Source organism: Coregonus lavaretus (assembly GCF_964263955.1).
Source record: "Coregonus lavaretus genome assembly, chromosome: 13".
NCBI lineage: Eukaryota > Metazoa > Chordata > Actinopteri > Salmoniformes > Salmonidae > Coregonus > Coregonus lavaretus.
In genome coordinates, this window is record NC_140000.1 from 26,095,099 (window position 1) to 26,167,187 (window position 72,089).

The 72,089-nt window shown below is 43.8% G+C and overlaps 3 protein-coding genes across 4 annotated transcripts; 1 reads left to right on the forward strand and 2 right to left on the reverse strand.

Moving 5' to 3' along the window:
• Positions 1–3,084: 3,084 nt before the first annotated feature.
• LOC311139441 (DNA repair protein XRCC1-like) lies at positions 3,085–32,727 on the reverse strand. The gene is made up of 17 exons (XM_084174318.1): positions 32,278–32,727; positions 31,815–31,907; positions 29,262–29,369; positions 28,735–28,893; positions 24,339–24,416; positions 22,252–22,375; positions 21,946–22,052; positions 21,001–21,169; positions 20,572–20,824; positions 19,885–20,001; positions 12,066–12,150; positions 11,805–11,913; positions 6,766–6,805; positions 6,044–6,180; positions 5,670–5,760; positions 5,330–5,405; positions 3,085–4,177 (listed from the first exon to the last, which is right to left on the reverse strand). The coding sequence occupies exons 1-17, from the start codon at positions 32,326–32,328 to the stop codon at positions 4,070–4,072; spliced, it is 1,905 nt and encodes a 634-aa protein (XP_084030444.1). The 5' UTR covers positions 32,329–32,727; the 3' UTR covers positions 3,085–4,069.
• Positions 32,728–33,433: 706 nt separating this feature from the next.
• LOC311140001 (myelin-associated glycoprotein-like) lies at positions 33,434–39,227 on the reverse strand. The gene is made up of 8 exons (XM_084174977.1): positions 39,151–39,227; positions 37,873–38,271; positions 36,728–37,039; positions 36,237–36,500; positions 35,609–35,881; positions 35,009–35,108; positions 34,551–34,716; positions 33,434–34,395 (listed from the first exon to the last, which is right to left on the reverse strand). The coding sequence occupies exons 1-8, from the start codon at positions 39,176–39,178 to the stop codon at positions 34,192–34,194; spliced, it is 1,746 nt and encodes a 581-aa protein (XP_084031103.1). The 5' UTR covers positions 39,179–39,227; the 3' UTR covers positions 33,434–34,191.
• Positions 39,228–41,922: 2,695 nt separating this feature from the next.
• On the forward strand, positions 41,923–48,145 carry LOC311139608 (NLR family CARD domain-containing protein 3-like). 2 transcript variants are annotated; one of them, XM_084174519.1, is made up of 9 exons: positions 41,923–41,954; positions 42,902–43,160; positions 43,292–43,391; positions 44,437–44,511; positions 44,682–44,732; positions 44,937–46,758; positions 46,902–46,988; positions 47,083–47,250; positions 47,535–48,145. In XM_084174519.1, exons 2-9 carry the CDS (start codon positions 42,930–42,932, stop codon positions 47,869–47,871), a joined length of 2,871 nt encoding a protein of 956 aa, XP_084030645.1. In that variant the 5' UTR covers positions 41,923–41,954; positions 42,902–42,929; the 3' UTR covers positions 47,872–48,145. The 2 variants fall into 2 exon arrangements, with proteins under 2 accessions (XP_084030645.1, XP_084030644.1); XM_084174518.1 differs by lacking the exon at positions 41,923–41,954 and adding an exon at positions 41,979–42,063.
• Positions 48,146–72,089: the final 23,944 nt, after the last annotated feature.

A 72,089-nucleotide genomic window follows, 5' to 3' on the forward strand; every position in this document is an offset into this window, starting at 1 on the left:
ATGAGCAGAAGCAATAGAGGAGATCAGAGAGAAATGAGACGGGGAAGACAATTCGAAGGGAAAATGTATACGCTTCATCAAAGCATAAACGGGTAATCCTCCTAAAATCAGCAGGATTCCGCAAAAAATGTTTATTTAGGAAATCTGTTCCCACAAATAAAAATATAGACATACAGTATGTGATCGTGTCTCAATGGAATCAAGGTATGAAATTATTACTTTATTTAAAATACAGTGAGGGAAAAAAGTATTTGATCCCCTGCTGATTTTGTACGTTTGGCCCACTGACAAAGACATGATCAGTCTATAATTTCAATGGTAGGTTTATTTGAACAGTGAGAGACAGAATAACAATAAAAAAATCCAGAAAAACGCATGTCAAAAATGTTATAAATTGATTTGCATTTTAATGAGGGAAATAAGTATTTGACCCCTCTGCAAAACATGACTTAGTACTTGGTGGCAAAACCCTTGTTGGCAATCACAGAGGTCAGACGTTTCTTGTAGTTGGCCACCAGGTTTGCACACATCTCAGGAGGGATTTTGTTCCACTCCTCTTTGCAGATCTTCTCCAAGTCATTATGGTTTCGAGGCTGACGTTTGGCAACTTCAACCTTCAGCTCCCTCCACAGATTTTCTATGGGATTAAGGTCTGGAGACTGGCTAGGCCACTCCAGGACCTTAATGTGCTTCTTCTTGAGCCACTCCTTTGTTGCCTTGGCCGTGTGTTTGGGTCATTGTCATGCTGGAATACCCATCCACGACCCATTTTCAATGCCCTGGCTGAGGGAAGGAGGTTCTCACCCAAGACTTGACGGTACATGGCCCCGTCCATCGTCCCTTTGATGCGGTGAAGTTGTCCTGTCCCCTTAGCAGAACCCCCCCCCCCCCAAAGCATAATGTTTCCACCTCCATGTTTGACGGTGGGGATGGTGTTCTTGGGGTCATAGGCAGCATTCCTCCTCCTCCAAACACAGCGAGTTGAGTTGATGCCAAAGAGCTCGATTTTGGTCTCATCTGACCACAACACTTTCACCCAGTTCTCCTCTGAATCATTCAGATGTTCATTGGCAAACTTCAGACGGGCATGTATATGTGCTTTCTTGAGCAGGGGGACCTTGCGGGCGCTGCAGGATTTCAGTCCTTTACGGCGTAGTGTGTTACCAATTGTTTTCTTGGTGACTATGGTCCCAGCTGCCTTGAGATCATTGACAAGATCCTCCCGTGTAGTTCTGGGCAAATCATTGCAACTCCACGAGGTGAGATCTTGCATGGAGCCCCAGGCCGAGGGAGATTGACAGTTCTTTTGTGTTTCTTCCATATGCGAATAACCGCACCAACTGTTGTCACCTTCTCACCAAGCTTCTTGGCGATGGTCTTGTAGCCCATTACAGCCTTGTGTAGGTCTACAATCTTGTCCCTGACATCCTTGGAGAGCTCTTTGGTCTTGGCCATGGTGGGAGTTTGGAATCTGATTGATTGATTGCTTCTGTGGACAGGTGTCTTTTATACAGGTAACAAACTAAGATTAGGAGCACTCCCTTTAAGAGTGTGCTTCTAATCTCAGCTCGTTACCTGTATAAAAGACACCTGGGAGCCAGAAATCTTTCTGATTGAGAGGGGGTCAAATACTTATTTCCCTCATTAAAATGCAAATCAATTTATAACATTTTTGACATGCGTTTTTCTGGATATTGTTGTTGTTATTCTGTCTCTCACTGTTCAAATAAACCTACCATTAAAATTATAGACTGATCATGTCTTTGTCAGTGGGCAAACGTACAAAATCAGCAGGGGATCAAATACTTTTTTCCCCTCACTGCATATATTTTTGGGCTTACTTTGTCAATTTGCAGTGTACAAATTATTATAATTATGTTGCGGCCCCAGACCATCAGCTCTGACAAAAATCGGTCCGCGGCTGAATCTAGTTGCCTACCGCTGCCTTAGAAGTTAAGATGATAAAACAGCACACTATCTGGAAAGGTTATTAAACCATCTCCATTGAAGCAGACCATTAAGCCTCTCTGTGTCTATCATGTTTCTCTGCTACTTGAACTTTGAACAAATCAAAACCCCTTCATCCAATTACAGTACCTCAGTAAATGACTCATTCAAAATGATCATGACTGCTGGTATGTTCCATGCACAAAGCCCTCACCAATGTCCCTCACTGGGAGCATAATATGATCTACACAGAATGGCTGAGTCCCAATTCTTTACCCTTCTTCCAAAGTGTGCACTCACATACTTTCTCGCATGGATTTTACAATGGTGTAAACTCCTTCCAGCCAATGTTTACACCAATCCTATGCTTTAAAATCCGTGACAGGGAGTGTGCAAGTGCACACTTCAGGAAAAGGGTGGAGAATAGGAACATAGTCCATGAGAGAGCAAGTTTACAGACTGTGAATAAGGTGCCCTGGGTAGTCCAGGCAATGGTATAGCCTACACATTGACAACTGGAGTAAGTAGAGCTTGATAAAAAGATAGTGTGAGAACTTTAATACACAACTCACTAACAGGAATACTTGACTAAGGTATGGTGCACATAAAGTACATCAGAATGTAGCTATGAATGTCAATATTGGACTAAGAAATTACCTATCAGAAATAGCATATCAGACTAAATAAAAACAGTATAGTGAACACAATGATGTGAAATGGGCCTTACTTTGCACAATGCCAAACTACCGGTCTCTCTATTTCAAGGACATGTAAAATATGTCAAAGGAATATGAGACCATACAATGAATAAAAGCATTTGAAACATCTATGAATCAATCTGGGGCTCCAAATGGAATGAAGTATTTAAACTTCATTTCTCTCCTCTCCTCTCCTCTCTCGCTCTTCTTCCATTACTCTAATCCCCTTGACTGGAGAGCAGCGGACCCAGACACTCAGGGGAGGAAAACATGGGGAGAACTGATTAAAGGAAGAGAGGGGAGGGTGGCAGAGATGATAGAGAATGGAGGGATGGAAAAAGCGAAGGGTTACAGATATTATGAATAGAGGAAAGGAGGATGGTGTCCAATCAAATTAGCTTAAATCTGTCTAGTTCATCAATAAAAACACAGTGTGCAATTAATTTAAAATCCATTATTTTAATTAATCAAATATTTTTTTGTTGTTGGGAAGAATCTGAAAGCAAAGCTAAGATACTGTAATAAACATCTCAAATCTAGACGTGAAAAATAAGGATGCTGAACACGCATCATATAGTTCCAAAAATAGCCAAGCAAAAACAGGACTTATTGGATCCTCACACAATAGTCTGTGTACATTTCAAACAGCATACAACATGAATAAAACAAAAGTACACGTAATTCTACAGCATAACATGCTACAAATTACACTACAATCCCATGTATTTGGTCAAAGTGGACTTGTTGAAAAATAAGAGTTAGATGAGGAATACCAACCAATCCTTGAAGTCCATTTCGTATTTCTACCTAGCAACAAGGACAAAGGGCTTATTTTCTATTCATATGTTGTTGCCCTTGGCCTTGAGTGTCAGTGACCTTAAATAACTAACAAACACCTTTACATCTGTCAACGGCACCCTATTCCCTATGTAGTGCACTACCTTTGACCAGGGCCCATGGGGCACTTTATAGGGAATAGGGTGCCATTCCGGCTACACGTAGGTCTCTTTATGTTGCTCCTAACACTAATACACTCCCCTCTATCAAAGCCAGTGGCTTTTCAGGACATGAGTGATAACTGGAGTTTCCACATAGACCCTGAGGTAGTGGAGGTGAGCAATATGACAGATAGTGTGAAGTGAGTTTTAAAAAGCCCTGAAAGAGAGACAGATAGGCAAGTTATTTTTGTGCACCGGTAATGATAAGTCTATCTCTGGTAGGTTAACCATTTCATCCAGCTCTCTGGATGGCCTCAGGTAAGGTTAAGGCATTTGTCGCAAAATGTCATGGGCTTGGTTTCATTTACTTAGGGATCTGAAAAGAGCTAGTGTCTATGGCGTCAACGTACACCTCTCCTACCCTTTGGACAGGTACAATACCGTTGTGTGTGTGTGTGTGTGTGTGCACGTTGGCAAATGCAAGTCTCAAGGGACAACAGTGTAGGGCTGATATGGCAGCATCTTCTGCCGATCGTTGATGGCAAAAATCCATGTGGGTTTGACAAAGCTTAAATTACCATTCTCCATCAGCGCCTGTGGCAGAGAGGGAGAGAGAAAGAGAGAGAGTGTGAGAGGGAGAGAGAATGAGAGAGAGTGTGAGAGAGAATGAGAGAGAGTGTGAGAGAGAATGAGAGAGAGTGTGAGAGAGAGCAAATGAGAGAGAGTGAGAGGGAGAGCAAATGAGAGAGAGTGTGAGAGGGAGAGCGAATGAGAGAGAGTGTGAGAGGGAGAGCGAATGAGAGAGAGTGTGAGAGGGAGAGCAAATGAGAGAGAGTGTGAGAGGGAGAGCGAATGAGAGAGAGTGTGAGAGGGAGAGCGAATGAGAGAGAGTGTGAGAGAGAGGAAATTATGTCAGGAGGTGGGAATCGGTTTAATAATAAAGGGGTACAGAGACTGAACCCTTTGAGCGCATGAGGGTTTGCCAGCCAATATTTAAAATGGTACAAGAAATAGGTCAACAACATATATATTTCAATAGCTCGTGACTTGGCAGAAGCACTTTCCATTGCAAATGAGCTGGTGTGGAATACAGATGTCCCTGTAACAGACCTACATCAAAAGGCAACTAACCACGCACGTCCAATATCAGATCAAACATCAGTGATGCACAAAAAAGGCCCTGAGATAGGTAAACAGCTCATCAAAAGACTTTCCTAAAACAATCCATGTCCTAGAATCCGTTCTTTTTGGGATATTGTATGCATGAAAAATGTATGCACTCACTAACTGTAAGTCGCTCTGGATAAGAGCGTCTGCTAAATGACTAAAATGTAATATTTAAAATGAAAAATAAAAATATTTATCCAGGAAAAATGTACTACTTATTTCACTTACATGTGGTAGCTAGAGTGGCAATGTTATTTAATTCGAAGCCTTTCAATGGGAAAATGTCATTATGCATTTCTCTGTCTCTTTTTGTGAGCAGACTATGAATGGAGCACTTTACATAGATGACTAGCAGCAGACTTCATTCTACCTCCCTGGAGTCATTACCTTGTTGTCTTTACAAAGAGATGAGAGACCTTTATAAGTGTGTGTGTGTGTGTGTGTGTGTTACACAATCATGTTTGTGCTGTGTGTGAGCTTGCCTGCTTGTGTATCACACTCTCATATTTGTGTGTGTGGGTGTGTGTGTGTTTAACATCAAGAGGTCTTTCGAGGAAACAAAAGGGAGGTCACACTCACGTCTTCAAAGGAGTCGTGCCATCCTTCGCTAGTGACGACAAACTGGACCTTCTCACTCATGTAGTCCTCCACCGCCCTGAAGAGAGAGAGAGAGAGAGGAACAAAGAAAGAGGGAGAGAGATATGGGAGGGGAAGAGAAGGGGAGAGAAAGAGTGAAAGAGAGAAAGCTACCCGTCTTGTCTTTGAGATCCAAACACTGTTTTATAAAGGTACGACGACACACAAGCCCTCATCTGCTGATCACATGTATTAACTCAAAAAGTACTAGTAAAGTACTACTGTAATAGGAAAAATCTGCCCTACTCTCATTCTGTAGTCAGTCTCTCTTTCGTCTCCTTACCCATTGAAGGCCATGATGTACCGCAGGAGTAGGCGTCTGTCATTGTTGGGGAACTTGCCGTAGAGGAAGAATCGCTTTCCAGTTAGGAAATCTAAAGGGTAGTAAAAAAATGATAGATCAGCATGAGAAAAAGACTCCCTGCATAGCATTACAGTAATCATTGTTCATCACTGATGGGAAAAAGAGAGGAAATTGTGTGCAATTTGACAACTTAACGTTTGTGAGCGTCGTGAAAAACCAGTGTGGATGACAGAAAAGTACTTTAGTCATTTAGAATAACATGAACAATGAGCAAGAACAAACAAACTGACAGACACAGCTAGCCAGCACAGACTATACAGACTGTAGAGAGAGGCAGACAAGGTCAGACAGACCTGGTAGCTCAGGGATGGGCTTGTCCTCCTCGGCCTCAGCATCTGTGTTCTCGTCCGTCGATCCCCCGAAAGGGTCCTCCTCCTTCACTTCCCTTCTCTCCTTCTCTCCTTTCTTCTGCCGACTCGCGCTCTCCACCCTGCCGACGAGAGAGAGAAAAGTTGTTTATGAAAGGAGGGTTATGAAACTATTGTCTGATGCTCTGCTGGTGTCCTTGAATGAAGAGACACCACACCTGTTCATTCTGTTGTGATGCCGCACAACAAATACAACTGACAGAACCAGACATTTCTGCCCACATACAAAACAATCTTCAGATTACTGAAAGAGCTTGAGGGAAATGTTTGACGCAAGACCATTTCAGTATGGTGGAGTTTTAGACTTGTATAGATGCTCTACAACAAAAATCCTTTCCACCAACAAGCTCAGCTAATGAATCAAAATGAGAACAATCTCTCTTCAACCTACCCACGCCCGCCTTAAACAGAGGGGTAAATTATACATATGTGTAATTATAACCATGATGAGCAACAAGAGGATCAACTCCTATGGTCACTAGGCAACTCCTATCGTCATTGGGCAACTCCGAAAGCACAGAGATCTGAGACCACACTAGGGCAGAGGCACTGTCAACCCAGAGGCCCTGTAGTAGGACATGGCTTCAACCCCCGCTACAGTCAAATATGAATAATATCCATTCATGTTCATTGATGTTGTTAGTTACCTTTTCAGCTCATCCTCTGTGTCCATGCCAGACTCATCTTCTGTGGGAGATAGGAGCGGAGAAGAATAACACATTATTACACCAGAAGAACATAACCTTCATCAGAAGCATACCATCTTATTAACCTACATCAGGTCATAACTTAGTCTATACTATGCTGTAGAAACTTAAGTGCTTCACCCATTCCTCTCTAAGCTTTGCTCTTCCAAAATAAATAGGCCATGTACTTAGGCCCTTGTTAAAGGCTAGGTTTCCTTAAAATTGTTAATATGTATGTTCTAACCAGTGCAGATGAAGACAAGGAAAATAAGCTACTTCTAGACTATTGAGATGCACCCAGTCGCGATTCATTCTTCTTCCCCCTTTCCTGTTTTTTGGTATGTGATGCGTTAGTAAAGACGTGCAAGTCTCACTAATGCGCCCGGACCACTTACTCCTGGCCTCGCATTACCATCGAAATTAGAATCATGCACAAGTCTCTCGGCAGCGATTGCTCTACGCAAGTGTTTCTTTCCGTCCTTTCACTCCCCTTGTCCTCTCAACATGCATCCCTCTCTTCCTGTCCTTTTAATGGCGGCGTTGTCAATCCGTCCATCCCACCACGCAATTCAATAAAGCAGTCTTTTCCCAACTTCTCTCCTCCTTCCTTCGCTCCCTCTGTCCATTTCACCCTCTTTCATTTCCATCCTCTTCAGTCTTAGTGGTGTTAGTCCCGCTCTCTTCCTCGGCTAGCTACTTGAGCAAATGTATTAAGCCCATCGAGCGATTTAATTCACTACATGGTCGTAGAAAAACATTTTATGGCAATAATGTAAATGGAAATAATGGCTCTGGCAGGAAAAGATGACGAAACAAGTCTCTGGAAAGGAGTATGGCCAGAGAGTATGTTCCTTTCTCCTCCCTTTCCAACACTGTGTCAGGGTCCTTTCATTCTGACACGTGTGATTCAGCTGCTATCAAAAGTATGTAGTTGTCTGTTGCGAGCTGAAAACACCATTAGCTCACGAGAAAACTGGCAGCAATGATTTATGCAGATTTATAAATAAGTGGTGAGAATAATGTCCGCTACGCAAATGAGTATCTGTTCTGTTGTTCGTATAAAAAGGAGTGCTGCACTGAATATCTGAAGTGATCCTGACTGTTTTGACTACAGCCTCAATGTTTTGGATGATAAACATGTCACCCTCTGAATCCTCTATCCCCCCCCCATCAGTCAAAAGAACACTCTCTTAGCTCATCTCTCCAGTTCCTCTATCCCCTGTCCACTTACATTTACATTTGAGTCATTTAGCAGACGCTCTTATCCAGAGTGACTTAGAGTAATGAGTGCATACATTTTCATACTTCACCTCCTTCCCAATCTGTTCATCCCTCCTCTCACCTCTGTCTCAGGTGTAGCAGGACTATCTCTTAATCAAGTAAGACATCTTGAGACTACTCTGCTAGCGCCTCTAACTGCACTACAGACATATCGCCCTAGCTAGCAGTTGCTCCTCAACGCTAGGCCTATCTCCTGTGGCAGTACGTTTATTTACTATTATTTACCTTTATTTCAACAGGGAAGTCGTAGGGAGTGACCTCCAATTAAAGGCTGTCAACAACATTTGAATGAAAGAACAATCAAACAAATGAATGAACTAATTAATGAAATAATATTTGAATGTCCCATATGTTGCCAAGCAGATTTCCCTATGGGATATTAAAGTATTCATTCATTCATGCATGAATTAATTCATACATTCAACCCCAGGAAAAACCAAGAGACAGTGGTTGGGGGTGATGCGTTGAAATACATTTTGATCAGTGATTCTATCGGTCTGTCTGAACCTAGGCAGTGTGTATGTTAGAGCTGGGCGATATGGACAAAAATCCATAGTGTGATAAATTGACCCATTTTTGACCCATTAGGATTTTCCCAGCGCCAAGTAAGACAACTGAGATGGTAGCATATGATTTTAAAAAATAAGCTATTTCATCCAACATATCCAGGAAATGCATGATAGATATTTTGATGTGCAACCTATCAAAATAGGATCCAGAATTATGAGATTTATTTTAGGCTCTTCAGAGAATTTGACGACATCTTTGTGCATATTAGCCTATAGGCTATATTATTCACCACATGAGAAAGTGGGAACTCAACACTTATCTAGATTGCTAACTCTAAATATGATATTGTTGCTAGATAGTCATGTAGGCAAATTTATTAATTAGGTTAATGTCCTCGAAAAACTTTTCAGGCCTAGGTCCAGGCTACATGATGTAGGCCTATTCACTGCAAATGGCGCGCTCGCTCTGCAGGCGCATCAAAACCATACTAACTACAGCCTACTCCGGCTGTAAAGTGGTGCCATGAATTCAATATTAAGAGGTGAGGAATACATTATATACTCACAGAAAGCTGTGAGTCTCCTCTAACGACACTGAACAAAAATATAAACGCAACATGTAAGGTGTTGGTCCAATCTTTCATGAGCTAAAAAATACACTGCTCAAAAAAATAAAGGGAACACTTAAACAACACAATGTAACTCCAAGTCAATCACACTTCTGTGAAATCAAACTGTCCACTTAGGAAGCAACACTGATTGACAATACATTTCACATGCTGTTGTGCAAATGGAATAGACAGCAGGTGGAAATTATAGGCAATTAGCAAGACACCCCCATTAAAGAAGTGGTTCTGCAGGTGGTGACCACAGACCACTTCTCAGTTCCTATGCTTCCTGGCTGATGTTTTGGTCACTTTTGAATGCTGGCGGTGGTTTCACTCTAGTGGTAGCATGAGACGGAGTCTACAACCCACACAAGTGGCTCAGGTAGTGCAGCTCATCCAGGATGGCACATCAATGCGAGCTGTGGCAAGAAGGTTTGCTGTGTCTGTCAGCGTAGTGTCCAGAGCATGGAGGCGCTACCAGGAGACAGGCCAGTACATCAGGAGACGTGGAGGAGGCAGTAGGAGGGCAACAACCCAGCAGCAGGACTGCTACCTCCGCCTTTGTGCAAGGAGGAGCAGGAGGAGCACTGCCAGAGCCCTGCAAAATGACCTCCAGCAGGCCACAAATGTGCATGTGTCTGCTCAAACGGTCAGAAACAGACTCCATGAGGGTGGTATGAGGGCCCGACGTCCACAGGTGGGGGTTGTGCTTACAGCCCAACACCGTGCAGGACGTTTGGCATTTGCCAGAGAACACCAAGATTGGCAAATTCGCCACTGGCGCCCTGTGCTCTTCACAGATGAAAGCAGGTTCACACTGAGCACATGTGACAGACGTGACAGAGTCTGGAGACGCCGTGGAGAACGTTCTGCTGCCTGCAACATCCTCCAGCATGACCGGTTTGGCGGTGGGTCAGACATGGTGTGGGGTGGCATTTCTTTGGGGGGCCGCACAGCCCTCCATGTGCTCGCCAGAGGTAGCCTGACTGCCATTAGGTACCGAGATGAGATCCTCAGACCCCTTGTGAGACCATATGCTGGTGCGGTTGGCCCTGGGTTCCTCCTAATGCAAGACAATGCTAGACCTCATGTGGCTGGAGTGTGTCAGCAGTTCCTGCAAGAGGAAGGCATTGATGCTATGGACTGGCCCGCCCGTTCTCCAGACCTGAATCCAATTGAGCACATTTGGGACATCATGTCTCGCTCCATCCACCACAGACTTTCCAGGAGTTGGCGGATGCTTTAGTCCAGGTCTGGGAGGAGATCCCTCAGGAGACCATCCGCCACCTCATCAGGAGCATGCCCAAGCGTTGTAGGGAGGTCATACAGGCACGTGGAGGCCACACACACTACTGAGCCTCATTTTGACTTGTTTTAAGGACATTACATCAAAGTTGGATCAGCCTGTAGTGTGGTTTTCCACTTTAATTTTGAGGGTGACTCCAAATCCAGACCTCCATGGGTTGATAAATTTGATTTCCATTGATCATTTTTGTGTGATTTTGTTGTCAGCACATTCAACTATGTAAAGAAAAAAGTATTTAATAAGATTATTTCATTCATTCAGATCTAGGATGTGTTGTTTAAGTGTTCCCTTTATTTTTTTGAGCAGTGTATATATATATCCATACACACAAAAAGCGTATTTCTCTCAAATTTTGTGCACAAAGTAGTTTACATCCCTGTTAGTGATTATTCCTCCTTTGCCAAGATTTTCCATCCACCTGACAGGTGTGGCATATCAAGAAGCCGATTAAACAGCATGATCATTACACAGGTGCACCTTGTGCTGGGGACAATAAAAGGCCACTCTAAAATGTGCAGTTTTGTCACACAACACAATGCCACAGATGTCTCAAGTTTTGAGGGAGTTGTCCACCAGAGCTGTTGCCAGATAATTTAATGTTCCTTTCTCATGTCGTTTTAGAGAATTTGGCAGTACGTCCAACCGGCATCACAACCACAGACCACGTGTATGGCGTTGTGTGGGCTAGTGGTTTGCTGATGTCAAAGTTGTGAACAGACTGCCCCATGGTGGCAGTGGAGTTATGGTATGGGCAGGCATAAGCTACGGACAATGAGCACAATTCAATTTTATCGATGGCAGTTTGAATGCTAAAAAATACTGTGACAAGATCCTTTGGCCCATTTTTTATTAGGTATCTGTGACCAACAGATGCATTTCTGTATTCCCAGTCATGTGAAATCCATAGATTAGGGCCTAATTTATTTATTTCAATTGATTGAGCTCCTCACATGAACTGTGTAACTCAGTAAAATCAATGAAATTGTTGCATGTTGTGTTTATATTTCTGTTCAGTATAGAACTGTAGTTGCTTTGAAAACTACATTTTTCCCGCATTAGCATTTTTAGCAACGGTCATATGCTTGTGCTTCTCCGTGCGCACAGCGGGGAGTGAGAGACAGCAGTCGACAGTGAAACATGGACAGGCAGATACTTTTATAACAGGAATCAACATAATGCATAGGCTATTACCGTTCCCCAAATAATAGTTTTAGAACAATCTACAGGAACGTTGTGTAGCAAAATCTATTTGCGGTTTATCGTCCCAGCTCTAGTGGAAGCGTGTATAATGCAAACCTGGTTCATCTGCGTCTGTGGAGCCACCATACAGATCATCCTCCTCTTCCTTGATGGGGGCCTTTCTGGGAGTGGGTTGCCGTTCTTCTTCCCTACTCTTTTGTGGAGTCTGCCAACGAGGGAGAGGGCAGTACGGGGGAGGGAATAGAACAAATACAATCATGTAAATCAGAATAATTATTTGAAACAGATGAATTTTTTTCTTAGGCAATAATGTCATGTCCTACTGCTAGGTCATGGAACGGTTTAAGAGGACCTCACCCTCCTCTCTTTTTCCTCCTCCCTCTCCTCATCCTCCTCTTCGTCGCTCCCCTCCGAGCTGGACTCCGCTCCGTCCATCAGGTACCTGGCAGAAAGAGAGGGACGCGGCAAAGAAGAGTGGGGGGAAAAGATGCAAAAACATAAGTGGTGAAAACATCTGAATGGGTGAACAAGAAGATTCCCACTAGATGGGCAGCAAAGGGATGATCACACTGGCTGGAATTCTGCGCAAAGGTTAAAATGTTGGAAGAACACAACATCTGAAGGGTGCAAAAAAGTACTTAATGTTCCAGACGGAATAATAAAGGCTAGCCAGACACAGAACAGTAACAGACTGCACACACAGAACAGTAACAGACTGCACACACAGAACAGTCACACACACACACACACACACACACACACAACCAGAATGCAGCACCATGGACAGCACAGTCAATGCATACACATACTTCCCTCTTTCCTTTAAGTGGATTTGTTTGACACTGAGGTGGTTCTGTCCCCTACAATTATGTATTTGCAGTATGTAAATTTGACTGGGTGATCTGGACAAAAAGAAATGAACTGATGCAATACCGACAAATAGATCGATAAGTTTATAACATTAATGTGCACCACATTTTGTTTTATTACCCTTTAAACCACTACTACTAGTTTGATTGTTGTAGCCATCACTTGTCCCATTAACAATCACCCATATTAACACAATTATTTCATTTCAAACTTCACATTTCTCTGGTATAGGCTAGTTATCGTAATGAACAATATCAGCAAAATGCCTGCGATAAGTGATCGCTATGGTCGGTGTCGATCATTTTCGGTTTATCGTCCCAGCTCTAATGGAAATATATATTTTATACACTTCTGTAAATAGAATTGTACATGTTGTTTTGTAAATGTTAAAGTTCTACTACATAAACAGGGTGGAAACAAACATTTATGCACTACCTTGAATTTGATGGGCTGTGTTCCGTGAGGAATTCAAAGGCGGTCTAACTAAGTAAGTACAGTGTGGAAAACAAGTATTTAGTCAGCCACCAATTGTGCAAGTTCTCCCACTTAAAAAGATGAGAGAGGCCTGTAATTTTCATCATAGGTACACGTCAACTATGACAGACAAAATGAGGAAAAAAAATCCAGAAAATCACATTGTAGGATTTTTTATGAATTTATTTTTAAATTATGGTGGAAAATAAGTATTTGGTCAATAACAAAAGTTTCTCAATACTTTGTTATATACCCTTTGTTGGCAATGACACAGGTCAAACGTTTTCTGTAAGTCTTCACAAGGTTTTCACACACTGTTGCTGGTATTTTGGCCCATTCCTCCATGCAGATCTCCTATAGAGCAGTGATGTTTTGGGGCTGTCGCTGGGCAACACGGACTTTCAACTCCCTCCAAAGATTTTCTATGGGGTTGAGATCTGGAGACTGGCTAGGCCACTCCAGGACCTTGAAATGCTTCTTACGAAGCCACTCCTTCGTTGCCCGGGCGTTGTGTTTGGGATCATTGTCATGCTGAAAGACCCAGCCACGTTTCATCTTCAATGCCCTTGCTGATGGAAGGAGGTTTTCACTCAAAATCTCACGATACATGGCCCCATTCATTCTTTCCTTTACACGGATCAGTCGTCCTGGTCCCTTTGCAGAAAAACAGCCCCAAAGCATGATGTTTCCACCCCCATGCTTCACAGTAGGTATGGTGTTCTTTGGATGCAACTCAGCATTCTTTGTCCTCCAAACATGACGAGTTGAGTTTTTACCAAAAAGTTATATTTTGGTTTCATCTGACCATATGACATTCTCCCAATCCTCTTCTGGATCATCCAAATGCACTTCAGACGGGCCTGGACATGTACTGGCTTAAGCAGGGGGACACGTCTTGCACTGCAGGATTTGAGTCCCTGGCGGCGTAGTGTGTTACTGATGGTAGGCTTTGTTACTTTGGTCCCAGCTCTCTGCAGGTCATTCACTAGGTCCCCCCTTGTGGTTCTGGGATTTTTGCTCACCGTTCTTGTGATCATTTTGACCCCACGGGGTGAGATCTTGCGTGGAGCCCCAGATCGAGGGAGATTATCAGTGGTCTTGTATGTCTTCCATTTCCTAATAATTGCTCCCACAGTTGATTTCTTCAAACCAAGCTGCTTACCTATTGCAGATTCAGTCTTCCCAGCCTGGTGCAGGTCTACAATTTTGTTTCTGGTGTCCTTTGACAGCTCTTTGGTCTTGGCCATAGTGGAGTTTGGAGTGTGACTGTTTGAGGTTGTGGACAGGTGTATTTTATACTGATAACAAGTTCAAACAGGTGCCATTAATACAGGTAACGAGTGGAGGACAGAGGAGCCTCTTAAAGAAGAAGTTACAGGTCTGTGAGAGCCAGAAATCTTGCTTGTTTGTAGGTGACCAAATACTTATTTTCCACCATAATTTGCAAATAAATTCATTAAAAATCCTACGATGTGATTTTCTGGATTTTTTTTCCTCAATTTGTCTGTCATAGTTGACGTGTACCTATGATGAAAATTACAGGCATCTCTCATCTTTTTAAGTGGGAGAACTTGCACAATTGGTGGCTGACTAAATACTTTTTTCCCCCACTGTAGGTTTTGCGACACCTATCAAAGGGGTGCCAGTGTGTCACTGCCCTCCGAGCCACCCCACAAAGAAGGACTGAGAGGGTTCCATGACGGGCGAGGGTGGCAGTGCCCTTAAGGGAAAGTCCTTAACCTGGTCCGCTCAGGCAGGACTAAACCGCTAATGTGTACTATGAAAAATTTAAGTGGCTTAAATCTCATTAGATTAGGCCGCCTGTGAAGCGAATACATGACAGAATAAAACAATAAGTCTGGATGAGGGGAGCGAGGGGCGGCGGTGGAACAGCATGTGGCTGTGGCACCCAGATGAGATGGAGCCTTGACAGCGGCGGTGCTAACCCTCACACACGCACCACTTACCTTTTCCACACACACCCTCCAGCCCCTCAAGTTACCAAGACAACCGCTAAGATGAAATACGGCTATCAAGGGTCATACCTACTCATAATGTTACTGCTCTATTCTGTGATTCGATTCCTCATATCCTACAGCACTGTTTAGATTGGAAAATGAAAAAGTAGAGGGTTTCCTAATGTAGCGTAGTGGGTGCGCACACACACACACACACACTTAAATTACAGAGACGGGGTCTCAATCCTCTTATGACACTTCACTTCATATGCAGTATGGCGAATTACCTAAATAAATATCTTGAATTGAGTTAAGTAATGGAATCCGCAAAGCTTTACCAGAGGGTAGGCCCTAAAGGAAAACGTATCCTTCCTCTATGGAGAGCAGTGCGCAAGAGTGATTTGTTTCCCTGTGCACTTAGAGATCCCCGGAAGGCTAAGTATTTCATCTGAATTGTGTGGGGAAATAATATTAGTCTCGACTTCAAGGCCAAAAAAGAATGAAAGCAGATAAAAATGTACTGTATGATCATGAGCCCTATTAAAATGTTAATGTGCCTTTTAGATTAATTACTTCTACAATAAATCAGGTTGATCAATATGTCTGATTGTTGATTCAGATAATTTACGAGCCGAGGGCAGACTAAATGTAAAATAATAAAAGTAGCAAATATATAGTGGATCATCCCCACACTGGACTAACATTGTGATGTTGAATAGCTAGCCACTGTAATCACTAGGCTATACTGTATTCAAATTCACCTTTATCGCTGACATAACCATGACGACAGCACTGTGACTTGTTCATGGTCAATACGATTATAATTGCTCCAATCATTTGCAATTATGCACAATCTGAGGGGAGGAATAAAGTCGTATTGTATCAGTTAAATTTGTCCTCTCATAAGAAAATTCCAATTATGAAAAGGTCAAGGGCTTTGCTGGAGAAAAATGGTTGTGTGAACAACACTCGTCATCACGAGAAGATAATGGTAAAAAAAAAAAAATTATGTGCAATTTGGGGTCTGTGATTGCTAAAAGGGAATCTAAAACATTTCCTCGAGGCACTTCAGATGTTACCGACGGACGGACCCTTCAATAATCTACACTAATGCAAAGTTTGCTTACTCATTTATTCCCCATTCATTCCATTGTGTTGCCGGTTTATCTTGATGCCACTTGAGGGAAGTGTGCTAGCGTGTGCCCCTCCCCTCCTCTTCTCTGCCCCTCCTTTCATTTTGAAGTGTTCTTGTAAGGACAAAAGGCCCAAAACATTTAGATGCATAGCAGTGTTCTTCTGGTTTGAGTTGGGCTGTGTGTTTGTGTACGAACGTGTGACGACTGTGTCTCTGTGTTTATGTGTGCCTGTCTCTACGTCTCTGTACGAGCACGTGTGTGAGTGTGTAGGTGTGCGTGCGTGATTGTGTGTGTATCAGCAGTAGTCTTCTTCAAAGGAAGTGGACCCTTCAATTACCCATAGCAGATGCAGCTTTTAAATAAGGAATAAATCATTAGAGCTCCGCACTCGAAACAAGAGCTGCACAATAGAGACGGGCTGGCTTGGATGGATGCATGAGGAACGAGGTATGAGAGAGGGAGGATAGACAAATGGAAGGAGAGGGGGATTCTCTATACAAAAAGGAGAGTGGTTGAGGGAGATGGAAAGCATTCTACAGCAGAGGGGGTCAGTAAACACAGTCAAATGATGGTGGTAGTGTGTGTGTGTGTGCATCCCAATGTAGAATTATGATGCTAACGCAGAGAAAACTATACACAATTAGCGTGTTAATAGCTCAACAGTGTTAATTTGAATTATTTCCAAACACCCTCTTACAATACTACTTGATCACTTCGCACACCACTTTCAAATTAGATGAGTGGATATTCCTTTGTTTCTGAGGGCCAATTACAGAGATATGATGTCAATACTGTAAGAGTAAAGAAAGTGAGCATAGCCCCTTTTATTCTCTGTACCCAACGCACTAGAAGACCAGTTCTTAAAGCCTTTAGCCGTATCCTTATTCTACTCCTCCTCTGGTGATGTTGAGGTTAACCCAGGCCCTGTAGCCCCCAGTATCACTCCTACTCCCCAGGCGCTATCATTTGTTGACTTCTGTAACCATAAAAGCCTTGGTTTCCTGCATGTTAACATCAGAAGCCTCCTCCCTAAGTTTGAGTTATTCACTGCGTTAGCACACTACGCCAACCCTACTGTTCTAGCAGTGTCTGAATCCTGGCTTAGGAAGGCCACCAAAAACTCTGAAATGTCCATCCCCAACTACAACATTTTCAGTCTAGATAGAACTGCCAAAGGGGGCGGAGTTGCAATCTACTGTAGAGATAGCCTGCAGAGCTCTATCATACTATCCAGGTCTGTGCCCAAACAGTTTGAGCTTCTACTTCTAAAAATCCACCTTTCCAGAAATAAGTCTCTCACTGTTACAGCTTGCTACAGACCCCCCTCAGCCCCCAGCTGTGTCCTGGACACCATATGTGAATTGATTGCCCCCCATCTATCCTCATGAGATCGTACTGCTTGGTGACCTAAACTGGGATATGCTTAACACCCCGGCCGTTCTACAATCTAAACTAGATGCCCTCAAGCTCACACAAATGATCAAGGAACATACCAGGTACAACCGTAAATCCGTAAACATGGGTACCCTCATAGATATCATCCTGACTAATTTACCCTCTAAATACACCTCCGCTGTCTTCAACCAGGATCTCAGTGATCACTGCCTCATTGCCTGCGTCCGTAATGGGTCGGCGGTCAAACGACCACCCCTCATCACTGTCAAATGCTCCCTAAAACACTTCAGCGAGCAGGCCTTTCTAATTGACCTGGCCCGGGTATCCTGGATGGATATTGACCTCATTCCGTCAGTAGAGGATGCCTGGTTGTTCTTTAAAAGTGCTTTCCTCTCCATCTTAAATAAGCATGTACATTTCAAAAAATTCAGAACTAAGAAAAGACATAGCCCCTGGTTCACCCCAGACTTGACTGCCCTTGACCAGCACAAAAACATCCTGTGGTGTACTGTATTAGCATCAAACAGCCCCCGCGATATGCAACTTTTCAGGGAAGTCAGGAACAAATATACACAATCAGTTAGGAAAGCAAAGGCTAGCTTTTTCAAACAGAAATGTGCATCCTGTAGCACTAACTCCGAAAAGTCATTTACACAACATGCCTACCACTTTGAAGATGCAAAATATTGTTTTATTGTGAAACAAACAAGAAATAAGACAAAAAAACAGAAAACTTGAGCATGCATAACGATTTTTGCCCATTCTTCAAGGCAAAACTGTTCCAGCTCCTTCAAGTTGGATGGGTTCCGCTGGTGTACTGCAATCTTTAAGTCATACCACAGATTCTCAATTGGATTGAGGTCTGGGCTTTGACTAGGCCATTCCAAGACATTTAAATGTTTCCCCTTAAACCACTTGAGTGTTGCTTTAGCAGTATGCTTAGGGTCATTGTCCTGTTGGAAGGTGAACCTCCGTCCCAGTCTCAAATCTCTGGAAGACTGAAACAGGTATCCCTCAAGAATTTCCCTGTATTTAGCGCCATCCATCATTCCTTAAATTCTGACCAGTTTCCCAGTCCCTGCCAATGAAAAACATCCCCACAGCATAATGCTGCCCCCACCATGCTTCACTGTGGGGATGGTGTTGGGATGTGGGGATGGTGCAGTGGTCTAAGGCACTGCATTGCAGTGCTAGCTATGCCACTAGAGATCCTGGTTCGAATCCAGGCTCTGTCGTAGCCGGCCGCGACCGGGAGACCCATGGGGCGGCGCGCAATTGGCCCAGCGTCGTCCAGGGTAGGGGAGGGAATGGCCGGCAGGGATGTAGCTCAGTTGATAGAGCATGGCGTTTGCAACGCCAGGGTTGTGGGTTCGATTCCCACAGGGGATATGAATTCTTTTAAATGTATGCACTAACTGTAAGTCGCTCTGGATAAGCTCCCAAGTGGGTCGGCCTATGCCCTCCCAGGCACACCCATGGCTGCACCCCTGCCCAGTCGTGAAATCCTAATGACTTTATCTCAATTGACTGATTTCTTTATATGAACTGGAACTCAGTAAAATCTTTGAAATTGTTGCATGTTGCATTTATATTTTTGTTCAGTATAAGTATTTGAAAATACACTTTTATGTGTATTTGAGTAGTTTGAAATACACAGCCCAAAACAACTACTTTAAATATAAGTAGTTGTAAATGCATGTCAATACTTTCCAAATGTATTTACAAATACATTCCAATATTCAACTTGTATTTTCAAATAATGTTTGACTAAATACTTCGTTCGAAATGTATTTGAAATGAGGTCTTATTGAAATACAAATAGTATTTGAACCCAGGTCTGGTAACTACCCGTGGAAGCAGTGAACACCTTATGTGAGATACATTTTCACCTTGAAGAGAGGTGTGGTAAGAAACCCTCAAATAACCTTTTCTTATTATCTGAGGCCTTGCTTTGACTAACTCGAGATCCAGCGATGTATTCTTCAATACATTGTTTCAGCTTGTTATGACAAGAATCATTGGTAGAAGTTAGAGACTGAATACATCACAGCAGGCTTCAACTATTCAAGGTAAAACTATTCAGTGAGCTGCATAGATACAGGTAAAGCCTTGGCAATAGGTGCTTATAAACACCATTAACTGCCAACTTCACTTAATTTGCTGAATTCAAAGACGGTTATAATGGCTGCTTTCTGATAGAGAATGGGTGGCACAGAGTCCGAGAACCCATTTATTAGAAGCACACTTTTCAACAACAGTCTGTCTATCTTCTCTTTCAGTTTTTATACCATCCTCCCCTCTCTCTCTGCCTCCCTCCCCCCGTCTCTCCCTCCCTCCCCTTACCGTTTGAAGGAGATCTTCTGCTTCCTCTTGTGGCAGTCTAGCACCCACTCCTTCCGGACGATGATGCCCCCTGCTGACTTCACCTGGCTGTACTTGGGGGTGTTGGAGAAGGCACAGCTGGATGAAGCAGATAAACACTTGGTTAGCACGGTTGCGTCCCAAATGGCACCCTATTCCCTATATCGTGCACTACTTTCGACCAGGGTCCAAAGGGACCGTGGCTACATCCCAAATGGCACCCAATTCCCTGTATAGTGTAGTGCAATAAATAGAGTGCCATATGGGATGCAGGCACTGGAGGGAAGCCAGGGACACTCCACTGCTACTATGGCAGAGCATGAGGGCGATATGGGTCACATGTTCTGCTTTGCTTTCCATGCTGTTATTGTGATTCTCTTGTAGTTACACTAGTCTTGGCTGTATAGGAGATGGAGAATATACATTATAATATTACTCCTACAAATATTACTACCACTACTATAATACCAGCCCCATTGTTGGTTGTATTCCACATAATTCTTGTTGACCTGTTTCCAATGCAATATGTTCTTACCTCACTCTATTCCCATTTTCATGCATCTTTAATTTACCACTATGAATTCAGATTACAATGAGGACCCAACTAAAGAGTACTTAAACTACCACCTCCCAGTCCCAGCACCATTTATCTCCATCTCCTCCACTCACATGAGGTGTGTGGCGTCGGGGGTCCAGTCGGAGCGGTACTTGGCCCCCATGGCCAAGGCCTTGTCCCTCAGGTCCCCCCGGAAGGGGTTCTGGAAGCCGCTCAGAACAAACACCACCCCCTCCATGATCTTGTTGAGGGAGACGGGGGCCTCGGAGGAGCTGGACTGGGCTTTGGAGGGCTTGGGTCTGGTCTTGGCTTCTGGCTTGGACAGGCTCTCCTTCTTGATGTCTGGGGTTTTCTGGGCAGGGGAGGCTGGGTGAGAAGAATGACAGAGGTGAAGAGAGAGGTAAATCGAATATATAACTATCAGGGTATTTGCATCGATTTATTAAATGTACTTTATTCACACAAGCATAGGTGAAAAAGGTGTAGAGTGAGTGAGTGACTGGCTGGCTGACTGTGACGATTGCCTCGTAGGGTGTCTTTACCTTTGGCAGTGCTGGGGCTGGGAGTAGTGGCTGTGCTGGATTTGGCCTTGGGTTTGGGGGTGGTAGTGCCCCGTTCAGGGGAGCCCATGGGGCTGGGTTTCTTTGAGGGGGGCGGAGTGGGGGCAGACTGGCGCTCTTTACTGAACTCAAACTTCCTCTTCACTGGTGCCTAGGAGAAAGGAGAGGATGGATAAAGCGATTTGTCCTTATGGTAAAACCATGAGAGAAATGTGCACTCAAAGAGCAAAGCAGTTGAGAACACTCACTTTTCAATTAAGAAAAGAAGAAACAACTTAGAAAAAAAACTGCTTATCATGTCTATAAGTGGGATAACCGACAAAAATGAGCAGAGAAAATAAACAAGCAAACCTAATTATGCTTACACTTATGTGAACACATTTATAAGTGAGTAACATCGCCTCTTGCTTGAAAGAATGATCCATCTCTGAGCCACTAGAAAAATGTACCAGAAGCAAAACATATGCCTCCATACTGTGTCATCTCTTTTCACTATTCATGATTTACAATGTTTATATTAAATCTATACTACATTAGCTATGAGGGTGCAGTCTAGCAAACACAGCTGCAGGGAAGAAAAAAAACTATCACCTTGTTGTACCTCTTTAAAGAAATCAATATTGTGTCTGCCTCTCAAATGGCACCCTATTCCCTATATAGTGCATTACTTTTGACCAAGACCCATAGGGCACTTGTGACAACTACTGCACTATATAGGAATAGAATAAGGTGCCATTTGGGACATAACTAGTATCATAGCCTGGAGATTCAGGTCAGTTCGCACTAGCCTGGAAGGACTTAATGAATGATTCACCATCAGTTCTGGTCATAGAGAAGCCAATGATGCAACCCTATGGACTCAAAAAGTAGTGCACTATATAGGGATTACGGTGCCATTTGGGACGCACACCAAGCCTTGGTCCTTACCTGTGGTGGGGGAGAGTTGGAGGACGGTGGGGCTGTTGAGTGACCAGACCCAGACCCAGACTGCAGGGTGGCAGCTGCATAGCTGAGCTTCTCAGTCTGTGGCGAAACTGTGGGGGGAGAAGAGGTGACGGAGAATGTGAGAGAAGAAGTCGGGAAATATTGTTTCACATTTCTCACCCCACCAGCAGACCTTATGGTGCTTAACGCTCACTCACGCCACATCAATAAGCGCTAATAAACCTGCAATCTGTAATGAGCTGTTCCTAGGCCTTTAGGTTGAGTACAGTAGTAGTACCGCAGGCTTACTCTTGAGCGCTGGGCTGGGTTTGGAGGTGCTCTCTCTGTTGAAGAAGAGGCTGCCTGGCTGTAGACTGGGGCCAGCCAAGGGGGACTCATCCTTCATCCGAAACTGGCCCAGCTTGGTCAACTTCTGTCAGGGGGCAAGAGAGAAGTTAGTGTTGGGAGAGAGTGAGTCTGACCAGTGAGTCATGTTAGGAAAGCACAGGACAGTGCACATAAATATAATTTTTGATGGTATGAATTCAAGTTCGTTCACTCAAATCAAAGAAAGTTCTGCAAAAAAGTTGTCTACTCTCTAGATGAGTCCACAGCCTAGCCCATCTGTTGTGTGGATCCAGTTATATGCCTAAATCCCAAATTAATGGGAAAGACAAGCACCATCTAATGAAGAAATAAAACAGTGCCCATTCATTTGGGGTTGAAGCATATTACTGGATCTGTGCAACAGATGGTGGCATAAGGACATACAGTGCATTCGGAAAGTATTCAGACCCCTTGACTTTTTTCACATTTTGTTACATTACAGCCTTATTCTAAAATTGATTAAATTGTTTATTTTACTCATCAATCTACACACAATACCCCACAATAACAAAGCAAAAATAGGTTCAGATATTTTTGCTAATGTATAAAACTGAAATATCACGTTTGCATAAGTATTCAGTCCCTTTACACAGTACTTTGTTGAAGCACCTTTAGCAGCAATTACAGCCTTGAGTCTTCTTGGGTATGATGCTACAAGCTTGGCACACCTGTACTTGGAGTTTCTCTCATTCTTCTCTGCAGATCCTCTCAAGCTCTGTAAGGTTGGATGGGGAGCGTCGCTGCACAGCTATTTTTAGGTCTCTCCAGAGATGTTCGCTCGGGTTCAAGTCCGTCTCTGGCTGGGCCACTCAAGGACATTCACAGACTTGTCACGAAGCCACGCATGCGTTGTCTTGGCTGTGTGCTTAGGGTTGTTGTTCTGTTGGAAGCTAGACCGTCGCCCGAGTCTGAAGTCCTGAGTGCTCTAGAGCAGGTTTTCATCAAGGATCTCTCTGTACTTTGCTCCATTCATCTGTCCCTCGATCCTGACTAGTCTCCCAGTCCCTGCCCGCTGAAAAACATCCCCACAGCATGATGCTGCCACCACCATGCTTCACCGTAGGGATGGTGCCAGGTTTAATCTAGACGTGATGCTTGGCATTCAGGCCAAATAGTTAAATCTTGGTTTCATCAGACCAGAGAATCTTGTTTCTCATGGTCTGAGAGTCCTTTAGGTGCCTTTTGGCAAACTCCAAGCGGGCTGTCATGTGCCTTTTACTGAGTGGCTTCTGTCTGGCCACTCTACCATAATGGCCTGATTGGTGGAGTGCTGCAGAGGTGGTTGTCCTTCTAGAAGGTTCTCCCATCTCCACAGAGGAACTCTGGAGATCTTTCAGAGTGACTATCGCGTTCTTGGCCACCTCCCTGACCAAGGCCCTTCTCCCCCGATTGCTCAGTTTGGCCGGATGGCCAGCTCTAGGAAGAGTCTTGGTGGTTCCAAACTTCTTCCATTTAAGAGTGATGGAGGCCACTTTGTTTTGGGGTACATTCAATGCTGGTACCCTTCACCCAGATCTGTGCCTCGACACAATCCTGTCGTGGAGCTCTACGGACAATTATTTCGACCTCATGGCTTGGTTTTTGCACTGACATGCACTGTCAACTGTGGGACCTTATAGCAAAGGGTTTGAATACTTATGTAAATAAGGTATTTCTGTTTTTGATTTTTAATACATTTGCAAAAATTTCTAAAAACCTGTTTTCGCTTTGTTATTATGGGGTATTGTGTGTAGATTGATGAGGAAAACATTTAATGTAATCCATTTTAGAACAAGGCTGTAACGTAACAAAATGTGGAAAAAGGGAAGGGGTCTGAATACTTTCCGAATGCACTGTATATGTAAGAGCACTTTAAAAGGTCAGAAAATGTATAATTCAACTTCAGTTAAACTCCGCAAGCATTTAGATTTTATAATATAATTATATAGTGAATGAGTCTATTGAGTCAGTCTCAGTGGAGAGAGGGTTATGTAGAAGAAGGTTAAAGATGGCGGCTGAGCTTCTCTTACCGGGGGTGTTGTGGTTGGTGGATCACTTTTGTCTGGTGGTGAATGGAACTTCACAAAGGCCACTCCGTATGCTATGCTCTGAGGGTGGAAAATGCCAATTGTTGTCATGTCATTCCAATCTGAATCATTTTCCTAAGTGTATTCAATAGGAACTGTGCTGAGACTAGGGCTGTGACAGTAACTGAATAACCGTGTAACTGACGGTTATGGAAGAAGACGGTCATTAAAATAACCGTCAAAGCCATTTAAATAGGCCTACATTCATTATAGGATTTAAAAAATGTAGATACACTTTACCTAATAGCAGGAGTTTACTAATGATTATAAGCAAATGTTTTGCTAACAGTCTGTCTACTAAATGTTCTACATCTCCTCCTCTTTCCAACTGTCCTTTGATGTTTGAGCAGCTAATCCCTAGATGCGCGACTGTGTAGAGCGCTATAGGCTATGGCACTTCAGTAAAAAAAAATCTTTGATGTGTGGACTTTATTTTATACAATGCACGCTTTCATTGCTTGCTAGTAAATAAATAAATGGTTATTTTAAAAAAGGTTGGATGTGTCGGACTATTCATTAATTATTCAACAGCAGTCGACAACGTTGTTCTGGATATGAGGCCTATAATGCACTAATGTGTCAAATGAACAATGCGCCAATCCTCTCCAACTTGCCATGGTATAATTTGACACCGAATATTTTCTTAATTTATAGACTAATCAACTCTGATCAGGCCCGGTCCTGGCCGATATGCCGCTCTAGGTGAGACCAAAAACATGGCCTACCCCCACAAAGTATAATAGCAGCCTAAGCTATATAAACAGTGTCGCCCGCAATGCACTTTTATGAATGCCCATGTGGTAGCCTACCGTCCATTCAGCCACATGAGCATTAGTGAGGTCGGGCGCTGATGTTGGGAGATTAGACCTGGCTTGCAGTCGGCGTTCCAATTCATCCCAAAGGTGTTCGATGGGGCTGAGGTCAGGGTTCTGTGCAGGCCAATCAAGTTCTTCCACATCGATCTCAACAAACCATTTCTGTATGGACCTTGCTTTCACAGGAGCATTGTCATGATGAGACAGGAAAGGGCCTTCCCCAAACTGTTGCCACAAAGTTGGAAGCACAGAATCGTCTAGAATGTCATTGTATGCTGTAGCGTTAAGATATCCCTTCATTGGAACTAAAGGGCCTAGCCCGAACCATGAAAAACAGCCCCAGACCATTATTCCTCCTCCACCAAACTTTACAGTTGACACTATGCATTGGGGCAGGGAGCGTTCTCCTGGCATCCGCCAAACCCAGATTGGTCCGTCGGACTGCAAGACGGTGAAGCGAGATTTATCACTCCAGAGAACGCGTTTCCACTGCTCTAGAGTCCAATGGCGGCGAGCTTTACACCACTCCAGCTGACACTTGGCATTGCGCATGGTGATCTTAGGCTTGTGTGCGGCTACTCGGCCATTGAAACCCATTTCATGAAGCTCCCGACAAACAGTTATTGTGCTGACATTGCTTCCAGAGGCAGTTTGGAACTCAGTAGTGAGTGTTGCAACTGAGAACAGATGATTTTTACACGCTACGCGCTTCAGCACTCGAAGGTCCCATTCTGTGAGCTTGTGTGGCCTACCACTTTGCGGCTGAGCCGTTTTGCTCCTAGACGTTTCCACTTCACAATAACAGCACTTACAGTTGACTGGGGCAGCTCTAGCAGGGCAGAAATGTTATGAACTGACTTTTTGGAAAGGTGGTATGCTATTACGGTGCCACGTTGAAAGTCACTGAGCTGTTCAGTAAGGCCGTTCTTCTGCCAATGTTTGTCTATGGAGATTGCATGGCTGTGTGCTCAATTTTATACACCTGTCAGCAACGGGTGTGGCTGAAATAGCCGAATCCACTAATTTGAAGGGGTGTCTGTTATGTGAATTATTTAACAAACTATTTTAGTGTCTCTGTGCATCTCCCAAAAGGTTGTAAGTCTTTTGGGATTTAAGTAACGGCCAGAGTCCCGGTCTGCATAGTCAGAGATATTTATTCATTGAGAATTCTGCCATCACAATTTCAGAGTCCATCTTTTGTACTCATACGTCATACAAAAAGAAATCCCTCCCCTCTGTAGGCGGGCTGTAGTTTTCCACTCTAAAACTGTTCTACTGACCTTCAGTTCACACACACACACACACACACACACGCATACACACATGCATACACACATACATACACACACACACACACACACACACACACACATATCCTACTCCCTGCATTACTCAGTTATTGCCGTTCTCACAATATTCTGCACCATGTTTTCATAACAGTTTCTCCCCTCCCTAAATTGGGAGGCCTCTTTATCTTAGTTTCTCAGTTGTCTTTGTTGTCTGGCCTAACTCTTACTCACATTGCTAAATAGTGGCTCAATGCCAGCCTTTACTGGTCCTACACTCACACATTTCTACCACATTATACACAGTTTCAGGGTGTAATAATTAGTCATTAATAATTAATCTATCAGTGTCCACATACTTTTGTATATATAGTATACCTGTCCTGCTTCTTGTAAATGTTAAATGTAGAAAAGTGTCCAGCTGGGCTTCAGTCATTTTTTCTTCACCTCACATTAGGAAGTCAACGAAGTCAGTTTAATTTTTTTCATCCATTCAAATTATAATAGTTCCTCGCAATATTTGAGAAATCTTTCCAACACTCTCCCCCTTGATAAATAGGCTGTTGGGTGTATTTGTTCATATTTTAAGGATTGTCAATTTAATCTTCATATTATAGCATAGCTGTCCCCTTCATACTTTCATTCATTATAATATAGCCTACTTTCGGAAAGCCTAAGATAGGTCTACGTTTTTTTATACGTTTTAAGGAAAGGATCAATATTTGCTTGGGTCTGACATACGCTGGTGGCTTTGATTGACGGGTGCTTTTACGGGGGTGTGCGTGTGTGGGTTAGCTGATTCTCTCAATAGAGTACCACAGAATGAGTCATAATACCCATAAAACTTAGCGGTCAAACAAGGAAATGGTTCCAATCGTTTTTTCCACCATTCATTTTAGAAACACTTCAAATAAGGGCTGTGTTTCGTGTAGGCTTACCCTGGCGTGACGTTTTGATAACTGTGTAAATCTCTCTAGGACAAGGTGACTTTTATAAATATATTTGCCTGCATTTACCCCCCAAAAATGAAATGCTAATTAGCTGCTAATGGGGCTATCATAAAGAACTACAAATGCCATGATGATCTGGACGAGACTGACAAATCGAGGCAAAGGTAAGAATCTCTGGATTAACTATCTAATGTTAGCTAAATGTAGTAATGAAAAAAATTGGCTACATTTCTTTAAATGTACAATTCTGTGAACTGTCTTGGGCAAGTTTACATGTTAGCAAAGGTGTCAGCTAGAGATGACGTAGGGATTTGTAGTTTTGCATAATGTCTACTTTGAAATTAGAGTGTAAATAGAGCCGAATATATTGATAAAAGTCACTTTGTCCCAGAGAGATTTACATGGTTATCTAAACGTCACGCCAGGGTAAGCCTTATTTTAAAGTGTTTCTAAAAAAAAAACTATGGAAAAAATGAATGGTGGAAAAACAATTGGAACCATTTCCCTGTTTGACCACTAGGTTTTATGGGTATTATGACACCTCCACTGTGGGGCTCTATAGGCCTGTATGTCCATTCAGAAAGATACCTAAAGTAGCCTGCCTGGACTCAATCTCTTTAATAAAAATCAAACGCTCCTGTCATGATCTAATCTTGTAAAAGGCCTATTTTCAGTAGCTTAGGCTACATTATTTCTCTCTTCGAAGAACATATGCCAATGCCATCGAATGACAGCCGCAGGGATTGTGACGTTATACGAATATTTCGGGGAAAGTGGTAGAAAACCCATCCGACTTCATTTCAATGGTTGTGTGTTGAAATAGGATCTGTATAAAAAAAACATATTCAGGGCAGGCATAAATCTTTATTTTGACTCCGTTAATAAGTAATAACAAGAATAATAATAATAAAATGCCATGATAATAACGAAGTGTAATGGCTTGTTTCAAATAGGTTTTATTAAGAAGCATACCCCCTCGTTATGTCGGTGACCGTGTACATTGGCCAGGCCAATTACTGTAACCTCAAATTCCAAGACCGTCGCAGCCTTAACTGAACTTTTCACATAACTTGACTAATAAATAACGCATCGCCAGGGTTGTAAACGTTTCGCAACGGAATACGAAAATTGACATTTCTTATTGGACAAGTGTAGGTAGTCCCTCCCTGTTTCAGTCCATTTGCTGCCTAATGAATACGACCCTGGTTTACATTGATTTAGGTGGCATGACATACACACACAATGCTCTCTGTCCACTAATGTTCTCTCTTAGTGCTGGGCAGCTCACCTTGTTGTACGGCTGGCTACACACAATCTTCACGCGGTCCCACTTCTCCTGGGCTTGAGCCTTCACCAGCTGGTTAGGGCCAAAGAAGCGCACCCGGTTGGTGTTGGTGCCGTTACGGCTCTCCGTGGGGGACATGAAGGAGGACGTGACCAGCAGAACCTGGGAGAGCGAGTGAGAGGTTCTCTTAGGAATTAAGCAGCACACTATAAGTAATGGTAGTATTGTCCATAATAAGAGGCAGAGACTAGTATCTTCACTCAGTGCATTCAGTGTGGTAGACATCAGCGAGGTATAGCGGTACTACAATGTACAGTGGTCCTCTGTAGCTCAGCTGGTAGAGCACGGCGCTTGTAACGCCAAGGTAGTGGGTTCGATCCCCGGGACCACCCATACACAAAAATGTATGCACGCATGACTGTAAGTCGCTTTGGATAAAAGCGTCTGCTAAATGGCATATTATTATTATTATTATATTATATTATATTATTATATTATATTATATTATATACAGTAAGGGGGTGGCATACCTCATAGTCCTGGTCTTTGACAGAGGTTGAGTGTCCCACCAGCACCTCGATAAAAGCAGACCCTTCATTTCCTATGTCTATGCTGTGCACCTGCTCTTCTTTCTCAAACTGAAACGATGGGGGAAACAGCATGGGTTATTTAGTACAAACTAAGAAAAAACAAAACAGGGCAATGGGAAGTGTTACAATACATAGTGCCTTCAGAAAGTATTCATACCCCTTGATTTATTCCACATTTTGTTGTGTTACAGTAACTTACAGCCTGAATTCAAAATTGATTAAATTGTTTTGTTATTTTCACACCCATCTACACACAATACTCCATAATGACAAATAGAAAACATGTTTTTAGACATTTTTTAATTAAAAAAAAAATGAAATACAGAAATAGCTCATTTAAATAAGTATTCACACCCCTGAGTCAATACTTTGTAGAAGCACCTTTGGCAGCGATTACAGCTGTGTCTTTCTGGGAATGTCTAAGAGCTTTCCACACCTGGATTGTGCAACATTTGCCCATTATTCTTTAAACATTTCTTCAAGCTCTGTCAAATTGGTTGAAGATCATTGCTAGACAACCATTTGTCAGGTCTTGCCATAGATTTTCAAGTAGATTTAAATCCAAACCGTAACTCGGCCACTCAGGAATATTCACCGACTTCTTGGTAAGCAACTCCAGTGTAGATTTGGCCTTGTGTTTTAGGTTATTATCCTGCTGAAAAGTGAATTCATTTCCCAGTGTCTGATGGAAAGCAGACTGAACCAGGTTTCCCTCTAGGATTTTGCTAAATTAATTTTCATGTTAAAATTAAAAGTAAACCCTTTATGACCATTCATTATTCATTTCATAAGGCATTTAGTTATGGCCTAGTTTCCCCCCAACACTGTGGTCTGAAAAACCTGGCTCATGGGCCATATCAGACCTGCAAGTCACAATATGCTGGCTTGTGAAGTAATTTGTCATTTCTATTGGAATCCAGTCACAGGGACTAGGGATGTGACAATTTGACATTTTTTCTTGTCATTTAAACAGATAATTTGTATCGATTTTCCGTTAAAACTATAAGAACGTTTAATAAAATTCCATTTGAATTCACAATGCAGATGGTCTACATCATGCTTCCTGCAGAGAGAGAAAACTGTATTGCTGCTGCTGCTCTTGCTTTTCACGTGTGGCGCGTGTAGCTTGTTGTTTTTGTCATCCAATCACAAGTCATCAAACCGGCACTAGGCTACAGTCATACAGCTAGAGCCTGTGTTAAGTTATTAGGAGATATCTCGGCTAATCAATGGAAGATTAAATTAAAATGACAAACTAAAAGTTAAATGAGAAGGACAGGCTACAACACCAAGACCCAACAGGTAGGCTGCTACTTAATAATCTGAATGGAGTTGTTATTTACTGTAGGATTTAGAAAGGGAGAAAGCGCATAGTTAAAGTTAAGTAGTTCAATTAGCCTAGTTAACGTTAGCTAGCTAGCTAGCTGCCTAGCTAGCTTAACTAGCTTCTCTTGGTTTGATGCAGTCAAAACAGGTACTATGTAATCCAGGGCTCTCCAACCCTGTTCCTGGAGAGCAACTGTCCTGTAGGTTTTCAATCCAATCCTAATCTAGCGCACCTAATTATAATAATTAGCTGGTTGATTAGCTGAATCAGGTTAGTTACAACTGGGGTTGGAGCAAAAAACCTACAGTAGGGTAGCTCTCCAGGAACAGGGTTGGAGAGCCCTGATGTAATCAGATGCAATAAGTAGTCTACCAGCGCGAGTCGACTTGGTTGCCAACCCTCTCCCACCCTTTGCTCCCCTTGTCACTCATATTTGAGCTGCTGCTCTGCTTTTTTTCCTCCTAACGTTACATTGTTGCGTTAGGTATTTATTTAATTGTTATTTTCCCTTTATGATGATGATTGGGACCTGTTTGTGGTAGTTATTCAGTTAGGGTTAGTTTCTTAAGGTTGAGGATCCAAATTTTGTTTAAACGTTTTAACGTTCACACCCCTAATAGGGAGGATATTCAACAATTTATCACCCACAATCTGCATTCAGAATGACTGCTATGGTGAAGAACTCGTCAAACAAGACTACCTAAAACATCTAAACTGGAAAAACCATCTCAGTAACGGGTGCAATAAGTCCAACCAGACAGATTGGAATATTTTAGGAAAATGTAGGTTATTTATCTTAGGTCAATTAATGAATGTGCATGCAGAAACATACAGTATATATTAAAACAAACCATTCTGAAAGTCAACCCGCAACAAAGCATGCTGGGAAATATGAGTTAAAGGAAATTAACTCACAGTCGAGTAATGACATGCAGTGTTGATTCCACTGTGATTCAAATAACACTTCATTTATTCATTGCAGGTTGCGTCAATTTAAATCCCACTGGTGTTAACACCACTAGAATCAACACTAAGATATAACACTCACAACATTTTTGACCTCAACACTGAGATTTAACACCCACAAATTTGCTGTGTGAATTGGAGTCAGTGAATTGTTGCACAATCCCATGAAAACACAGAGCGGAGGAGAAGTAGCCACTTACCTGTATAATGACTGAGGTTTGTTTCTCCCCTGGCCTTGCTGCTTTCCATTTCCTGTATGTGTCAGAGCTCAGCAGGTTGTCAGCCTTGTGAGTCTGCAAGAAAACAACAAGAATAGCTAGGACCCTATGAACTGCAATTGCCAACTGGTGTTGTTACCACTGGAAATAGGAGTTACTGTTTACATTCAAGAAGATACATTTTTAACAACAAATTACTGGGAAGTGTAGTTAACTAACTACTTCGAAGGGTGCATGCAAATACTGTACAGTACGGTCACAATGATTATTTCTGTTCTGGTGGGCTGCAAAAAAGCCATGTGCAGACTGCTCATATTGAGGGCTAAACAGTAAACATTATCTTTCAATCAGACAGCAAGCAAACCTAGCTAGCTAACACGTCAGGAAGCTATCAAGCAGGCTAATGTACTAGCTAATTAGCCTAGCTAGTAGTTGGACAACTTACATTGTCTTCGGTGCTGCAAGACACGACGTGCTTGAGTTTTATCTCCGGCATTTTGCGTTAGTCACTTGACTTGTGGTGCCTCTTTATTTGTGTTTTTTCAGCTATCAAAAGCTATACGCTTGGTGGCTAGTTAGTAATTGACTGGGTAGCAAACAATGGAACACGTTCATAGCTAGTTTATAGAAAGCAAAACGGCTCTAAATACTCCATAGAAGTACACTGTTTGACATTTTCTGTGTTCTCTGCATTGTATTTAACTTCCCTGTGAATTTGATTCTAATGTAAAGGCAGACAATAACAGCCAAAACGTATTTTGAGGTTGAACCGTGACCACTGAATTTCGTACCAAAATCCCTCTCGATTCACAACCTCTGACGTAACTTCCGGTTTACATTTTATTTAGCCTATCAAAACAGTTGATTCTTCTTCTTCTTCTTCTTCTACTTCTTCTTCTTCTACTTCTTCTTCTTCTTCTTTGTGTGGTTTTCCGGCAGACTAGACGCTTTGTTGCGTATTGCTGCCATTCACAGTTCGAAAATTGCATTGCACATTGTTTACAAAAAAAGGGAAATGGGGAAAAAAGGAAATTGCACCACCATCTAACCCTATACATATACAGTATATACCACTATCCCCAACACACTCCACCACCCCTTCCCACTACTTTGGCCCCAACAGATCCTACACCAGGCCATTGACCTGGGAGGCTGGAACCCCTTCTCTCAAACCCCCCTGTAGTTCTTCTGCGCTAAAATCTCTGACTCCAAAAAACGTATCTGCTGCTGCTACCAATTCAATCTTCTGGGATTTCCTTTCCATCTGTGCGGTACAATTAATGACCATAGCAATAAACGCCAAGAAGTCAACCTTACTAAAGCACAAACTGTTCGGGTCACTCTGTACTGGCCTACTACTCACAGGGATCCTCTCAGGCTTCCTCGCCCTTTGCCCACCATCCTCTGCTTTCTTCACTGCCTCAGCATATGACACGTTCTGCACTGCTTGCACCCTGGAAACTTCAACCTGTCTCACTCGCACAGGACATTTCTGATCCCCAGCAACATGGCCACCCCCACAATTGAAACACTCCACTTTTTCCACCGAAACTACACACTCCTTTGTCCCATGCCCTTCTGCACACATTCTTATCAACATTAAAAGCACAGAAAAAAGCTTTATTTTGTCACATGAATGTAGAACCAGAACATACATATGGAAGCATATGAAATAGTTTGTTAGTGTAGCTACGAATGGCTTTTTTGCTTTAGTGACCATCAATCCTCTTGAGTACAGGGTCAGGTTGGGAGGCACCTTTATATAAAGCATATACTAAAGTGATTGTTTTATAAGAGAAGTTTGTCTAAAACCTTTATCATCATCACATCATACAATCATGTTCATCCCATCTAGAATATCATTATACAGACATTATACATGTAATGATGAAAAATGGACTGTATGAAATAGGTGAATATCATGTGTGCACCATTATCTTCATTAGCCACAAAGTATGTGCACTGATGAAGTAGCTAGGACTGCTAAACCTACAATTATGTACACAAAGTTATAAAATATATAAAATATCAAAATGAGCGAATGATAATATAAATGTACAGTAGTATTTCATGGAGCACATGTACAAATCATCATATCAAATCATGCCACTTAACCCATTTGGTATAATTTTGCATAACTACTTGGTACTGTATGTATGATCATGCAAAATTATATCAAGTGAATATGATATCATTGTGCCATTATCTTCACCAGTCAAGCAGTAAGTGCATGCTGCATTTTGTCTTGTTATACACTGTAAGAGCTCTCTTACACTCCATGACATAGCTCTGGTCCAAGCCGTTATTGCTAACGATCTGGACCAGAGCTATCCATGACGTACCTCACTGAGACATGAACTCAGATGATCTCCAGGTAGATAGCTGTTTCAGTATTAGTGTCAGTGGAGGCAGGGCTTTGTCTGTCTCTTGTTCCTCTGTCCACCATGCCCCCTTGCCTCTCTCCTCCTCTTCTCTCCCATCCTCGTCTCTCACCTCCTCTTCTCTCTCCCCCTCTCCTCTCGCCACCTCGTCTCTCCCCACCTCGCCTCCCCATCGGATGTGTCTGGGACACAACATCATGTGGTTAATCACACCATTTCATTGGACATTTATGTTTCAATGGATAATAGAGCTATTGTATTGCATTGTATTGTATTGTATTGTAACATACCCATTTACAAGCAAAATTATATTTTTGGCACAGAACAGCAGGTGTACCTGTTTGGTCCGGACAAAAAGAGGGGTGCAGTTCTGGTAAACCAGCTGGTAGCTGCCATTGGTGTAGATGTTGGTGACCTCAGTGCAGTTGATGTAGAGGGGCATCCGATCCTGGTAGATCCCCATGTCCCCAGGATACATAGGAGGTCTACTGGTCAGCACACGACTTTAAGGAAAGAAGACAAAGACAAGAGTTTGGATTAGAGAGGACATCATAATGAAACATCTACTTTTAAGATTAAATATTTATCCTCTTAGAACGGTTTTACATGTGAATGAATAGTTCCTCTTTCATAATTCTATTCAATGGTATCTTAAATGAAACAACATATGTTTGATGTACTGGTATATCATTTGGCTATTCCAAGTTTGTAAGCCACCTGAAGTAACTGAGGCACAATGTTGGCAGACGTTAGAGAAGACAGAGACAACTAAGTCTCAGAAAATGTGTTTCTTACTTTTCGGACCTCTTTCGACAGCAGAACAGGAGGAGTAGAGAGAGGAGGAAGGTGGCCAAAGAGATGCATACTGCAGGTATCACTTTCCACAGCAGAGAACCTGTCAGTCAACAACAAAAACAATGTAAAAACAGGAGAACACTTTTTTAGCTCTTCAACCTTCAACAGATTATTTTATTATCTTATATTATACTGTATTATTATAGTATACTATTGGAACAGGTCAACCAACCAGTGACATTACAGGAACCATTAATGAATTCATGAAGAATCATCTGAAAGTATAGGCCTAAGTGACCATGAATGATTCATGCTTAGTATTTCATCCTCATGTTTTACTCATAGTGCAGATGCTGCCTACAACACACAATGTATAATGTGTGTGCATCTCAATTGTGTTTCCCTGTTTCCACATGTCCTCGATCCTCGCCTTCTTCTCAAAATGCATGGGAGGAGAAGGTCAGAGGTTCCTTTCCTCTGACCTTCTCTTCCAATGCGTTTAGAGAAGGAAGCGAGGAGAGAGGAAGCGAGGAGTCAAGAAAATACAATTGAGATGCACCATTGTATTTAACTTGTGTGGTGTGGTGCCCCGATGCTTACCGTCCTCTGCCTGAAGCAGTGTGTGGGAGTCGTTGCCCAGTGCATTAATGGCAAAGCAGACTACCATCAGTGGAGTGTCCATGTGGCCCCTCAGCATGGCTGTTAGTGTACCGTTCTCTGAGCTTACTGATGTGTTGTAACTGTATGGTGGAACACTACCGTTGACACTCCAGGTTACGGCAGGCCGGGGGTTGGAGTCCACAGAACAGCGACACAGAACCTCCAACCTCTCCACAACACAGGAGGAGGAGAGATGGAGGATGACAGGCTTGTCTGGGGGATAGAAGAAGGGAGGGTGAGAGAGAGAGAGATAGAGAGAGAGAGAGAGAGAGAGAGAGAGAGAGAGAGAGAGAGAGAGAGAGAGAGAGAGAGAGAGAGAGAGAGAAAGCGAAAGAGAGAAAGAGGCAGCATCATAGAAGGATCAGGGATGTTAGAGTCCCTGGGACCTACTGTAAAGGGGTCTTACCTTAGAGGTTATGACACCATATTTCAAGAACTTCTCAATTCAAAATATTGTTATTGTATCACAATGTAAAGTGTACAACTGTACAAATAGCAGCAGTTTAAATCCATACCCAGGAATTGGAAGCAAATAACCTATCAAACATTGACTCTACAGAATGCTTACATTGAATGTTTAAGGAAGTCGGTTTGGACTCTGCCTGTCCAATTAGGTTCTGGGCTGTGCAGCGGACCCTCAGGTCTCGGGTCACGTTGTACACCCTGACCATGTGTGTGCGCTGGTGAAGGTTTACAGTTAGCCCATGTTGGGTGTATGACCACCTGTACACGGACACAGGCGGGTCAGCTTTACAGGCGCAGGCCAGCAACACGTTCACCCCCTCCTGGACAGTCAAGGTTTGGACCTGGACTGTGACATCTTTTGGAGGGACTGGAGGAGAGATACAATAGCAATCAAGGCCAGTATTCATAAAGCATCGCTGAGTTGGAGTGCTGATCAGCCCCCCCCCCCAGTCTATATAATCTTATTCATTACAATCTATAAGTAAAAACTGATCCTAGATCAGCACTCTGAAACACTGTGAAAATGGGCCATGGTTTCAATATCAATGGCTTAGCATTGCACACAATCGTAACTTTATATAGAAAAGTACTTACATGTCACATGGAGCTCCTTTACGGTGTATACTCTTCTTTCTCCTGGATATACTGCCTCACACCTCATTCTGGGTTTGATACGGTACGATGCTGTAAAGGTGAGAGAGGCCCATAGTGTAGGCCTCTGGCCCTGGGGCCGGAGTACCTGCGGCTCCCCGTACTCGATGTTGTTCTCCTGGGCTCCTCTCTCCCACCGCCACTGGAGGGTGGGGGCCTGGGAGGGACAGGAGTAACTGATGCTGCAGTTTAGTGAAACCACCTGTCCTTCTGCCGCTGCCCCCACACCGCTGATCACTGGGAGTTCTGGGGAGTCTGTCAGTGAGGGGGACAAAGAGAGATAAGAACTGACCTGATGAACATAGTCTAAATGAGGATAAAGTAAATATTTTGTTTGATTTAGTCCATTAGCATTAGGGATAATTCAACTCAGGTTGTGTAAAAATTGGTAGATTGGTGTTTTAACATGAGCCATATAAAATAACTATCTTATATAACAACGAAAAGGATAGCAGTTACTTTATCTCTACTATATAATAAGAGATGAGACACAGAGATCCTGTTAAATAACAATAAATACACTGAGGATACAAAACATTAAGCAACTGCTCTTTCATGACATAGACTGACCAGGTGAATCCAGGCGAAAGCTATGATCCCCTTATTGATATCGCCTGTTAAATCCACTTTAATCAGTGTAGATGAAGGGGAGGAGACAGGTTAAAAATAGATGTTTAGCCTTGAGACAATTGAGACATGGATTGTGTATGTGTACCATTCAGAGGGTGAATGGGCAAGACACAAGCTTTAAGTGCCTTTGAACTGGGTATTGTAGTAGGTGCCAGGCAGTTTGTGTGAAGAACTGCAACGCTGCTGGGTTTTTCACGCTCAACAGTTTCCCATGTGAATCAAGAATGGTCCACCACCCAAAGGACATCCAGCCAACTTGACACAACTGTGGGAAGCATTGGAATCAACATGGGCCAGCATCCCTGTGGAACGCTTTCGACACCTTGTAGAGTCCATGCCCCGACGAATTGAGACTGTTCTGAGGGCAAAAGGAAGGGTGCAACTCAATATTAGGAAGGTGTTCCAAATGTTTGGTATACTCAAGTGTATGTAATTCTGTGAGATGGGATCCCTCTCACCTGACATAACGAGTTCGACACTCCTCGCCTCCCCCCAGTCTTTCTGTCCACGGCCCTTCAGCGACAGCTCATAGACATAGGAGTCAGCCAGGTGGACCCTGTCAATCATTACAGAGCAGTCTCCATCGTCCGTGTTTCCCCGTAAGGATGTCCGGCCCAGGAACTCCTTGCTGACTTTGGATTTGTCATCTGTACTGAAAGCTGTTCTCCGCAGGGGGAGGTAGTGACTAGTCCTGTAGCGCAGCCTCACGCCCACCTTCTTTCCCTGCCTGCCCAGGACGGAGTGAGAGGCTGGAGGAGTGAAGGAGCAGGGGATGGCCACGCAGGAGCCTGCCAAGGCAGGGACACTGTTTGGGACAGAGGGCACGGGCGACACAGCATGGGTGTCCCTCCACAAGCCTGTTGGGATGAAGTAGTAGAGAAGACATGAGCTATATCAAAAGTTAAAGCCCTGTAGTACAACAATGTGACTGTGCAACTATGTCACTGTCTGGTAGATGTGAAGAAGATATTGTACAAGTAAAAATAGTAGCACCACACTATAACAGAACACAAGTAACACATAGCATCCAACAGATAACCACTCCTGGTTAAAACTACATCCTAAAGTAATGCTATGGAGGAATAACATTGTGTTCACAGTACATTCAATTATCAATGAAATTAAATAAAATAAAATACTTTTTTAAATTATAATCATAATTACTCTCTGTCCAGCTGTTTGTTGCCGGGCAGACTGGCACAATGTGACATGGTGGGACATTTCACAATAGAGTTAAATTAAGAAAGGGGGAAGGGGCATGCTTTGCTTTGCTAGCATTATCATCCTACTGCACTAACATGGTCTCTGTGATTTACTGACTTATTTTCTCACCCCTTATATTGTTGAACACACAATTGCATCAATTAATGGATAGAATTGTACAGTAATCATTTCCCCTCTTTTTATAGTAGGCCTGTGCCTCAATGCATGGGGCAAACTGCTCTACAGCTCAGTTTAAACAGTTTCATTTTCGTCATATCTAAAAAATATATATTTATGAAAATATCCCTCACTTTATGTTAAAATGCCACAAGACCAAACAGGATCACTGGTAAAATCTCAATGTTGCATTATATGTAATGTTACGTCAACGTAAGCAGGTGACCATTTTACAGTTAGTTGGGGTGTTGTTAAGATAACATTTTTTACTATCCCTATTATCCTAGTGATAAGGCTCTTCACATAAAAAAAAAAATGGCAGTTAGTATTTAAATATAACATCATAAGCAACTCACCAAAGATCACAGTACACAGCAGGAGCATTCTGTCTGGACACATGACTAGAAGCATGCTCAACAGACACAGCAGAGGGAAGGATGGTGTGATGGAAGAAGAGGAGAGGAGGAAGTTGTTTTGGTTTCATAATGTCATGGTGACATTAATTTATTTTATGACCCCTAATGATTTCCCCAATGGTTTACAATACTAAATAGTTAAGCTAACGCATTTCAAATACATCTCATATAATATCATAATTTGTAATGACATTATTGTAATACATAGGCCTATAATACACACTGGCACACCACTTGCTATTGGCTTATGATACATTGTGTGTCTGCGCAGTGCAAGGTGAAAATACAGTAAATGATGATCCTACACTCGTATGAGAAGAATAACTGTTAATACAATCAGCCATTTTAAAAGAGGCCCATAACCCCTGAGATGGAGGATTCCATTGCCTAAGTGACAGATAAAGGAAAGAGAGACATCAGCAGTTATCTGTGTGAGGAGATGCATGAGGACGTGTGACTCACACTCATGCTGTTAGCCGCTTCCTCACACCACTAAATCTCTTCTCATTGACTCCGACTCATTTTTAGCTGTAGGCCGTTGTATTCATGCAGGGAAAACAATCTTATATTGGCATAAATGGAGGTTGATAATGTAGATTGTAAAATTCAATACAAAGTTAATAATTAATAAGATAAATAAATAGTGTGACCTGAACTTTATCCATTGACGTTTCAGAAGTGGGCTACAGACAATTATTTTGAACCTTCCAACAAAGTTCCTATTACTAGTTTTAAAGAAATATACTGAATGATGTCAGTGCACAAGCCAGGACAAACAACATTGCATGGAATGTTTTTCATGTGAAGCTGTAGTTCTGAAAAGAACTATGAAAAACAATGTGTTGAGAGGTCAAGATCAAGGTGAATAAAATGAATAAATGTCAGAAAGACTCTTCATGACTAAAGATCAAGAGGGAGAGGGTTCAACCCGTGTTAAAGATGCAAAATAGCAGTTACTTGGAGATAAAAAAAATAAAATATATATATATATATAAAAAATAAAGCAATTCAAGCTCCTAATACAGGAGCAAAAACGGTTCAATGTTGTATTGGAAAGGTAAACAGAAGCCAGACTGCAGACAAAACCAAAATAAAGGAAAATATCACTATTTTATTTGTTTATCTTTATTGTGCATATAGAGTGAGATTGTAGACTGGAGCACATGGTATCACTCTAAGCACAATACAATACGTTTTGGGAAAGGGGCCAAAATCAGAGGAGGTTTTCACAATCACAAAGTCGACTCATGGATATTCTGTATATCCCTTATATTCTACGTATGAATTTACCTTGGTACCTATGGTTTGTTGTTACTGTACTTTTCAGTGTTCTGGGTGCTGTTGTCTCAGCTTACCCATATGGAAAAAAATCATGAAGATCAAAGAAGACTCTTGTACTCCCGAGTGGGGCAGTGGTCTAAGGCACTGCATAGCTGTGCCACTAGAGATCCTGGTTCGAATCCAGGCTCTGTCGTAGCCTGCCATGACTGGGAGACCCATGGGGCGGTGCACAATTGGTCCAGGGTAGGGGAGGGAATGGCCGGCAGGGATGTTGGTAGAGCATGGCGTTTGCAACGCCAGGGTTGTGGGTTTGTTTCCCACGGCGGGCCAGTATGAAAAAAATAATGTATGCACTCACTAACTGTAAGTTGCTCTGGATATAAATTTAAGAAATCCATAAGGATCTGGTAAGTTTTTGTATGTTTTCCCTTATATGTCAGTGGTGTATATGTGTTGACTTAAAGTATATGTCTTATATGACAAACACAATTAAAATCATGATTTCGGTGAATTTCCTACAAAGTATATGAATTATATGAGTCATTTATGAATATTATAAGAAAGTGTATATTCTGGGAAACATGTAAAAAACCATAACAAATACTATAAGAAAAATACAGTATTTGTATATATACATTTTCATTTAAACGCTGGGCAGCACCTCCTACTAGACAGTTGATTTATCTTCAACTATGCCTTTTGTTCTTCCATTGAGGGTTTTCACCATGCCCATTTCACCATGCCCATATTTGTCACTGACTACTACCAATGTGCTATCGTGCGAATGATTGTTGAGAGACTTAATAACTAAATAGATTCACTGCTGCTATCAAAGTCATTCCTTCTCCTCCTCCTCCTCCTCCTCCCCTCTTAATGTCCTCCTACCCCTCCTCTCCTCCTGTCCATCTCCTCCTCCTCCCCCTCCTCCTGTTCTCCTCCTCGTCTTCCTTTCCCCTGTCCTCCTCCCCTCTCCTGTCTTCCTCCTCTCCTCCTCCTCCTCCTCTCCTCTCTTCCTCTCCTCCTGCATGTGTGAATGATGTCAGGCAGTGGTATACAAGTGCTTTGACATGTGTGTCCCATGTATGTGAGACCTTAGAAGGCTTAGCTTACATGTCTCTTCTATGTTTTTTATATAATACATGCACCATTTCTGTTGTCTAAATGCAAACCACCCGTATAAGTCATATATTACAAGAATCTTCTATGAATCATGTAAGTGTATTTGCTGCCATATGTGTTACTCACAAGTTCCAGGTAGAACTTATAAGAATCTTGTTAAATACTTCTATATCGTTTCCATATGGGTAGTGTTATCATAGCCTTGAGAAGCAGTCTATTTGACCCAATAATACAGTGATAAAACAGGTTCCTAGACACATGATTGAACTGTGGACTATGGACTCCCTGAGCTGCTCTGTTATCGTAGTTCTGAGCATGGCACTCCCATTCCTGCCATCCAACAGGTAAGATAGAGTATCCATACAATCCCTGCATTCAGTCAACAATATTTGGTCAAAAGAGTGTGCAAGATTGAAGGTTGCATTAGTGAATGTAAGAATATCTTCTGTTCAGGTAAGGGTTCTTTCGTAATGCTTAAAGAGTGTTTGTACCAAGTCTCTTGCTGTTTTTTGTACCTCACAATTTTTGGCTTTGTATACTGGGTGTGGATGTTTTGTCCTACAAAGTCAATAACCCACTTTTTTGCTATGCAATTAGAATGTACTGTATAAGGATCCATATAAACTCTGAATTCTCTCTTACTTGGGATTATTTTCATATAGGATGTGCTGTAGCGCTAACTAGCTGGTCTTCTTCAATGATTGTATACAGTATATGGATGGACAAAACAAATCGATCACATGACACCATTCATTCCTATGTGAAGACTCAATAGCGCATTGAAGCCAAAGAAGTAGGTTAGGATGGAGTCTCATGGAGACATAACATGCGCAGTTTGAGCTACTCCAGGAAGTGATGTTGCAGGCTAGGTCACTGCTTCCCCGTCTCATAGAATAACTTAATTTCAAGGCCGACCGAGGTACTGCAGGCTGCCATTAGCAACTTCTTCTGTGTGCATTTAAAAACAAAAAATCTGTTCAAGGACATACATCTGGTGTATTAGATGCAATTATTGATACCATGATGGTCTTCAAAACATTTATTGACAACAAATATTGCCATTTTTCCATTAACTATAGTGGGTGATCCTGTTTTCTGCAACCAATGCCTGCAGTATCGCTGTCAGGATTGAACTTCCTAGGCTTCAATGAGAGGGGGCAGTTGTTCTCCCTGGTCTTCTTATTAGTACAAAATAAAGTACTTTGCAACCTAATGAATGGTGCAATATACAGTAAATAAATGCAATTCATAATCATCATTAATTCATAACCATACACTAACATATCTGCAGCACCAGCAGCACCACACCTCCATAGCTCATGAGCTCTGCAGCCCAGCAGCTCCTGCGCTCCCAGCGGGATGTGCTCCTGGAGTGGACCCATGTCCACCCGGCCCCCCTACTACGCTGGCTATGTGACGCCGGGGTACTTTCCCACGCCCACTACCTGTCCCTGCTGGAGCGTTCACCCTCCAATGCTGTTGCGCAGGCCCTGGAGACGGTGTGCGCAAGCGAGGAGAGCAGCCGCGGCTTCCTGCAGGTCCTGAGGGAGGTGTGTATGTTGATGAACTACAGTACTTATAATGCCCTGCTTAATGTAAGTAACATATTAGGTTATCTTTGTAATTATGTTCCTGCATCTAACATAATGGTGTCCTGTGACTGTCTCTTTATCAATACAAGGTGCAGGACTACTACTGTGATGAGCTGCAGGTCTGGGTGGAGAGACACTGCAGGGAGAGGACGGAAGGGACACAGGAGGCCACACCGGTTAGAGTGGAGGGTGAGCCTGGCTGCAGGGGATTTGTAGCCTGGTCCCATATCTGCTTGTGCTGTCTGCCAACTCCTATTATCATTGGTTGGCAGAGCACAAACAGATCAATGACCAGGCCAGGCGGCAGAGCAGTTGTGATATCTGTAAAAAAAACTACTGGTGGTTGTAACAGTGTTGTCATTGAGGTTTAGCCAAAGGCAGGCTGCCGATTATGTTTGATTCAAAAATAGGATATTGGCAGTGTGAGCCAAACCTGATGCTGAAAAACGGGCAAATTCATGAATTAATTGTGACTGAATGCGAAGTGAAAGAGCTGATAAAGAAGAAATATGTCAGATTGACTTATTGAACATTATGGGGAAATGATTAACAGAGTCAATTCAGGCTTGTAGTATTCACCTGAAGTGCAATTCTCTGGACTGTGGCAAATCCTCTAATGTCTTGCCAAGGTCTTAACTACTGCAGATTGGACTGGCAAGCGGTTTGCATACATGCTTGTCCTTGAACAGCGATAGAAAAGTAATTCATTTAGCCTGTATATAGTAGTCAATAAAATACTCTATCAATGTGATAAGACATTCTGTCGAGTTTCCATCTGAGATTTACCCTGGTGTTTTACCCAAAAGGCTCAAAATGTTCTGTTTCCATCTACGCAGACCGGCACCCATGTCTCACTGGGCCATGGCTCTGGCGGACATGCTCTGACTTTGGGCCAATGTTAGGCCACTGGTACTTTCCAGCTTGCATTTACATAACAATGGCTAACTGTGAACTTTAACTTCTTCTCACAAAGCAACTGTCTTGATGATGCAGAGGATGTTGATTCTGCTCGCCCCAAGTCTTTAGAGTCACACTCCTGATGGAAACACAATTACACTCGAGCTTACATTAGCATAAAACACTGGCGACACACTGGTGTGCGGTAAGTCTTAGGTGGAAGTGCAGATAGTGTCAAAGACCTTTCCCTGTTATTATCAACAAAGTCTGGGACAACATCTAACCTGATGTTTTTCTAGTTTGCATCTATGCATTTTTTTCTCTCTCATCTCTATAGAGAAGAAGCCAAAAAGCCCCATTTCAAAACTGTTCAAAGGCAAGAGCAAATTCACTGTGACCACTGAGGTCAAAGGTAATGAATTCCATCAATATTAAAGATATTAATCAATTATCACTAACATGCTTTCTAGTGTGCCCAACTGACACATCAGTAATATCACACAATTAAATGTATTCAATCCCCAGGTGGGAAAAAATGTATCTTTCAAATGTATAATTCAAATTGTTGTCTTGATAATTTAGTTGAGGAAGAGTTGAAGCCTCGGCGGAGTGTAAAATCTTCTCATCTCAGAGGTAGGTTGATAACGTTAAGAGTTGGGCCAAACTGTGTAGCACTGAACTTGAATTAATTGTTGAATCAATATTTGATTATAAAGACATTATGATACACAAATTGCAGCAACATTTCCCCTAGATATGACTTGAGTATCTTATTGTAATGTGTTAGGTATGTATGTCCATGTTGCGTGTAATTTACTTGCCTCTCTTTTATTGCAGTTCCCCTTTCAGCTCACAAAAATACCCTTCTGGAACGTACGGAACGACTTACATCTTACGCAGAAGGGGGAGGGCAGGCCTCCAACTCTGCTTCTCACATTGAGATCCGATACACTGATCTCTTCGTGACCGAGGACAACGAGTCATTTGACAGCAGCCAGCATGAGTACTTCACCTTGGCCAGTCGACGGGCACGCATCTACGCCCACCAGGCCTGCCAACGCATCTGCCCTAGCCACCTCCTGAGCCCCCAAGGCACCACAGGGCGCGCCCCGAAGCGGGTAAAGGTGAAGGGCATCGCTGGCATCGGCAAGAGCGTGGCAGTGCAGAGGCTGGTCTATGAGTGGGCGCTGGGGAAGCACATGCGTGAGTTCACCTGTGTGTTCGACCTCCGCTTCCGCGAGCTGAACCTGATCAAAGCCCCGGTGAGCTTACTGGACCTGCTTGGAGACCGCTTCCGCTACTTTAAGACGGTTCTGCCAGAGCTTCTGGCCTCGCCAGGTTCCTTGCTCTTCATTCTGGATGGGCTGGACGAGTTTAAATACCAACTGGACTGGAACGCTCCTGACAGGGACATCAGCGTGGACTCCAAGGTGCCCGTGTCAGAGCTGATAGTGGCGTTGATCAAGGGGAGTCTACTCCCAGAATCCTCGGTCATCCTGACATCCAGGCCTTCCACGGAGGCTCCTAAGCGGTTCTTCCAGCGTTGCTGCGTGGTCCTGGGCTTCGAGGAGGACCAAGTGAAGAAGTACACCTTCAAGTTCTACAAGGACCCCAAGGTGTCTGAGAAGGTGTACAACTACATCCTGGACAATGACAACCTCTTTGTGCTCTCCTTCATCCCTCTCTATTGCTATATCATCTGCACCGCCTTGGCAGAGTTCTTCTCCAGTCAGGAAGATGGTGACTCACGGTCTCTAGAGTTGAACCCACCTAGGACAGTCAGCGAGGTTTACTACTGCTACCTGTTTACAGCCATCAAGCACCATGCGCTGAAAAGGAAGGCGGAGAGGAACACCCCCAGATCGGAGGTACTTTCTCTAGTTAGGCAGCAGCTGACAAACCTGGGGAGATTAGCTTACGAAAACCTTCTAAAGAGTAAGATAATGTTCGACATACAGGACCTGGAATGTTATGGTCTCACGCCAGTAGATATACAGAGCACCTTCCTCAGTCAGATCCTGGTGCCTCTGAACGAGGAGAGGGTGGAGATGTTTTCCTTCTTCCACTTGACCGTCCAGGAGCATCTGGCCGCCCTGTACTGTGCGATCAACCTCTCAAAGCAGGGACACATCATCCAGGCTCTGGACTTCTGGTGCTTTGGTGAGATCCCCCCACCTTCCACCTCCCCAACTCCCCTACTGAGCCAAGACCTCCACCTTGACCAGACTAGGGTGGAGAACCTGCAGATGTTCACTCGCTTCTTCATGGGGCTTCTCCGGACCAGGCTGGAGGGGCAGTTGGATGGGCTGGTGCTGGCCCCTCTGGAGGTGGGCATGGAGGGGGAGGATATCCCCACCAGGCTGGGTATCTGGTTCCAGAACCAGTTTAAGGGTAGGCAGCTAGCCAACCAGACGGCGCTGAACCTGCTCCACTGTCTGATGGAGCTGCACATGAAGGAAGTCACCAGCAGGGCGGCACCAGAGATCCGGCGTCTGAACCTGTTCAAGATGAAGCTGAGTGTGGTGGACTGTGCAGCGTTACACTATGTGTTGCAGTTCTCCCCACATAGGCTCGAAGAGCTCAACCTGGGATACTCCAACATTGGAAACAGAGGTCTTAGCAGGCTAGTTCCAATATTGCACCGCTGTGAATCTCTTTAGTGAGTATTCATAGCATTTTTCTTGTGGGACACAGCTCTGCACCACCTGTTGCAAATGTTTGATCATTCACAGGGACTAGCTGAGGAGAAGTATAGCAATTAACTCATTAATGTAGGTAACTATAATTTGTATTTTTTCTCAGTCTGCGGTATAACTGTCTGGAAAGGGAGGCAGCCATCCTGCAATCTGCAGTGTTGAAATCAAATGACTGTCAGGTGAAGAAGCTGTTGTAAGTGACTCTGAAAATAACATAAATGCATCTCTAACACTGTTTCATATGCCTCTTTCTCACACTAAACTCTTGATTCCTCTACTTTGTACAGTATGTGTGGTAACAATTTGGGTCCGGAAGGGGTTCTGGAGCTGTGGAATGCCCTGGAGCAGAACACTACACTGGAGGAACTCTACTTGGACATCACTGGCATCACAGAGAGAGGAACAGAGAACATTGTCAACTGCCTCAGCAAGAACACCTCTCTGAAAACGCTGACGTAAGAGAAAGACGAGAGGGAGATGTATTATCTTTTTTTAATTATTTATTTTATCTGACTTAGTATTACCGCATTGTTGAGGAAAAGCTTGCAAGTAAGTATTTCACTGTACTGTTTACATCTGCTGTATACTGTGCACGGGACAAATTCACTTTGATCTGATGTTGACAGTTTTCTCTGAAGTTACAATGGGCGTTGACATACTGCCATCTAGTGTATTTCGCAGTTGTTGCTATGATAATATCCTGTCTGACCTGTTATTATTATTATTTTCTCCTTCCCAGCATCGTGGGAAATGACATTGGGGAGGTGGGGAAGAGGAGGCTGAGGGAGCTGGAGCATCGACGGCCGGGGCTCCGGATCATTGGGAACTTTGTGGACGACCTAGGACTGCTAAAGGCCTACCTGGATTGGGTAGAGGAGATACGGGATGACCGGGACCAGATGGACTCAGTGAAGAACGCAGATGCCCTACAGTCCGTCTTGAAGGGGCTGAGGGTGGGAGCAGGTGGGGAGAATGGGGAGGGAGGGGAAGGAGAGAACACAGCCAAAGCCCTGGAATTGGAGACCAAGATCCTGGAGCTTTTGAACGCCCCCATTCACCTGGCTGGAGTGAGATGACTTCACTTACCCTTTTGCTCTGTGAGGAGCATAGATTATCCACAAACTGAGATGGCTGTAATTTCAAAAAATCCCAGCCAATCATAATGTAGATATTCAGAATCTCTGTTAAAAGGTAGTAGATTCATTATAATCACAGTTAATTTCATTGAGAATCTCAGTTGATATAATGTTACTACCATTTGTTCACTTGCTTCTGTATTTTCAGAATAAATGTCACAAGTGACACTGACTCTTACTAAACTAGACTGCCATTATTTTTACACTGAACAAAAATATAAATGCAATATGTAAAGTGTACATTTTCCATTAGCACAAAAAGCTTATTTCGCTCAAATTTTGTGCACAAATTTGTTTACATTCCTGTGTCAGGGATGCTGATGTGGATGCGGTGGTGAAGTCAAGCGCAGGACACAGAGGATAAGTCAAGACGACTTTACTGATGAACTCGATAATACACAAAAATAAACGGCCTCGAAACACTAGAGGCGAACAAGATACGCGGGGTGCGTAAAACAACAAATGAAGCCAAGGTTCCAAACCAGTACGCATGTGACAAGCGGACAATAACACACAAGGGGAACTTATAGGAGACATAATCAAGACAGAATACGAGACAGGTGCACCAACTAGACATGACCAAACAAACATCGAAAACATCAAGCGGTAGTAGCTAGTACTCCGGGGACGACGAACGCCGAAGCCTGCCCGAGCAAGGAGGAGGAGCAGCCTCGGCGGTCTCCGTGACAGTACCCCCCCCTCGGGGACGGCCAGGAGGACGCGGAGCAGGGCGCGTAGGATGACTCCGGTGGAACTCCGTCAGGAGGGAGGGATCTAAAATGTCCCTCCTAGGCACCCAGCACCGTTCCTCCGGTCCGTACCCCTCCCACTCCACGAGATACTGCAGACCCCCCACCCGACGTCTCGAATCCACGATGGACCGGACTGAGTACGCCGGAGCCCCCTCGATGTCCAGTGGGGGCGGAGGAGTCTCCCGTATCTCACTGTCCTGGAGTGGACCAGCTACCACCGGCCTGAGGAGAGACACATGGAATGAGGGGTAAATGCGATAATCATTAGGCAGTTGTAACCTGTAACAAACCTTGTTCAATCTCCTCAGGACTTTAAATGGGCCCACAAACCGCCGACCCAGCTTACGGCAGGGCAGGCAAAGGAGCAGGTTTCGAGTCGAGAACCAGACTCGATCTCCAGGTGCGTACACTGGACACTCACTGCGGTAGAGATCGGCGCTCGCCTTCTGCCTACGGATAGCCCGCTGCAGATGTACATGCGCAGCGTTCCACGTCTCCTCCGAGCGCCGAAACCACTCATCCACCGCAGGAGCCTCGATCTGGCTCTGATGCCATGGTGCCAGAACCGGCTGATACCCCAACACACACTGGAAAGGGGTCAGATTAGTAGAGGAATGGCGAAGAGAGTTCTGGGCAATCTCCGCCCAGGGGATTTACCCCGACCACTCCTCCTGCCGGTCCTGGCAATATGATCTCAGAAACCTACCCACATCCTGGTTCACTCTCTCCACCTGCCCATTACTCTCAGGGTGGAAACCCGAGGTAAGGCTAACCGAGACCCCCAAGCGTTCCATGAACGCCCTCCAGACTCTAGAGGTGAATTGGGGACCCCGATCAGACACTATATCCTCGGGTAACCCGTAGTGCCGGAAGACGTGGGTAAACAAAGCCTCAGCAGTCTGTAGGGCAGTAGGGAGACCCGGCATTGGGATGAGACGACAGGCTTTAGAGAACCGATCCACAACGACCAGAATGGTGGTATTCCCCTGGGAGGGGGGAAGGTCCGTGACAAAGTCTACCGAGAGGTGAGACCACGGCCGTTGTGGAACGGGTAGGGGTTGTAACTTCCCCCTGGGCAGGTGTCTAGGCGCCTTACACTGAGCGCACACCGAGCAGGAGGAGACCTAAACCCTCACGTCCTTAGCCAATGTTGGCCACCAGTACTTTTCACTAAGGCAGTGCACTGTCCGGCCGATACCAGGGTGTCCAGAGGAGGGTGACGTATGAGCCCAATATATGAGACGATCACGAATCTCGAGCGGAACGTACGTCCGCCCCACCGGACACTCTGGAGGAGTAGGGTCGGTGCGTTACGCCCGCTCGATCTCCGCATCGACCTCCCACACCACCGGTGCCACCAGACAAGACTCCGGCAGTATGGGCGTGGGCTCAATGGACCTCTCCTCTGCGTCATATCGCCGGGACAGGGCGTCTGCCTTACCGTTCTGGGACCCTGGGATGTAAGTGAGCTTAAACACAAACCGGGCCAGAAACATGGTCCACCTAGCCTGACGAGGGTTCAGTCTCCTAGCTGCCCGGATGTACTCCAGGTTACGATGGTCAGTCAGAATGAGAAAAGGGTGTTGAGCCCCCTCAAGCCAATGCCTCCACACCTTTAGGGCTTGAACCACGGCGAGCAGCTCCCTGTCCCCCACGTCATAATTACGTTCCGCCGAGACTGAGCTTCTTAGAGTAAAAAGCGCAGGGCCGGAGTTTAGGGGGCGTGCCTGAGCGTTGAGACAGTACAGCCCCAATACCGGCCTCTGACGCGTCCACCTCCACCTGGAACGCTAAAGTGGGATCCGGATGCGCCAGCACCGGAGCAGAGGTGAACAGGTCCTTCAGTTTACCAAACGCCCTGTCCGCCTCAGCTGACCACTGCAAACGCACCGGGCCCCCCTTCAGCAGGGAGGTGATGGGAGCTGCCACCTGTCCAAAACCCCGGATAAACCTCCGGTAGTAATTGGCAAAACCCAAAAACCGCTGCACTTCCTTAACCGTGGTTGGAGTCTGCCAATTACGCACGGCTGAAACGCGGTCAATCTCCATCTCCACCCCTGACGCGGACAATCGATGGCCCAGGAAGGAGATGGACTCCTGGAAAAACAGACATTTCTCTGCCTTGACATACAAGTCATGCTCCAACAGCCTACCCAACACTCGACGCACCAGGGCTACATGCTCGGCTCGTGTAGAAGAGTAAACTAGTATGTCGTCAATATACACTACTACACCCTGCCCATGCAAATCCCGGAAGATCTCGTCCACAAAGGATTGGAAGACTGAAGGAGCATTCATTAACCCGTATGGCATGATGAGATACTCGTAGTGACCCGAGGTGGTACTAAATGCTGTCTTCCATTCATCTCCCTCCCTAATGCGCACCAAGTTGTAGGCGCTCCTGAGATCCAGTTTTGTGAAGAAACACGCTCCGTGTAATGATTCCGTCATACTCGCAATCAGAGGGAGTGGATAACTGTATTTCACAGTGATCTGATTGAGACTACGGTAATCAACACACGGGCGCAACCCTCCATCCTTCTTCTTCACAAAAAAGAAACTCGAGGACGCAGGGGAAGTGGAGGGCCGTATGTATCCCTGTCTCAGAGACTCGGCTATGTACAGTGGGGGAAAAAAGTATTTAGTCAGCCACCAATTGTGCATGTTCTCCCACTTAAAAAGATGAGAGAGGCCTGTAATTTTCATCATAGGTACACGTCAACTATGACAGACAAATTGAGAGAAAAAAATTCCAGAAAATCACATTGTAGGACTTTTAATGAATTTATTTGCAAATTATGGTGGAAAATAAGTATTTGGTCACCTACAAACAAGCAAGATTTCTGGCTCTCACAGACCTGTAACTTCTTATTTAAGAGGCTCCTCTGTCCTCCACTCATTACCTGTATTAATGGCACCTGTTTGAACTTGTTATCAGTATAAAAGACACCTGTCCACAACCTCAAACAGTCACACTCCAAACTCCACTATGGCCAAGACCAAAGAGCTGTCAAAGGACACCAGAAACAAAGAAACGCAAGATCTCACCCCGTGGGGTCAAAATGATCACAAGAACGGTGAGCAAAAATCCCAGAACCACACGGGGGGACCTAGTGAATGACCTGCAGAGAGCTGGGACCAAAGTAACAAAGCCTACCATCAGTAACACACTACGCCGCCAGGGACTCAAATCCTGCATTGCCAGATGTGTCCCCCTGCTTAAGCCAGTACATGTCCAGGCCCGTCTGAAGTTTGCTAGAGTGCATTTGGATGATCCAGAAGAGGATTGGGAGAATGTCATATGGTCAAAATATAACTTTTTGGTAAAAACTCAACTCGTCTTGTTTGGAGGACAAAGAATGCTGAGTTGCATCCAAAGAACACCATACCTACTGTGAAGCATGGGGGTGGAAACAACATGCTTTGGGGCTGTTTTTCTGCAAAGGGACCAGGACGACTGATCCGTGTAAAGGAAAGAATGAATGGGGCCATGTATTGTGAGATTTTGAGTGAAAACCTCCTTCCATCAGCAAGGGCATTGAAGATGAAACGTGGCTGGGTCTTTCAGCATGACAATGATCCCAAACACACCGCCCGGACAACGAAGGAGTGGCTTCGTAAGAAGCATTTCAAGGTCCTGGAGTGGCTTAGCCAGTCTCCAGATCTCAACCCCATAGAAAATCTTTGGAGGGAGTTGAAAGTCCGTGTTGCCCAGCGACAGCCCCAAAACATCACTGCTCTAGAGGAGATCTGCATGGAGGAATGGGCCAAAATACCAGCATCAGTGTGTGAAAACCTTGTGAAGACTTACAGAAAACGTTTGACCTGTGTCATTGCCAACAAAGGGTATATAACAAAGTATTGAGAAACTTTTGTTATTGACCAAATACTTATTTTCCACCATGATTTTCAAATAAATTCATAAAAAATCCTACAATGTGATTTTCTGGATTTTTTTTCCTCATTTTGTCTGTCATAGTTGACGTGTACCTATGATGAAAATTGCAGGCCTCTCTCATCTTTTTAAGTGGGAGAACTTGCACAATTGGTGGCTGACTAAATACTTTTTTTCCCCACTGTATGTCTCCATAGCCACCTTCTCCTCTTGAGACAGAGGATACACATGACTATGTGGAAGTGCAGCACCTGCCTGGAGGTCTATCGCACAATCCCCCTGTCTATGAGGTGGCAATCGCGTCGCCCTAGTCTTGCTGAACACTAGTGCCAAATCATCATACTCAGGAGGAATGTGCAGTGCAGGCAATTGGTTCGGACTCTCCACCGTGGTCGCCCCTACGGAAACACCTAGACATCGCCCAACACACTGGGCAGACCACTCCTTGAGAGCCCTCGGTTGCCACGAAATGGTGGGGTCATGGGAGATTAACCAAGGAAGCCCCAGCACCACGGGATAGGCAGGAGAGTCGATCAGATATAACTGAATGATCTCCTCATGACCCCCCTGCGCCTTCATCTTTAGTGGCGCTGTGACCTCCCTACTCAACCCAGATCCCAACGGACGGCTATCTAAGGCATGAATAGGGAAAGGCACATCTACTGGTCGGAGGGGAATCCCTAACTTAACACAAAAATTACGATCAATAAAATTCCCAGCTGCGCCTGAATCGACTAGCGCCTTATGCTGGGAATGAGATGCAACCTGTGGGAATACTACAGGTATACACATGTGACCAACAGAGAGCTCTGGGTGAGTTGTGCGCCTACTCACCTGGAATGACTCCCCAGTGCGTGACCTGTTGCCTCGATCCCTGGAGACCCTCCCCAGCACCGAACCGCAGTGTGTCCTCTACGGCCACAGTTGGTGCAGGGGACGGCCTCCCTCCGGATCTCTCTCCTCCTCTCTCTAGCGTCAGCACCCCCGAGCTCCATAGGGCTCGGCTCGGAGGTGCTGGGGGATGGAATGGACGGCCCCAACTCCGGACGTCCGCGGGTAGCCAGCAGGGTATCCAGACGGATTGACATGTCCACCAACTGGTCGAAGGTTAGATTGGTGTCCCTGCAGGCCAACTCTCGTCAAACGTCCTCTCGCAGGCTGCACCGATAGTGGTCGATGAGGGCCCTCTCATTCCACCCCGCATCCGCCGCTAGAGTCCGGAAGTCCAGGGCGAACTCCTGTGCGCTCCTCTTCCCCTGTCGGAGGTGGAACAGACGCTCCCCCGCCGCTTTACCCTCTGGGGGATGATCGAAAACAGCCCTGAAGCGGCGGGAGAACTCCGCGTAGCTGATGGTGGCGGCGTCTATTCCCCTCCATTCGGCATTGGCCCACTCCAAAGCCTTGCCGGAGAGACAGGAGATGAGGGCGGAAACGCTCTCGTATCCCGAGGGCGCCGGGTGTATGGTTGCCAGGTAGAGTTCCACCTGAAGGAGGAACCCCTGACACCCGGCTGCGGTGCCATCATATGCCCTCGGGAGCGAGAGCCGAATCCCACTGGACTCCGGAGCTGGTATGATGGGGCTGGCCGATGGTGGTGGTACGGTAGGAGGAGGTGTGGGCAAGCCTCCTCTCTCCCATCGGCGCAGGGTGTTCATGACGTCTTGCATGGCGGTGCCGAGTCGCTGGATCATGGCGTCCTGGCTGCTGACCCGCTCCTCCAGTGACTCGGTCACCGCCGCTGCTGCTCCTGCTGACTCCATAGGTGGTGTGTTATTCTGTCAGGGATGCTGATGTGGATGCGGTGGTGAAGTCAAGCGCAGGACACAGAGGATAAGTCAAGACGGCTTTACTGATGACCTCGATAATACACAAAAATAAACGGCCTCGAAACACTAGAGGCGAACAAGATACGCGGGGTGCGTAAAACAACAAATGAAGCCAAGGTTCCAAACCAGTACGCATATGACAAGCGAACAATAACACACAAAATGCAAACATAACACAGGGGAACTTATAGGAGACATAATCAAGACAGAATACGAGACAGGTGCACCAACTAGACATGACCAAACAAACATCGAAAACATCAAGCGGTAGTAGCTAGTACTCCGGGGACGACGAACGCCGAAGCCTGCCCGAGCAAGGAGGAGGAGCAGCCTCGGCGGTCTCCGTGACACCCTGTTAGTGAGCGTTTCTCCTTTGCCAAGATAATCCATCCACCTGACAGGTGTGGCATATCAATAAGATGATTAAACAGCATGATCATTACACAGGTGCACCTTGTGCTGTGGACAATAAAAGGCCACTTTAAAATGTGCAGTTTTGTCTTTCATTTGACTGATTTCCTTATATGAACTGTAACTCAGTAAAATCTTTGAAATAGTTGCATGTTGCGTTTATATTTTTGTTCAGTATATATTACGTATCAGCCGGTCTTATTATTTATTATCATGCCTATTTGACTGCCTTCTAATAGCGTGTGGTGTGTTTACAACGATTGCCTTTTACTTATTTCTGACATTCTCGCGTGTGAAATTGAATTGCATGAACTATTTGTTTGCTTGCATGGTGTGCCGTGATCCCCCATATTGGCATGGACTACATTGATTTGAGACTGCTGTTGCCAATTCCCTATCACCTCCTCCTTCCCCAAACTAATTGCGAAACATGCGCCAGAACTAGTTAAAAGGAACTGGAACTTACTGTTAAGTTGCGTCAATTCAAATCTGGTATAGGAACAAAAAGAAGTCAATACACGTCTTCTAAAATAGACTAGTATTTTAATTAATGCAAACACTTGAATGGTAAATATGATGTTCGTATATACGGGTCCACTGAAACACCACGCAGGGCAGTCAGAGAACTGAGCCATTGTTATAAGTTATTCTTTAAATACTCTGACAGAGATAGTTCCCGCTCCAGGCAGGCCTATCAGAGTAGAGGCTGGGCGTGGTTTAAACTTACCCAGCCTATCGTTGGCGCTCAGGCTGGTCCCAGCCCCTTGGCGCTTCACTGTTGCCAGGTGTTAGTTGTTTTGCAACTTGTCCAGAGAGTCAGCACTTTTGCAGTACACATTGTCACGATCGTTATTAGATGAAGCGGACCAAGGCGCAGCGTGATAAGCGTACATTCTTTATTTGTGTACACAACACGAACCAAAACAATAAACAAACGATACGTGAAGTCCTAGGTTACAACACAAACCTTTCGGAACAAGATCCCACAATAAACTAGTGAACACAGGCTGCCTAAGTATGGTCCCCAATCAGAGACAACGAGCTACAGCTGTCTCTGATTGGGAACCACCCTGGCCAACATAGAAATAAACGATCTAGAACAAAACCCATAGAAAACTAAACATAACAAGTCCACACCCTGGCTCAACATTTAAGAGTCCCCAGAGCCAGGGCGTGACAGTACCCCCCCCCCCCCCAAAGGCGCGGACTGCGACCGCGCCAACCAAACACAACAGGGGAGGGGCCGGGTGGACATTCCGCCTCGGAGGCGGATCCGGCTCCGGGCGTGACCACCACTCTCCCTCTACCCCCCCGTAGCGCCCCTGGTCTGGTCTGGCCCCGCTGGCCGGAGCTGGACTGGACACCGGTGGAGCGGATTGCTCTGGCTCCGGAGTGGAGCAGCTGACCGGTGCCGGACCAGGCACTGGTGGAACAGGCACGGACCGTGCCGGACTGACGACGCGCACCACTGGCTTGGTGCGGGAGCAGGAACGGGCCGGACCGGGCTGACGACGCGCACCACTGGCTTGGTGCGGGGAGCAGGAACGGGCCGGACCGGGCTGACGAAGCGCACCACTGGCTTGGTGCGGGGAGCAGGAACGGGCCGGACCGGGCTGGCGACGCGCACCACAGGCTTGGTGCGGGGAGCAGGAACAGGCCGGACCGGGCTGGCGACGCGCACCACAGGCTTGGTGCGAGGGACAGGAACAGGCTGGACCGGGCTGGCGATGCGCACCACAGGCTTGGTGCGGGGAGCAGGAACAGGCCGGACCGGGCTGGCGACGCGCACCACAGGCTTGGTGCGGGGAGCAGGAACAGGCCGGACCGGGCTGGCGACGCGCACCACAGGCTTGGTGCGGGGAGCAGGAACATGCCGGACCGGGCTGACGACGCGCACCACAGGCTTGGTGCGAGGGACAGGAACAGGCCGGACTGGGCTGACGACGCGCACCACAGGCTTGGTGCGAGGGACAGGAACAGGCCGGACCGGGCTGGCGACGCGCACCACAGGCTTGGTGCGGGGAGCAGGAACAGGCCGGACCGGGCTGGCGATGCGCACCACTGGCTTGGTGCGGGGAGCAGGAACAGGCCGGACCGGGCTGGCGACGCGCACCACAGGCTTGGTGCGAGGGACCGGAACAGGCCGGACCGGGCTGGCGACGCGCACCACAGGCTTGGTGCGAGGGACAGGAACAGGCCGGACCGGGCTGGCGACGCGCACCACTGGCTTGGTGCGGGGAGCAGGAACGGGCCGGACCGGGCTGGCGACACGCACCACTGGTTTGGTGCGAGGGACAGGAACAGGCCGGGCTGGACTGTGGAGACGGACTGGAGGTCTGGAGCGAAGAGCTGACACAACCCGTCCTGGCTGAATGCCTATTTCCACACAATCTGTGTGAGGCATCAGCACAGGACGTACAGGGCTGTGCACTCGTACTGGCACTACAGCACGTGGCACTGGCGCAGGATATCCGGGACCGAGGAGGGGTACTGGAGGCCACGAGCGTTGAGATCGTTATGAGATGCGGACCAAGGCGCAGCGTGATAAGCGTACATTCTTTATTAGTACACACACGAACCAAAACAATAAACCAAACGATACGTGAAGTCCTGGGTTATACACAAAACCTTAACGGAACAAGATCCCCCAATAAACTAGTGAACACAGGCTGCCTAAGTATGGTCACCAATCAGAGACAACGAGCTACAGCTGTCTCTGATTGGGAACCACCCTGGCCAACATAGAAATAAACGATCTAGAACAAAACCCATAGAAAACTAAACATAACAAGTCCACACCCTGGCTCAACATTTAAGAGTCCCCAGAGCCAGGACGTGACAGGGTGTTAATTTCAGACCCCACTGTACTTTATTACTATGCGTTACAGAAACATAGCTACAGTATGATTATAGTTAACGCAATACAAAAAAGTCTCCCTTCCCTCAATTATCCTCATAGTAGTGATGTGTGAAATAATGTGTCGTGGAGAACAGAAACAACATTCCAATACATGCTTGATTGCAATCAAATGCTGTTAATGTCTGGGTTATTTTGTTTTAGATACTTTGCACAAAAGTATCTTTCAGATATCATGAAAAGGATCATTTTGATGTACAGTATGCTCAGTGTAATGTCAAAAATGTTATAAATTGATTTGCATTTTAATGAGGGAAATAAATATTTGACCCCCTCTCAATCAGAAAGATTTCTGGCTCCCAGGTGTCTTTTATACAGGTAACGAGCTGAGATTAGGAGCACACTCTTAAAGGGAGTGCTCCTAATCTCAGTTTGTTACCTGTATAAAAGACACCTGTCCACAGAAGCAATCAATCAGATTCCAAACTCTCCACCATGGCCAAGAGCTCTCCAAGGATGTCAGGGACAAGATTGTAGACCTACACAAGGCTGGAATGGGCTACAAGACCATCGCCAAGCAGCTTGGTGAGAAGGTGACAACAGTTGGTGCGATTATTCGCAAATGGAAGAAACACAAAATAACTGTCAATGTCCCTCGGCCTGGGGCTCCATGCAAGATCTCACCTCGTGGAGTTGCAATGATCATGAGAACGGTGAGAAATCAGCCCAGGACTACATGGGAGGATCTTGTCAATGATCTCAAGGCAGCTGGGACCATAGTCACCAAGAAAACAATTGGTAACACACTACGCCATGAAGGACTGAAATACTGCAGCGCCCGCAAGGTCCCCCTGCTCAAGAAAGCATATATACAGGGCCGTCTGAAGTTTGCCAATGAACATCTGAATGATTCAGAGGAGAACTGGGTGAAAGTGTTGTGGTCAGATGAGACCAAAATGGAGCTCTTTGGCATCAACTCAACTCGCCGTGTTTGGAGGAGGAGGAATACTGCCTATGACCCCAAGAACACCATCCCCACTGTCAAACATGGAGGTGGAAACATTATGCTTTGGGGGTGTTTTTCTGCTAAGGGGACAGGACAACTTCACCGCATCAAAGGGACAATGGACGGGGCCATGTACCGTCACATCTTGGGTGAGAGCCTCCTTCCCTCAGCCAGGGCATTGAAAATGGGTCGTGGATGGGTATTCCAGCATGACAATGACCCAAAACACACGGCCAAGGCAACAAAGGAGTGGCTCAAGAAGAAGCACATTAAGGTCCTGGAGTGGCCTAGCCAGTCTCCAGACCTTAATCCCATAGAAATTATGTGGAGGGAGCTGAAGGTTCGAGTTGCCAAACGTCAGCCTCGAAACCTTAATGACTTGGAGAAGATCTGCAAAGAGGAGTGGAACATAATCCCTCCTGAGATGTGTGCAAACCTAGTGGCCAACTACAAGAAACGTCTGACCTCTGTGATCGCCAACAAGGGTTTTGCCACCAAGTACTAAGTCATGTTTTGCAGAGGGTCAAATACTTATTTCCCTCATTAAAATGCAAATCAATTTATAACATTTTTTACATGCATTCTTCTGGATTTTGTTGTTGTTATTCTGTCTCTCACTGTTCAAATAAACCTACCATTAAAATTATAGACTGATCGTGTCTTTGTCAGTTGGCAAACGTACAAAATCAGCAGGGGATCAAATACTTTTTTCCCTCACTGTATGATGACGGTTGAATAAACAGATTATACACTGAGTGTACAAAACATTCCATGACATAGACAGACTAGGTGAATCCAGGTGAAAGCTATGAGCCCTTATTGATTTCACTTATTAAATCCACTTCAGTGTAAATAAGGGGAGGAGACAGGTTAAAGTAAGATTTGTAAGCTTTGAGACAATTGAGACTTGGATTGTGTGAATGGGCAAGACAAAATATTTAAGTGCCTTTGAACAGAGTATGGTAGTAGGTGCCACGCACACCGGTTTGAGTGTGTCAAGAACTGCAACGCTGCTGGGTTTTTCACACTTCACAGTTTCCCGTGTGTATCAAGAATGGTCCACCACCCAAAGGACATCCAGCCATCTTGACACAACTGTGGGAAGCATTGTAGTCAACATGGGCCAGCATCCCGGTGGAACGCTTTCGACACCTTATATACAATATAGAGTCCATATCCCAATTAATTGAGGCTGCTCTGAGGGCAAAAGGGGGTGCAACTCAATATTAGGAAGGTGTTTCTACTGTTTTCTACACTCAGTGTATATCAAAAGTATAATGTTCATGATATCTGAAAGATACCTTTTCAGAAAGTATCCCCCCAAAAAGACATTAATTGAGTTTTTTGAATGGTTTTAACCTACCTACGACACATTACTTCAATCTTAATAGCACATATAATATAGTAATGAATGCTATGACAGTAATTTGGAGGGAATAGAGACATTTTTTGCATTGATTAATGGTTACACTTTACATTACAGCGCCCTTATTACTGTGTAATTATTCCTGTAGTGTAACAAATATAGTAATTTCTCATTGTTACACTATACTTAGCCTGTACTTAGGGTTAGGATTAGGGTAATTATTCCTGTAAGTATAGGGTAAGTACAGTGTAACAATGAGTAATTACAATACTTATTACACTGTACTAACAGGAATAATTACACAGTAATAAGGGCACTGTAATGTAAAGTGTTACCAAGTTAACTATCATCATACTGTAGCTATTTTTTTCAATACATACAGTGCCTTCAGAAAGTATTCATACCCCTTGACTTATTCCACATTTTGTTGTGATACAGCCTGAATTCAAAATTGTTGTTTTTTCTCACCCATCTACACACGATACCCCATAATGACAAAGCAAAAATATGTTTTTAGAAATGTAGGCAAATATAGTTAAAATGAAATAAAGAAATATCTCATTTACAGAATTATTCACACTCCTGAGTCAATACTTTGTAGAAGCACCTATGGCAGCGATTACAGCTGTGAGTCTTTCTGGGTATGTCTCAAAGAGCTTTGCACATCTGGATTGTACAATATTAGCATATTCTATTTAAAATTCTTCAAGCTCTGTCAAATTGGATGTTGATCATTGCTAGACAGCCATTTTCAAGTCTCTGCCATAGATCTTCAAGTCGATTTAAGTCAAAACTGGAACTAGGCCTCTCAGGAACATTCAATGTCATCTTGGTAAGCAATTCCAGTGTATATTCAGCCTTGTGAATTTGTCTCCCATTGTCTGATGGAAAGCAGACTGAACCAGGTTTTCCTCTAGGATTTTGCCTGTGCTTCCGTTTCTTTTTAACATAAAAAAAAACGTCCTAGTCCTTTCCGATGACAAGCATACCCATAACATGATGCAGCCACCACCATGCTTGAAAATATGAAGAGTGGTACTCAGTGATGTGTTGTGTTGGATTTGCCCCAAGCATAACGCATAGGCTGGACCCCCTATTCAGGACATAAAATTAATTTCTTTGCCAAATTTTTTGCAGTTTTACATTAGTGCCTTATTGCAAACAGGATGCATGTTTTGGAATATTTGTATTCTGTACAGGCTTCCTTCTTTTCTCTCTGTCATTTAGGATAGTACTGCGGAGTAAATACAATGTTGTTGATCCATCCTCTGTTTTCTCCTTTCACAGCCATTAAACTCTGTAACTGTTTTAAAGTCACCATTGGCCAATTTCTGCCCTGCTAGAGCTGCCCTGGTCAACTGTAACTGCTGTTATTGTGAAGTTAAAATGTCTAGGAACAAGTGGTAGGCCACACAAGCTCACAGAACGGGACCACCAAGTGCTGAAACGCGTAGCGCTTAAAAATCGTCTGTCATCAGTTGCAACACTCACTACCGAGTTCCAAACTGCCTCTGGAAGCAATGTCTGCACAATAACTATTTGTTGGGAGCTTCATGAAATGGGTTTCCATGGCCGAGGAGCCACACACAAGCCTAAGATCACCATATACAATGCCAAGCGTCGGCTGTAGTGGTGTAAAGCTCACCGCCATTGGCCTCTGGAACAGAGGAAACAGCGTTCTCTTGAGTGATTAATTATACTTCACCATCTGGCACTCCGACGGATGAATCTGGGTTTGGTGGATTCCAGGAGAATGCTCCCTGCCCCAATGCATAGTGCCAACTGTAACGTTTGGTGGAGGAGGAATAATGGTCTGGGGCTGTTTTTCATGGTTCGGGCTAGGCCCCCTAGTTCCAGTGAAGGGAAATCTTAACGCTACAGCATACAATGACATTCTAGATGATTCTGTGCTTCCAACTTTGTGGCAACAGTTTGGGGAAGGTCCTTTCCTGTTTCAGCATGACAATGCCCCTGTGCACAAAGCGAGGTCCATACAGAAATTGTTTTTTGAGATCAGTGTGGAAGAACTTGACTGGCCTGCTCAGAGCCCTGACCTCAACCCAATCAAACACCTTTGGGATGAATTTGAACGCTGACTGCGAGCCAGGCCTAATCGCCCAACATCAGTGCCCGACCTCACTAATGCTCTTGTGGCTGAATGGAAGCAAGTCCCTGCAGCAATGTTCCAACATGTAGTGTAAAGCCTTCCCAGAAGAGTGGAGACTGTTATAGCAGCAAAAGGGGAACCAACTCCATATTAATGCCCATGATTTTGAATGAGATGTTCGACGAGCAGGTGTCCAAATACACTACATTACCAAAAGTATGTTATTGCAGGATCCTGCTGCGCCAGAAGAAGACATCTACGCCAACAGCACGATACCGAGTCAGGCCAGGAGACATGGACACAAACAAGACCTAGAGGCCCCCAATCCGGGTCCCAAACCCCTGCCATCCTCCAAAGCCATCTCTGAGACCGACCGAATCAGCCTGCTCAGTCCCATCGCTGACACTGCTACAGATCCAGGAGAAGGCACTGCAAAGAAGGAGGGGGATGACGTGTTTTATTCCAGTGTGATTTGGAAGAAGAAGAAGTGGATGAAGAAGAAGAATGTGGGGTCCGTGGATGGGGAAGGGGGGAAGGGAGACGTCTGCGGTTCCTACCTGGAGGAAGAGAGGTGTGTGCTGGGAAATGTAGGCAGATGCAGAATGAGTAAGGCACTGGAGATGGAGAACCTATATGATGAGCTGGGGACTAGAAATTACATAGACAACACGGTAGATTGTGAGTATTCACAGGTACACTTTAAAAACAAGGATACCACATGCAAGTAAACAGTGCATCCTTGGTAAATAAGCTAAGCAATGAATGGTCTAGTGAGAGGTTTTTAATTTTATGTTCACTCATTCTTTTCACCTTATGTGTTTTTACATTTGGTAAATGCTATTTGATTTTATTATATTTTGGTATAGATCTTCAGCAGGTTATCGAGTATCTCATGCATTTGAAGATTTTGGTATAGATATTTAGCAGTTTCTCAAGTTTTTCATGCATTTTTTGTATTTCTATGAATTTACTGTAGGCCTATACAAATACATATTACTTTTCATGAAAGTATTGCTGTTTTCTTTCAACTAAAAAAGCCCACTTATTGTTCTTTATTGTAGCCTATGACATTGGTCATACCATTATGATGACCTTCAACCTTTTCAAAACATTCAAACTCTAAAACTCAAATGAGTATAATTGAATGCAGCAATACTATTAACAAAAAAAATATATAGGTGCATTTGAAAGCTAACATTAGAAAAAATCTTGGCCTATCGGAAAGTAGGCTCAGTCAGACTCAGTGAGTTTCCTGTTTGAAAAGAACAGAGTGGAGGATGATGTAGTGGTTTGCGCTTTGTGACAGAAAACAGAGGACCAACACGGACAGACAGTGTTACTGTTCTATACACTTTACAGTAATGTATTGTTAAACGAAAGTTTCTTTGGAATTTACAGTAACATACTGTACCTTATTTTTTACAGTAACTTACATGTAACTGGCTGCCAGTTACCGTAAAAACAACAGGATTTTATTTTGTGTACACATGCAGCACTTGCTACTGTATGGCCTGATAACCCATAAAATGTATAATGCCATGTTATAGACTTCAGGTAGACTGTGATGCATTTCCTGTAAACTCTTCCCACAGTCTTCTTGATATCTTATTCAATTTGTTTTCTCATTTCTATTCACCAGGGGTGATGTGTAAGAAATTGTCCATCTGCATCCTGTTTTATCAAACCAAAATTACATTGGCAGATCTAGTAACCTTATCGAAATAGGAAGTGTCATTGCAGTTTCGCATCCCTTTGCACATCAGCAGGCAATATGTTTGTTTGGTCAAATATAGCCTTTGGTTACTGCAGTATTGCCTAAAGGGCTGCAGTATAATGAAATGTTTTCAGTAGAAAATATATTTTTACAAAATATATCATATTCTGAATGTGTTTATGTTGTGATTCAATGTATAGTGGAAACTGAAATGTAATAAAAAGTACTTAATTGATGTAATCTTTTCCTATCTTCTCTAAAATGTGGTGATTATGTAGAAAATAAAGGAAATCGAGAAGCAAACATTCTGAGCCAGAGATAAAGGTACAGTGGTTTTGTAAGTGTCAGAAAAAGACAACGTTGGGCTTAAAGAGTTGCCAAACTGAGACGTAGGGCCACATTCATATATTGATAGACAAGTTAGAGAGATTGTTTCCCTTCCAAATTCTGCAAATATGGACAACCAAACATAGCCGCGGGAAGTAGGGGTGATGAGGGTCCTGCCAGCACCACTGGGCCTTTATTACTCCTGCATGAGCGGCCATAAATAGTTATTACCCCCTGCATGAGCGGGGAGAACAAAATCTCTCAGCAGTAAGATAGGAGGTTATCTTTCCAAGTTAAGCCAGAAAGGACAACCAAACAAATATTAATACACGTGTGATAGATGTTCTCCATATATAGAAAACCCACAAAATAGTTGATGCTTTCAAAAATATATGTTTTTGATAGCAAAGTAGTTGGATTGGTCAAGTTAACCAATGTTGCTATTTCAGACAAAATATGACTTAATTTCAGATGTACAGTTAAAGTCGGAAGTTTACATACACCTTAGCCAACTAAATTTAAACTCAATTTTTCACAATTCCTGACATTTAATCCTAGCAAATACTCCCTGTCTTAGGTCAGTTAGGATCACCACTTTATTTTAAGAATGTGAAATGTCAGAATAATAGTAGAGAGAATGATTTATTTCAGCTTTTATTTATTTCATCACATTCGCAGTGGGTCAGAAGTTTACATACACTCAATTAGTATTTGGTAGCATTGCCTTTAAATTGTTTAACTTGGGTCAAACGTTTTGGGTAGCCTTCCACAAGCTTCCCACAATAAGTTGGGTGAATTTTGGCCCATTCCTCCTGACAGAGCTGGTGTAACTGAGTCAGGTTTGTAGGCCTCCTTGCTCACACACGCTTTTTCAGTTCTGCCCACACATTTTCTATAGGATTGAGGTCAGGGCTTTGTGATGGCCACTCCAATAACTTGACTTTGTTGTCCTTTAGCCATTTTGCCACAACTTTGGAAGTATGCTTGGGGTCATTGACCATTTGGAAGACCCATTTGCGACCAAGCTTTAACTTCCTGACTGATGTCTTGAGATGTTGCTTTGATATATCCACATAATTTTCCTCCCTCATGATGCCATCTATTTTGTGAAGTGCACCAGTCCCTCCTGCAGCAAAGCACCCCCACAGCATGATGCTGCCACCCCCGTGCTTCACGGTTGGGATGGTGTTCTTTGGATTTCAAGCACCCCCTTTTTCCTCCAAACATAACGATGGTCATTGTGGCCAAACAGTTCTATTTTTGTTTCATCAGACCAGAGGACATTTCTCCAAAAAGTACGATCTTTGTCCCCATGTGCAGTTGCAAACCATAGTCTGGCTTTTCTATAGCGGTTTTGGAGCAGTGGCTTCTTCCTTGCTGAGCGGCCTTTCAGGTTATGTCGATATAGGACTTGTTTTACTGTGGATATAGATACTTTTGTACCTGTATCCTCCAGCATCTTCACAAGATCCTTTGCTGTTGTTCTGGGTTTGATTCGCACCAGTACGTTCATCTCTAGGAGACAGAACGCATCTCCTTCCTGAGCGGTATGATAGCTGCGTGGTCCCATGGTGTTTATACTTGCATACTATTGTTTCTACAGATGAACGTGGTACCTTCAGGCGTTTGGAAATTGCTGCCAAGGATGAACCAGACTTGTGGAGGTCTACAATTATTGGAGGTCTTGGCTGATTTCTTTTGATTTTCCCATGATGTCAAGCAAAGAGGCACTGAGTTTGAAGGTAGGCCTTGAAATACATCCACAGGTCCACCTCCAATTGACTCAAATGATGTCAATTAGCCTATCAGAAGCTTCTAAAGCCATGACATCATTTTCTGGAATTTTCCAAGCTGTTTAAAGGCACAGTCAACTTAGTGTATATTTACTTCTGACCAACTGGAATTGTGATACAGTGAATTATAAGTGAAATAATCTGTCTGTAAACAATTATTGGAAAAATTACTTGTGTCATGCACAAAGTAGATGTCCTAACCGACTTGCCAAAACTATAGTTTGTTAACAAGAAATTTGTGGAGTGGTTGAAAAACGAGTTTTAATGACTCCAACCTAAGTGTATGTAAACTTCCGACTTCAACTGTTTTTTATCCATTTTGGTGTGATTTGTATAGAATTTCACAGTTTTCTACCGTTGAAGACAAATGTTGCATTTTTGCTATGTTTCCAGAAAATTGTTCTACAAACATGAAATTCACAAAACTGTTTATTTTCATAATCAGAGGCCTATTACAAGTATTTCTCAAGGGTAATAATATTTCTTCCTCATTTGGATCTATGCTTGGGTCTCACATGGTTAAAGATTTATAACACATAAAGCTATGAATGTTCCTCATTTTCGAAAGACAGTCAGTCAGTCAGACACAGTTGCAGTTGAATAGGACATACATGTACAACACAATTCTTATTTAAATCCTCCCTACTATACTATCTGTTGTCAAAAACGGTAAGTTATTTAATAATTTAATAATAAAGTTACAGGAGTAATTATTCATAGATTTTTAACACATTTTAACACATACAGCTATTTATTGAATTTTAACACATACAGCTCTGAAGGTTCTTCATTTTCAAAGACACAGTCAGTCTGTCAGTTGCAGTTAAAGAAGACATACACTACTAGTTTTAGAACACCTACTCATTCAAGGGTTTTTCTTTATTTTTACTATTTTCAGAAGATAACATTCACAGAAGATAGCCCTATTTGGTAAAAGACCAAGTCCATATTATGGCAAGAACAGCTCAAATAAGCAAAGAGAAACGACAGTACATCATTACTTTAGGTCAGTCAATACGGAAAATATCAATAACTTTTCAAGTTTCTTCAAGTGCAGTCGCAAAAACCATCAAGCACTATGAGGAAACTGGCTCTCATGAAGACCGCCACAGGAATGGAAGACCCAGAGTTACCTCTGCTGCAGTTCATTAGAGTTACCAGCCTCAGAAATTGCAGCCCAAATAAATGCTTCACAGAGTTCAAGTAACAGACATCAACTGTTCAGAGGAGACTGTGTGAATTAGGCCTTCATGGTCGAATTGCTGCAAAGAAACCACTACTAAAGGACACCAATAAGAAGAAGAGACTTGCTTGGGCCAAGAAACACGAGCAATGGACATTAGACCGGTGGAAATGTGTCCTTTGGTCTGGAGTCCAAATAGGAGATTTTTGGGTCCAACTGCCGTGTCTTTGTGAGATGCGGTGTGGGTGAACGGATGATCTCTGCATGTGTATTTCCCACCGTAAAGCAAGGAGGAGGAGGTGTTATGGTGTGGGGGTGCTTTGCTGATGACACTGTCTGTGATTTATTTAGAATTCAAGGCACACTTAACCAGCATGGCTACCACAGCATTCTGCAGCGATATGCCATCCCATCTGGTTTGGGCTTAGTGGGACTATTATTTGTTTTTCAACAGGACAATGACCCAACACACCTCCAGGCTGTGTTTAAGGGCTATTTTACCAAGAAGGAGAGTGATAGAGTGCTGCATCAGATGACCTGGCCTCCACAATCCCCCGACCTCAACCAAATTGAGATGGTTTGGGATGAGTTGGACCGTAGAGTGAAAGAAAAGCAGCCAACAAGTGCTCAGCATATGTGGGAACTCCTTCAAGACTGTTGGAAAAGCATTCCAGGTGAAGCTGGTTGAGAGAATGCCAAGAGTGTGCAAAGCTGTCATCAAGGCAAAGGGTGGCTATTTTGAAGAATCTCAAATCTCAAATATATTTTGATTTGTTTAACACTTTTTTGGTCGCTACATGATTCCATATGTGTTATTTCATCATTTTGATGTCTTCACTATTATTCTACAATGTAGAAAATAGTACAAATAAAGAAAAATCCTTGAATGAGTAGGTGTTCTAAAACTTTTGACCGGTAGTGTACATCCTCAACACACTTCTTATTTGATCCTCCGTACTATTCTATCTGTTGGCAAGAAAGGTTATTTAGTAATTTCATAACAAATGTATAGGAGCAAACAGTTATTTTTTTATCAAAATAGCTACAGTATGTAGCTATTTTTGGTAACACTTTACATTACGATGCCCTTATTACTCAAATATTTGTTTATTTATTGAAATTTATTGGAACATATTACTGTGTAATTATTCCTGTAAGTACAGTGTAATAAGTATTGTAATTACTCATTGTTACACTGTGCTTACCCTGTACCCACAGCAGTAACCCTTACTCTAACCCTAAGTACAGGGTAAATCCAGTGTAACAATGCGTAATTATAATACTTGTTACACTACAGGAATAATTACACAGCAATAAGGGCACTGGAATGTAAAATGTAACCTTTAAAGAGGAATTTACACTGTTTTAGCACCATCAAATCTTATTACAATCTGTACACATACACCCTCGAGAAGAATATGATGCATTTGTTTACATTTTGTGACAAGCAAGCATAAAGATATGCTAATGTTAATGTTTTCATCCATTCATAGAATGTTTGGAAATGAAGTAGAGGCTGGTTTTGTAAAAAAGTATATATTAATACGAGTGGGAAAGTGGCCGTGCGTTTGGGCAATTAACAGACACTTCATTAAATAAAAACACTGGACACACAGACAGCTGCACCATAACCAATCAGAGCTATACGGGCCTGTGCCATTCACTTTGATATTGCACTGCACTGGACTATGTGTTTACAGGCAGCAGCGCAGCAGGACTTTGTTTGGATCATTGTTTTGAAAGCAGTAGCACACAGCAGTAGTCACAAAACAAACCTGAATGTTTTTCTGCAAATATATAAATACCACGGGAGTCTTACTTTTGGGAATTTTACAGTCCTGTTGATCAAACAACCAACAGGTACACTCTTAGAAAATAAGGTGTGAAGTAGAACCTATGGTTTGTCACCATAGGGGAACCCTTTTTGGTGCTGGGTAGAACCCTTTGCAGAGGGGTCTAGAACCCTCTATGTAGGGTTCTTCAAAGAAACCCCTGTATAGGGTTCTACCTGAAACCCTCTATGAAGGGTTCTAGCAAAAAACCTTTTATCTTTGGAGCGTTATTCCTAGAACCCTCTATGAGCGGTTCCACCAGCCTTATTAGCCTTTCTTTGAGGGCCTAGTTATACCCTAACACAGTGGTGTTAGGAATCTCCTGGTTTACAGGCCACATTAGGCCTGCAAGTCACATTATGCCGGCTTGCAAAGGATGTGTAATTCCTATTGGAATCCAGCCAGAGTTAGGATATCCAAGTGGAATTTTTAATCACCAACAACCTGCATTCAGAATGACTTCCAGGGTAGGGAATATTGAATACTGAGACTACCTCAATCATCTAAACTGGAACAACCATCTCAGTAACGGGTGCAATAAATCCAGTAGAGTTTAGAAAACACTATGTTATTTACCTTTGTGCAGCATAAAATGTATCAATCAATCAATGTACATGCAAAAACACAGACATTACAGTAAAACAAACAATTCTGAAAATCGCCCTGCAATAGAGCATGCTGGGAAATATTAGATATGGTTCTATGTAGAACCCTTCTTGCCTTCCAAAGAATCCTTCTTGCCTTCCAAAGAATCATCAAAGAACCCTTTCTTTCAAAAACATTTCCTAGGATTTTATAGGTTCTAGTTAAAAACCTTTGCCTTCCAAAGAACCCTTGTCTTCCAAAAAGGGTTCTACTGATCAAAATGGTTATTAGTAGAACCCTATTCCTCCGCAAAGAATCCTTTTAGAATCCCGGAACGTCACAGATGTTCGCCCAAAGTTGTCAGGACGTTGTGTCATGGTCCCCTGGAGGTTTTGTCTAGTTCCAGGTTTGTTCCAGGGACGTCCCCAAGGATGATTTTAGGATGTTCTCAGGACGTTGTGTCATGGTCACGTGGAGGTTTTTGTCTAGTTCCCGGTTTGTTCCGGGGATATTCCCAAGGAAGTTTATAGGACGTTCTTAGAAGGTTCTGTCATGGTGTCCTGGATGTTTTTGTCTAGTACCCGGTTTGTTCCGGGGACGTCCCTAAGGACATTTATAGGATGCCCTCAGAACGTTCTGTCATGGTCTCCTGGATATTTTTGTTTCGTTCCCGGCTTGTTCCGGGGACGTCACCTGATGGTCGCAAAGATACACTCCCCCACAAAAGAAAATGTCCTACCCATTTTCATTACCCGTTCTTACTGTTGCCAAGCCCATCAAAGCCCTGATTGGTGAACCACGGATCCATTCACAGCTCTTTGTCTATTGGCAATGTTAGGGACACTCCCACACAGTGCTTGTAGCATACAGTGTTTTCAACTTACATACTTGACACACTTAGACATACATGACTACATTGTGTGTTTATTTATACAGTAATTATTATTCAACATTTCCTGATCTGAACTCACGCCCTCTTGGTTCATGGCATTCCAATCTTTCTGCAACGCCACCATGTCTGACTCAATGACTGATTTCACCTGTATTCCTACACTTTGTACTTCAAAGTAAATCTCAGCTCTGTTAAAAATACACTGAAGGAAAACAATTATATTTATCATAGTGATTCAGGAGTATCATTAAAACATAATAATACCAACATTAGACAACTATAGAGAAAACCTTCAAATTGCTGAAATAAGTAAATGAAATCAATGATGACAGAATAGTCAGATTAACTCTTTTGCTAAATGCAGAGATGTATTATAGGTATGGAATCTGTAGGGGACTTCCGAGCATACTACAGACTTTGTGGCGGAGCAGAATGATCAGCGACTCCAGAGGTTGTGAGTTAAAATCCCAGGGTCCAGTTTCACATTTCTTTATCTGGATCAGAATGATCTGGATTCTGTAATCTGCTTTTTTGCAATCCAGTATCAGATTGATCTGGCTGTTTTTTACCTGTTTTTCCCAACAAAATAATCGGATAGGATCATTCTGATCCAGACACCACAATTGAGGGCCCGAGGGCCCAAATGTTATCTGATCGGATTTCGGCAATCGGATAGATTTAAATGTTAGAATTGGGTTTTTCAAAACGGAAATGTTTTATTATGATCCTCCAGATAGGGTTTCGGATTTGGTAATCCAATCTGACCTTTAATCAGGAATAAATGTAGTTTTTTGCGTTTTTCTAAACTCAAGGGTGGTGATTAAGATACAGTTGAAGTTGGAAGTTTACATACACCTTAGCCAAATACATTTAGACTCAGTTTTTCACAATTCCTGACATTTAATCCTAGTAAAAATTCCCTGTTTTAGGTCAGTTAGGATCACCACTTTATTTTAAGAATGTGAAATGTCAGAATAATAGTAGAGAGAATGATTTATTTCAGCTTTTTTTCTTTCATCACATTCGCAGTGGGTCAGAAGTTTACATACACTCAATTAGTATTTGGTAGCATTGCCTTTAAATTGTTTAACTTGGGTCAAACGTTTTGGGTAGCCTTCCACAAGCTTCCCACAATAAGTTAGATGGATTTTGGCCCATTCCTCCTGACAGAGCTGGTGTAACTGAGTCAGGTTTGTAGGCCTCCTTGCTCGCACACGCTTTTTCAGTTCTGCCCACACATTTTCTATAGGATTGAGGTCAGGGCTTTGTGATGGCCACTCCAATACCTTGACTTTGTTGTCCTTAAGCCATTTTGCCACAACTCTGGAAGTATGCTTGGGGTCATTGTCCATTTGGAAGACCCATTTGCGACCAAGCTTTAACTTCCTGACCGATGTCTTGAGATGTTGCTTCAATATATCCACATAATTTTCCTTCCTCATGATGCCATCTATTTTGTGAAGTGCACCAGTCCCTCCTGCAGCGAGCACCCCCACAGCATGATGCTGCCACCCCCATGCTTCACAGTTGGTATGGTGTTCTTCGGCTTTCAAGCACCCCCTTTTTCCTCCAAACATAACGATGGTCATTGTGGCCAAACAGTTACATTTTT

Coding starts and splice junctions, on each gene's coding strand:
- LOC311139441 (XM_084174318.1), bottom strand. CDS start 32,328: ATGCCGGAGATAAAACTCAAGCACGTCGTGTCTTGCAGCACCGAAGAC. Junction 22,376..24,338: donor CACCAACCACAACACCCCCG/GTAAGAGAAGCT, acceptor GCCCCCTGACAG/AAGTTGACCAAGCTGGGCCA. Junction 6,806..11,804: donor CACAGACGCAGATGAACCAG/GTTTGCATTATA, acceptor TATCTCCCACAG/AAGATGAGTCTGGCATGGAC.
- LOC311140001 (XM_084174977.1), bottom strand. CDS start 39,178: ATGCTCCTGCTGTGTACTGTGATCTTTG. Junction 35,882..36,236: donor GACTTCCTTAAACATTCAAT/GTAAGCATTCTG, acceptor TCTATCCCCCAG/ACAAGCCTGTCATCCTCCAT. Junction 34,717..35,008: donor TGTCGAAAGAGGTCCGAAAA/GTAAGAAACACA, acceptor CTTTCCTTAAAG/TCGTGTGCTGACCAGTAGAC.
- LOC311139608 (XM_084174519.1), top strand. CDS start 42,930: ATGAGCTCTGCAGCCCAGCAGCTCCTGCGCTCCCAGCGGGATGTGCTC. Junction 43,161..43,291: donor TCCTGCAGGTCCTGAGGGAG/GTGTGTATGTTG, acceptor TATCAATACAAG/GTGCAGGACTACTACTGTGA. Junction 46,759..46,901: donor CACCGCTGTGAATCTCTTTA/GTGAGTATTCAT, acceptor ATTTTTTCTCAG/TCTGCGGTATAACTGTCTGG.